At 42.4% G+C, this 72089-nt stretch overlaps 3 protein-coding genes across 5 annotated transcripts; 1 reads left to right on the top strand and 2 right to left on the bottom strand.

Moving 5' to 3' along the window:
* Positions 1-33648: 33648 nt before the first annotated feature.
* On the top strand, positions 33649-33828 carry CTXND1 (cortexin domain containing 1; the record flags this gene model as incomplete). The annotated part of the gene is made up of 1 exon (XM_079541136.1): positions 33649-33828. The coding sequence occupies one exon, from the start codon at positions 33649-33651 to the stop codon at positions 33826-33828; it is 180 nt and encodes a 59-aa protein (XP_079397262.1).
* Positions 33829-40741: 6913 nt separating this feature from the next.
* Positions 40742-52828, bottom strand: FAH (fumarylacetoacetate hydrolase; the record flags this gene model as incomplete). Its single annotated transcript, XM_079541106.1, has 14 exons — positions 40742-40821; positions 42265-42382; positions 43042-43143; positions 44198-44244; positions 44815-44890; positions 45559-45689; positions 46358-46457; positions 47461-47513; positions 47765-47862; positions 48338-48428; positions 49090-49139; positions 49637-49758; positions 50517-50627; positions 52748-52828. 14 exons carry the CDS (start codon positions 52826-52828, stop codon positions 40742-40744), a joined length of 1260 nt encoding a protein of 419 aa, XP_079397232.1.
* A 3884-nt stretch (positions 52829-56712) lies between these two features.
* Positions 56713-67321, bottom strand: ZFAND6 (zinc finger AN1-type containing 6; the record flags this gene model as incomplete). 3 transcript variants are annotated; one of them, XM_079541168.1, is made up of 5 exons in its annotated part: positions 56713-56861; positions 57467-57580; positions 63623-63723; positions 65842-65953; positions 67171-67321. In XM_079541168.1, the coding sequence occupies 5 exons, from the start codon at positions 67319-67321 to the stop codon at positions 56713-56715; spliced, it is 627 nt and encodes a 208-aa protein (XP_079397294.1). The 3 variants fall into 3 exon arrangements, with proteins under 3 accessions (XP_079397294.1, XP_079397296.1, XP_079397295.1); XM_079541170.1 differs by lacking the exon at positions 57467-57580; XM_079541169.1 differs by lacking the exon at positions 63623-63723 and having other exon boundaries at positions 57467-57606.
* Positions 67322-72089: the final 4768 nt, after the last annotated feature.

The raw sequence follows: 72089 nt of genomic DNA, 5'->3' as shown, positions 1-72089 counted from the left end.
AAATTCCTAAAATTTGCATTTTAGCTTCCAGTCATATGCTTTTGTTGAAAATGTAAGCATTCTTCACAGAGATAAGGTTAAATTGTTTTGGAATAATACAGTTATGATTGAGAGTGCACCCTATGCATTTAAACACAGTTTAACAGTGATAACAGTTTCATTAATGCATATGCAAGCAAGTCTAATCTCACACATCAAGCCAAGTAGTAGCTCTTAATATGGGAATACCCAATTTTTATAATCACTGATCAAAATATCAGGCCAATTTTCCACTAACTGCTACCATAAGATGATGTGTAGCAATGAAGTCCTTCTTTGAGTGCTGTTTCCATTGGTCAAAGCAGAAGACTGCAAAACTAGCTGAAATATTACAAAGCAAAACAGGATTTCAAATTGGAAATACATTACTTGAAAAAAGATGATCTTTTGCTCAACTGTTCAGAAGGAGATAGAGATTATCCACATTGCCTGAACTCCTCGAAGGTTCAAAATGACCTGAGCAGACTTTGCTCAGTCTCTTCCTCTCTGTTTTTTCTATTCTCCACCAGAAATGGGAGGGACAGAATGACTTTCCTGCCAACATCAACCTCCAGCTTACAGTTGTGACCATGATCTCTTTGTAGAATACCCACGACAAGTTACCCCAGACTATTGCTGGGGCTATTAATGCATCACAACAAACATGCCCTGAGCTGTTACCCAGCTTTATGAAATTCTTTCATCTTATGGAGTCTGTTCTTGGCAGAACTATTTTGCTACTATATAAATATCAACATATTTATGATATATATATGTATTTATAGAGAGAGAGAAGTTTGTCATAAACAAATTCATACATGAACTAGTTTACTTTTCTCATAGATGGGCATTCTGCACTATCTGACTCTCTTCAATGTTGTATAGCCAGAGTCAATTATAAAGCCTTTATATTTCCCTAGCAGGAAGGTTAAAATTCAATTTTCTTTTATTGCAGTTTGCAAATATGATATACTCTCCATCTGGCTTGGAAAAGCTCTTCAGTTAAATCATTTTGTGCAACACTGCTTTTTAGGTGCTGGTACCTCCCTGTACAACAACCAACTGACAGCTCAGCTCTTTCAGGCTATTTATTGGTCTGTTCCTTAGATATAATAGTTACTTCATAATATGTTTATTTTTCATTGAAATGACCGCACAGACTGTTCTGGTGTTGGGCTTTTCTGTTAGATTATGTTTTTTTAGTTGGTTCATTGCTTTTTTCGTTTTGTTTTCTTTGGTACGGGGTGTGAGGGGTGTTCTGTTTCAATTTTTCCTTTTTTCTTTTACTTTTGACTGTGCTTTTAAATTTAGAATGTCTCCTAAAGACTTCAAGCAAATGTTGTCCTTCGTCCCTCTCCCCAGTAAATCACTTGCTTGGTTCTTTTTGTTTTCAGGGTTTAAAATACTGCTAACTAACAGAAAGCAAAGTGATGTGTTAGCATAGCAGTTTGCTGTGCTATTGAGCTGAGGCAATGAGCCCAGAAAACCACATGAAAATGATCCACTGAAAACTTTCTGTCTTCGCTGTATCTCCAAAGCAGATTTCTGTGCTTGTTAGAAATAACAACTTATCTGCCCATGGCCACTGCTGAGGTCTGCAGGAATATTAAAAAGGGCCACATCGAATTACTGGGCTGGCTCAGTTCTCTTAGTCCAGCTCAAGCTTCAAAGATATTCATTATAACTCATCTCCCAGCCAAGGGGAGCAAATGGACTGGATGGGGCTCTGATTACCAGATCATCTGTGGGTGTCCCTGTTCACTACACGGGAGTTGGACCAGCTGGCTTTTAAGGGTCCCTTTCAACTCACACAATTTAATTACTAGAAGGACTAGATGACTAGACCCCTTCTAGAAGGATCATTATGTTCCAAAAAGATGAGAGAAGAATAAAGTGGCGAACATGAATGCCATTCTATGGGTTTCTATGAAAGTGAGAGTGCTCACCATGAGTTGTTTCTGCTGCCAATGTGGCAGGTCCCAAATGCAGGCAGGTTTTCCTGATCTTTAAGCAATAAGGCTGTCACCTGGCAATCCTGTTTGCAGCATGCTTGAGTCATTTAGTCTCAGTTTTACTGAGTACTCCTTGCAACAGAGACTGTTTCCTCTCTGCATTCTAAGAGTTAAGAACTGCACCTAGTGCATAATCACAATGTACAATAAACTTAAAATTCAAGGCACCTGGGTTGGTTCTGACTTTCCATGACTCAACAAATTTGGTTCTAACCACAGCTGTGAGCTCGAAAGAGAGGAAAATAAAGGTCCATTTTTTTTACTGCAGGAGTGTTTTCTCATTCTGTAGAAAGCAAGTCATGCTGACAGCACTATACCATGTGTAGGCTTCCCCTCTCCAAGATGTTATTTTTGGGAGCGTGCAACCATCACCTTCCCAGCAACATCTGTAGGACAGAAACTGAGTATCTTTGGTAATTTTACAGATGGAAATGTACAGCCCTGCAAACAACACCAACACTGCTAATGACAGTGAGAGATGTCACAGAAAGGTGCACTAATACAGTAATTTCAGGGGGAAAAAAAGCTGAAGTCCAGCTGATAAACACTTCCCAAAGGAAAAAATGCGACTTGCACTTTCAACATACCTGTCCTTCCCTGATCTTTTTCTAGAGACCAATTATTATTCCTACAAAGTTCATTAGGTTCATTTCTATGCCGGATGGGGTTTCCCAGTGCCACTTGAACTGGATAATCAGCCTCTGGGAATTCTCAAGGCCGTCACAAGCAGAGTTGGAGCCTCCTCCCTCCCTGCGGAGCTGCTGCCGTTCTCGTGAAGTTTCACTTCTGGCAGTGGCTCAGAAAATCTGCCCAGGAGTCGTAGAGGGATGATGAACACCTTACACAACATCTCGTTGTAAGAAATGCTAATTAATGATTGCTGTGTTACGTTTGGGGGCAACCAGGTAGAGAAAACTCACCCACACCTCACCTGAGCTGTTGCAGGGACACGAGTACAGTTCCCACGCAGCTTTCCTAATGGCAAATATTTCACTGTGTGATCTCTAATGAGAAATTCTGTACTGCGGCTCTTCTTCTTCCTACCTCTATTATTACTGTTCATTATTTCTATCACATCAGCATGCTGTAGAACAAGCCCTCAGTGACAGACATCCTACAGACAGCTGACAAGGGTGATACGCAGCTCTGGAGTTGTGCTAAGTCCAGCATGTAAATTCATGAAGCTTTGGGGTGCTACTTTTTGGCTGTGCCCCTTCTGGAAGTGAGGCTGGAATGCTCCATTCTCAAGCTGGGAGCCCCCCTCCCCTTCCCTTGTTGTTCTAAAAAAAAAAAAAAAAAAAAAGAAAAGATTAAGTTTGGTTGAAAGAGTTCATTCCTCAGCCTTTAAAAAGAGATTTGTAATATCACCTCAAATCTTTCTGAAACATAAAAACAGCACTGAGCTGCAAATTCAACTGTGAGTTACAGAACACAACAGCAGCAACGTGAAGGAAGGCATCCCCAGCCCCTTCGCCTTTAAAATGCCATGGAAGCAGTGGCTTTCAGCAGAACACCTTATCTGCTCTCGAGAGCTGTGACTCTTCATCCTTTCCTTATGAAGACCCAGGGGATTGCTTACTTAGCATCCACCAGAGGCAATGGATAGGGTGAGCAGCCACTGCAGCCAGAAAAGCCCAGCACAGAGCAAAGGCAATTACCTCTGCACGCAGAGACTTTGGAGCTGAATTGTGCTGAACACAGAGCCCCTCCGGCTGGCAGAGCCATGTGCGGCCAAGAAGAGCAGCCACTTTCACTCCGCTGAAAAGCAATGCAGTAAGTGACTCTGATATTGCAGCAGGCACCGCTTCCTGAGGTTATTAAGAAGCTGAAGCCCTGCAGCTTTTGCTGCCTGAGAGACAACCTCCAGTCCGGGACCGGTGGCAGGAGCTGCAGGAATTTTTATGTTGTTTCTAAATCAAGCGAAGGAATTGAGCCGATAGCAGTGACACTAAGCGAATAATTTTGCATTGTTGTGTGTATTGCAGAGCAGTGCTTGCTGAACGGTCCTGTGCTGAACTAGTGCTGCTAGGTTTGTGCCTTTTCTCTGTACTCATGTCTGTAGCGTTTAAGCAGGGATGTTGCTTAATAACTTAATGTCAGCCTACCTTTGTGTGTTCTTTATTACTATGGAGCATGATTCTATGCTTGGGTGCAAGCTACGGTCTGTATATAGTGCTGGATTTAGAGGGACTGTGGCACCGGGTAATGAAAAGCTGTGGATTGCAACTATGTGAGTGAGTGCATTGATGAAGAATAATCCTTGTATTTTACTTTGTCGGACACAGCCCATTTCTATTTTGAGTGGTCTGATTTCTGGTTCCGGTGCTTTTTTGCAGGTAAATGTTTATAAGCAATACTTTATCATAGCAGAGCTGTGTCTTTCCTAGGATTCGAGTGCTATGTCTCCATTCCTGCAGTAGCAGAGCTTTCTCTTTGCAATGTATAGCAAAGGGAAGGCATGGTTTAAAGTTTGGTTCCTATGGGGTATTTGCATAGTTTGAAAGTGTTTGCAAAATAGGGGCTTGTGAAATAATTGCAGCCTTTGGAAGAAGCTCTGTACAGATTTTAAATCAGATTTGTGCAGCTTTCGATCTGTTAATTTAGGGACAGTTATTAAGCTGCGTTCCTCTGGTTTCTTGATACAGCTTTCTTAGTGACTTGTGATAGTCCAGCTTCAGACTAACTGCTGTTAGGAGAATTACTGCCATTTCTGGCTCCAGGTGTGTTTATCTCCTCAAGGTAACACATACTAATTTTATTTTTGACAGCAGTACGCACAAATCCCAAAAGTTAGGTATTCTTTTCTTACTGCTCTGTCGAACATCATCGTTAAATAGCCATCAGCCTCTTGTAAAAGGTACTAAAGAAAGCAGTCTCTAATTTCACAACTCACTTTTTTCTTTATAAGCAGCCCTTATTTCATCATTGCAAACTACTGGGAAATATATAGGAAGCTTTCACATTCTGAAGAAAAATTTTCCTCACTGGTACATCTGTGTCATTTTAATTTTGTGCAAAACTTGAAACATCACTTGATTAAAAGGGATACTTCTCTCAAATTAGTCAGCTGAAGCTCAGTGCCTGCTGAGACTTTTTGCAGGAATGCTGCTACAGATGTGTAGCATTTAGCCCATGGCACAGCTGAAGGCACTGAGAAATACCCTGCAATTACAGCTCTGCGTTATCACATCTTTCTGCTCATATGCAACAATTACGTCTTAAAGACTTTGCTCCTCGAGAGAAGGAGACAAATGCTGATAATGGTCGTTTTCCCTGACAGTGCCATCAAGATAATTTTCTCCTTCCTACCTAAGAGAACCTTTGTGGTGTAAGGTGCTATCGGGTGAAATCATTAAGGCAACGAACAAACACTCCGCACTTGCTGTACAACTTTGAAGACGGGCAGATCTACAAGGCAGGTGAATCGTGTCCGAATCTGACCTGGTCACCTCTTCCCTTTCTCTCTTATCTCAATTTCTCTGGGTTCCTTTCTGTTCACGAGCACCTGGTGGGTGTGAGAGCTGCTCTCATTCAAGGACCTCAGCCCACAATCTGTGCGCTTTCTCCAGCAGCGGGTTTATGATCAGTGTGTGTGTCATCCATCTCTCTTTTCTTCATCTAGATACCCAGGGAAGCCAATAATGAATTTGGAAGATACGAGGATTTATTATAAGATAATTCTGAACGTGATTTATAAACCTAACATTGATTCTCTATCATGAGGAAATAGCCAAGATTTTACCTGTAAGCAGGATGTATGTGAAACACACAGTTTTGATAACATTATCATCAGACACATTCAGGTAAATTAATCGTGGTAATTGAACATGTCATTGCTTTCACATGATTTTCTTCCAGTAACAAAAGATATAAATTGGGAGCAAAGGAAAGGCAAATAATGTTGGAAAGATGCTAGGTACATAATGAGAATCACAAGAGGAAAAAGAAAGATTATACCTATCCTTCAGCCTTCATGCAATTCTGAATCTCTAATCAAAATGTGTTTCCTGAACTGGAACTTAGAATTATTTCCCAGATATCATTGTTCATGTCAAAATTTAAATGGAAAATATTAAATACAAAAGCTAATTTCTCAACAGTCTAGAGTAAGTATATCAGCAAACAAATGTTTTCACTTCATCCTGCCTTTCAGATTGCTCTGGCAAGGACCTTGCCTCGTAAGTCAAGTTCCCTTTATTGCATTGCAATCTTAGAGAGAAGCACACAAAGGAAAGTTTAGTCATTTTAACTTGTGCTGCCAGTAATCAGTTGCAACCCAATTTAATTAACATTTAGACTACTTTAATTCATATCGCTGTCTTGCTACCACTTATTTCTCTTGTAGAAGCACTGCCAGCTCTTCACAGTGCTAAATCTGACTGCACCATCTTGATGTTTGAGCACCAGACACAAAATTTCCAGTACAGAGCTGCATTAGAGAATCAAAAAACCTTAAAAATTGGAAAAAACTTCTAAGGTCACATAGTCCAACCTCCCACCTCCCACCAATAGCACCCACTAAACATATCTCTGAGAACTACATCTAGCCTTTCCTCAAACAGGAATGGTGACTCTGCCACTTCCCTGGGCAGCCTGTTCCAATGCATCACCACTCTTTCCAAAGGGAAATTCTTCCTAATATCCAAACTAAATCACACACACACACACACACACACACACACACACACACACAGTCATAGGTGGATAAACATGTTCTCTAATTTCAAAGCACAGTGAAAACATGTGTCATAGTTGCAACAGAAACCAATTGCAGACAACGTTAAGTTAAAAAATACAACATTCAGCATGTTCTCAAAGGGATAAGCTTAACTGCATTTGAACAAGAGCAGAGAATTCTTCTACCACGCTTAGTAGAGCTGTCATGTTTATATAGAAGAATAACTTAGGGCTTGTGACATCCAAAATGTGCAGTGCCTTTTTTTCCAGACTATCAAAGGAAGGGCACTCTCTTTCCTTTCTATTGTTCAAGGGTAGACTTTCTGATGGTGTCTAACTACTTAGATATGCTGCATACTAATTATTTTATTCATATGTATGAAAGCAGATGACTTAGAATCTTTGTTAAACTTTTCTGCTGTGAGCATCAAGATTGAATTTAATTGGGATCTTCAGATATATGTTTAGACAATCCATTTTCAACAACAAAAGGGCCGTGCTAAATGTTACTTGCTAACACTTCCTACCAAAGGCAATTGTTTAATACTCTGTCATAGTTTCAATTCAGAATACCTTCTTTGCCAGGCTATCTTCATTTTCCACACCCACACAAGTCCCCAGAAGCTCTGTTCCTAAAGCAGCAGTGCCATAGTGCTCAAGGAGGATTAAAGGACTATGATCGAGTACTTCTTAAATACTGCTGCCTGCTCCTGTTCTAAACAACAGCTCAAAAACAACATCTTGCCGCTTCCAAGGGCTGTTAGTATAGATATGTATAGATATGCACCCAAAATACATCCAGAAGTTGAAAAATCAGGCTCAACATTTTGCAAAGTATTCCCACAGGGCAGTTTGACCTTCGGAAGATGTAGAACTGGCCCACGATTCCTCTTTCTCTGAAGCTTTAGAGAAGAATTCTGACATACGGCTTTTTGGTGGATAATTCAATGCAATGAACTTAAAAAAATACGGCCATGAAAGTACAACTACTAACAACCTCAGTGATCAGTGACAGACTGCAAAACAGACATTTGATTTTCACAGAAATGTCTGGAGGAAGCTCCAAATGCTCTACACTTGGTTCTTTCTCTAGGACTTGGCTCATGGAATTTTTAACGTTCTTTTAATCTCTTTTGAACATAAATAGGAGGGAAAGAGCATGTGAACCTAACGAGTGTTTGCTTCAACAACAGCTTCAGAGACACGTACACTTTCTGAACATAACTTGAGCATCACATTTCAAATCCATTTCACCTAGCCCTGGCAAGGCTAAACCTCTGGGGTCCTATTCACAAATACTCATAGCAGTCAGCGAGGGAAGGATTCCAATACAGGAGGAACATCATATCCCCAGTGTGTCAGTCAGTACCTTGTTCAGTGGGAAAGACGATGAAGCAAGACAGAAGGCTGCTGCAAACACAGATGCTCACATTTCTCCCACTAGCAACAGTGCAAGAATTTATTTTCTTTTATCATAAATCACAGTTTTTCTCTTAATGCTATGCTTCAGACTTTCAATCAGGGTTTATGGCAGTACAGAACCACATGCTCAAGCAAATACAAACTATCTGCTGGAAACAGCTTTCCTTCTTTCTCTTTCTATCCCTGCACCATCTGAGTCATTTGTTGGTTACGGGAGAATTTGCTGCATCACACTTTTAGTTTAAGCTACAAACTGTCCTGAAGTAAGCTGATGTCCCCCATTCGATACTGCTCTCCTGTACTGATTGATATTCAAGCCCCCACTGTCTCTGCCAGCATCACCAACCTTTCCATGACTTCTTACCAAATGACCACAACACACCACATGTTGCAGAATTATTTTGGATTTTCACAAGTTTAGTTTGAAAATCAGTCCTCAGTCTGAGCATGATCCAGCTAAGAGGAGGAACAACTAACAGATACGAGATCATTTTTTCTACCTCCCTTGAAGGCACTAAGTATTTGTCATACAGAGCCTTGCCATATTGATCTGTTTATCTCCTCTATAAAGATGGATCTGCTGTTGTGAACCTTGTGCTTCCTCTTTATGGAGGAAATCAGGGAAAATAATACATCATATCAATGTGGCCTATCAATTACACACAATAGCACAAAGAAGGGCCTATAAAGGAGAGGTTTCATGGAGTTGGAACAAAGGTGAGCTTATGCATATTTTACCATTTACTGTGAGGTTTTCAGAGAGGTTTAGAAAGAGCTGGTACTAGGCTGGGAAGGGAGGTCACTCCAAGCTGGCAACTTGTCAGGAAGGTATCTCCCGTTCCAAGAGGCTCAAATAATGACAAATCATAAGAAATCATTCAAAGTCATGAAACTCAGGAAGGGAACTCCATTCACTTCTCATGGGCTGTGTCTGTTCACCACATGAAAGATGAATAGCATTATATTCTCTCCCAGTTCAGACTCTGTCACAGCATTACAACGCTTGTGCTTCTCATCTCTGTGGGGATTTTTGTGAAGGAAGCAGATTCTCCAGCTCAGAAAACAACTGAAGCCACTTCATATCATTTCTATCATTGAACCATATCTCAGCAATGATCTTTTTAAGAGTTGTCTGAAGAATGGGAGCAGGTTGGTACTCACATTCTAGCAAGTAGGAACAAAAATCTAACCCAAAATTGCTCCTGTAAAGAAATTTTCCCCTAGCATCCTAGTTTGGGTCTTGATCCCAAATCAGCAGACAGCAATGAGGAGACTCCCAGTGACCCTGGATCAGAACACAGCAGACTTCCATTAAGGGCAGATAAGAATGCTGTTAGTAATCAACAACTACTTGCATTTGCAAAACTTATCCTTTTGTGGAGCAAAAGATAAAAAGGAGCACAAACAAACTTGACCTTGCAATCACTCACCTTTGTGAGCAATCCTTTCTTTTGCAAATAGGCAGCCTCTCATCAGTGCCTTTATTTGCTTAAGTCCTTGCAGATACATTAAAGATTTATAATGGAGATGTTACAGGCAATGAAGGAAGTTATGTGTCACCCTTCTGTTTTCTAATAATGGTTTGATTTAAACTATGGCGAACAAAGGAAGTAATATTACAAAAGAGAAATGAAAACATAGTGCAACCACAAAGAAAATCTGGTCATATGTGGAACTTAAGCAGATAAAATGACTTTTCTTCGAAGAGCCACTGTGCCTCAGTAGTATTTTATATTTTGTATCAGTGCTTCCCAGCTTGAGATTTGGTTTAAGCTGCCCTTTAGACACCTTCACATCTCCAAATGTATCTGAAGCAAACCAGAAAATGGCAAAAATAACAAGTATTTCTGAATGAAATGAATACGAACAAAACCAGTTAATCAAGATTTGGAAAGGGAATAAAAGCAGCACAATCTCCACAAAGTTTCTTTAAGCAGCGTTAGTACAAAAGCATTTGTTATCTTTAATCTGTGAGGAAAATAAGCAATGGGTCACCTCAGTGGGTACCCAGATGGATAGCTGTCTCTCTTGATGAAAGCAGATGAACATTTCAACAAGCAGCTCAGGGAGAAGGGTATATTTTTACTTCATTTCGAGCTTATCTGACAAGACTTGTACAGCAAGCAGTCACAGGAATGGCTGACATCAGTATTTCTTTCTAAAACCATCCCCTATGCTATGACTGACTATGAAAGGTCACTACCTAGGTGTTAGGAAACTACAGAAACTGTCACTGACCATAACAACAAAAACTTAAATGTCAGTAACACACAGAAGGAGAATTTTATATGCAGTTGTGTATGTTTTACACACGTGTAAAACTTCAGGTTCATCTCTGGAGTTTCTACTTATTGAAAGAACCACCAAGAACTTGAGAGCCCACAAGCAACACAAAATTTTAATTTTTACAGATTAAATGCAGCAGAGGTTGGACTAAAAGGTGCAATCTAAGTCAATTGATTATCTGTACTTTCTGCTCTAGCTAATGCTAGAGTGTAAATGCAGCAAGCACAGAACACATTGTTCCCCCTCTCCTGCCACATCTAGTTGATGCAGTAGGGCAAATTGCTGCCCTTCCTTAAAGTTCCCCTGGAATTACTTGAACACCACATTTGGTTTAAAAGCTCCCTGACGCGCAGTTGAGGATAAAGACTTCAGACACTGGTTTTCCTGCCAACTCCTGTTCTTTGCACCTGACTGAGAGATCACCAATGCAGATAGCACAGTCCATTTTCCTCAGATCTGCTCTCCCTCATTCTCTGCCCTCTTTGGCAAGGCTCACTTTTTCCTCTCCCTGCTGCTATTTATCTATTGAGTTTCCATTCCTTTAAACACTATGCTCCTCTGTCATTCTCCAGCCTTGAGGGAAAGACCTGTTTTTTCATGGACAGTTTAGTGTTTAAGCAGCAGTCACTTCTACTCCAGTGTCCACCCTACAATGCGTACTTCTCTTTATGTGCATGGAACAGTTAGTTGACCTGGTCAGGGAACAGATCTGGGTTAACAAAGCTGGCAAAATATGGTTCAATTAATTCCATTCTCTGACAGTTTGGTGTGTAGCCTTGAAATGTTTTGGCCACCCCAAGTGAGGGATCAGACCTAGACAGGAATAATAGACCACTGCAGGTGAAGAGACTGGACTTCTGCATAGGGTTAAAGCATCGTATCTCTATTGTTTCCCATAAAATGCCTGGCTTGCTCATTCCTCAGGTGCTCCTCCCCAACATTTGCATGCTGCTTACAATCAGACTAATGAAAAACACAAGTTTTAAAACATCTCTGATATTCTTCTGTGTTTCAAGTATCTGGACTTGCTATATGTGTAATAGCTGATAAGTCTACGTATAGCTTCCAAGTAGGACCAGCCCTGCCATTTATTTACATGCTATCATAGCAATCCTGTCTCATACATTTAAATATGCTCAAGTGATGCTAACGGGCAGCTCAGCATGAGAAAACCTCACTGGATTTTCCTTAGTTAAAATTCACATAAGTTATATTTCAAAACTAATCTTGAAAGACTGTCTATCAAGCAAAACACAGAAAGTAACTTCTACAAATACATGAGCTCCATTTCTGGCTGTCTCAAAAATGTAACCCTACCAAATTATGAGTGTTAGCCTACAAAACATTCCCTACCACACCTGCAGTTGCTGCCATGTTATATGATAGAAATTACTGAAAGATACCAACGTGAATTTTGCTAGAAACAGCTCTAGCACATCTTTGCCACCTTCCTATTCAGGTGAATGAAGAGTTTATCTTTGAAACTTCCAACCTCCAGGAAGCAAAAGTCTTTCTAGTGCACTTCAAAGCCTTGGCCAACTGGAAGCAGGCTGTATAGAAAACTGTTGTAGAATCCATTTGGAAGCTGACTCTAGCACAATTCAAATAAATGAATTTGGCATCTAAAAAGAGGTTTAGTGGAGTCAATACTTTTTAAGCAGTGTACAGAGAGAGATTTGGCAAGGTTTGTGCATATGTTATCAGCGTTTTACAAAGGGGTAACCCCAGATCTAAATCTCTAACACTGCTCAGTTTGCAGGTGGATGGCTGGAACAGTGCTGTCTAGATTGGGCCATAGTCTTTGTGCAGGCAGATGAGTGTTAGAGACCATCAGAATATATATGCAAAAAAACTTATTTTTCTCCAACCTGTGCTTTTCTGCACTCCCTCCAACCCACAAACCGAAGAGAAAGCTTTTATATGAACAATTGTCAGAGAATTAGCATGGGAATGTTGAGAAAAGGAATAATTATGCTTGCTTCAGGTTATTCAAGCTAAAACAGTTTTTTAAAGTAATTTTTGGGAAATTGAAATCAACGGTGGTTGGCATCATGCTCAGAACATTGCCTTGGGACAGTGAAGCACATAAATGCTTTGCTGACATTTTGGATGCAGCACAGGAGAATTTTCCAAGTGATTTTCCATCTCACAGCAAAAAAGATGTTACTTCAATCTTAAACAATTTCTTATTTACTTGTGGACATGTATTTACAGCTTAAGCAAGCATCTGCAAAACATGAATGCCTACAGCACTTTTTAAAATTAATAGCAGAGAAGGAAATAACACTTGCACTCTCAGCAGTATTTTATCTGTTGGATTTGGTAACAATGGGCTACTCTGTATAAAATCAAGTCTTGTTTCGTTATTTGTGTAGGGATCAGAATGGGTGTCTTTTTCTTTTTGCGTGACAATTCATTACTGTAAATGTCCTTATGCACCTACATCAAAACCTAGGGCTCAGCTGAGAGGTCACAATTTAATCAAATCATCAGTACATTTAGCAGAATCCAACATAGCAAGTCAGCCCACAAACTACAAAAAAATAAAATAAAATAACCAACAGCAGCAATCTGTACTAGCTCACCTACTACTTTTCATACCTTAAAAAAAATAATCAAACTCATTTCTTACTATGACTTCTTTCTCTGTCCCCTTGCAAGTTATGTCTGTTTATACTGAATTCCTGATATGCAAAACAGTCAACACAACAACCAGGTTTGATCTGAAGAGATCCTTGGTATTTTACAGTGGTGAGCACATGAGCTGCATGCATAACTGCATGACTGGAGGGTGTTGGGAGTCTAAGCACGTGCTGGTTAGTGAAGTAGCATGGCAGAGATTTGAGATGGGCCAAGTGACCTTGTTTTGGGGTACATAAGATTCCTCAAAGTGGCTCAACATCAACAGAAAACATATTCCTGAATGCAAAGCGTGTGATATCACAAAGCCTCGGGCTCCATCCAACCCGGCTTTGAATGTCTCCAGGGATGAGGCCCCCACAGCTTCTTTGGGCAGCCTGTGCCAGGGCCTCACCACCCTCTGCACAAAATTTTTCCTGCCAGCTTGTAGCCTGAATCTCTTCTTTTTTAGTTTAAGACCATTCCCCCTTATCTTTTCACAACCTGCTGTGCAGATAAATCTTACATTGAGAATTTCCACGCAATCAAAAACTTCTTGTCCCATCAATACGCTGAGTCTCATTTTAGCAGAGCAAAACTCTCACTGCCCATATTCCATGAGGCAGTGTCCCAATCAGTGGGCAGTACCACCTGAATGACCTGTTGTTTTTTTTCCAGAGAGGAGAGGCTGTATTGAAACAAATTCCTCTAAAAATGTCAACTGCAGCTACTCTGTTCCTATTTCTTTGTCATGAGATCCAACATAACATCTCACTCATCAGATGTTTGGAAAATTGACTAAGTTAGAATAGGAAAAGTTTGTCCCACAGCTCTATCAAATTCACTAGGTTTGCTGAGAGAATAGGATTTTCAAACAGCAGCAGACGTTGTAATTGTAAGCAGACCTTAATTTTAATATGCAACTTCCCAACAGCACTTTTCTGAAATATCTGGAAGTTCCACTGCACTGAGAAGATCTGCACTTTTAGAGCAGTTTCAGCCATAAAATAGACTAATAACACCATGGGAAAAATAAGAATACCCATTCCTTCAAAACATTTTGAGTGATTAGACTTATTTTCAATCTTTCCTACACGTGATCTATTATTTGCCTCCCACCTTTCTTGATACTGGCAAGCAACATCTTTGTATTCTAAACTTTTGTTCTCCTCCATTATTGATGCACTTCTCTTGAAAATAATGGATTTTTGCAGAATGTCTCTGTAAGAGAGATCAGAGAACAGGAGCAGTTCCTTCAGACTGTTGTGCCAGTTCTCCTGAGCACAGTGCCGTGTCACTGCTGCTATTAAGCATTTTCCTGCCTTGAAAGCAAAATCAAAGAGAATTTTAAAACAGTGAATAAAATTATGAGACCAGACATGTAGCAGTGAGGAAAACCAGACACTATCTAATAGTCACTAGGATAAGTGAAATAACAATTAGGCTCTCTTAATCACAATGCTAGGATCTGGACAATCTTTCCCATATTTGTCTCATCATGAAATAAAAATCAGTAAAATCTCTAACCAGAAACTTATGTCAGAGGAAAATGAGGATAGTACTTTTCTGGGAGCATTTTTCACATGGCACATTAGATAACTATTGCTTCTTTTTTCCACTTGACCTCTTTGGATTGTCCTCATAAGTTTCCCCACCAATATTTGAAGAACTGAACACAAAAAAAGAACTGTCTTTCTGCATAGAGTTTCTGGTCAAAACTTTCTGATTTCTGTTTGCATAGTTTCTTTGTGGTTGAATTAGTGTTTTCTCTCTTCCATACAACTCTGGCTAACATAAAGGTGCACTTGAATTATGTGTCACTCGGTGAGAACAGAGGTAGTAAATAACCAGTAAAGTTCTTGTTAGAACAAATTTAGCAACTGAGAACGCTAGCCCATGTTTGAATGAACAATCACCACGTCTTCAAAATAACAGACAAGTCTACAAATTCATTTGTGAGGCTTTTTTTTTTTCCTCAGTAACGTTATGAGAGGCCACTATTTAAAAAATGTGAGGCTAGCACGAATGTAGGAAAGAAGATATTATCTAGGGTTCTTTTCTTGCACTTATTCTCAAATATGCTGCGTGTACCTATGCAGAATAACAACTACCGTGACTCTGAGAGGGTGCTGTGAGAATCACCAGTCTGTAAATCCTTGCTGGTTGCTGTTAAAAAAGGCATATGTGAAAGAATAAAAGCACTTTTTCACCAGGTTACTAAAAGGAAGGAAGAAGAAATGGTTTCCAACTGGAAAAAAAAAACAACCAAGTTTTAACCCATGCTTCCATGCTGCCTCATGGGGATGTGAGGCTTTGCCTAGAAGGCCCAAGCAGCCTGTGGCCACCATCAAGCCACCACTGACAGAGTGGGCACCATGGGGAATTTGGGCTCCATCATGTCTCTCCAGGCTCCGGAGCCTGGATGAGAGCCCTTGGCCAGATGGAGGCCATGGTGGCAGGTACCTGTGGGGGACATTCTTAGGGCTGGCCTAGGACCCAAGGTCCCAATGCAACCAACGTGAAACCAGAGTGCCCTTCTCTCTGTCCATGAAAGCTGCCAACTCCCCTTCTCTCTTCTACCCCTGCAACACAGGAAAGTACTTATACATAATCAATTTCTGTTTCCCAAATAGCATTTCCCAACACATTTCCACACAGGCTGCTGTTGTTTTCCCTGCTCGAGTGGCGTAGCAATAACAAATACATCTATTATTCATTAAATGACATCAACGTGCATTAATATGCATCAGCATTTCTGAACAACATTCGCATCACAACGATACAATTCATTTCTCACCCCATTTGCCACATTAACAGCTAAACATTACTGTTGGTGGTTTAAACTTTGGAGTGCTCACTATCTGTTGAGCGTAAGGCAAAAAATTTAAGGCCTTTGCTGAAAATTCCAGCCTGTGGTTTTGCCCACGGAGCTCAAGCACATCAAGGTATCTGTTTGCCAGTTACCTCTTAGTTGGCAACATTTCATAAAATCATTAAGATTGGAAAAGAGCACTGAAATCATCTAGCCCAGCCACCAAATCATCCTCACCATGCCTGCTAACCATGTCCCTGAAGGCAGGATTTGTGCAAAGCAACCACAAATCCTTACAAAATCAGAATACATTTTTGTAGATGCTTCGTACACATTTTCAGACAGAATGGAAAATCAATTCGGTCAGAGCTGAGCCCATGTAGAGAAGCTTTTCTTTTAAAAGGGAAGGGTTTTCGTCCTACAGAGATCAGTTTTCCCATATTTTTACCTAAGATTAATAAAATTTACCAAGCTTGGATGATGAAAAATGTGGAAAAGGATCTGTCTAAAGTTAAGGGTGATACATAGGTAGATGCTCTAGTATGCATTTGCATTGTTTTGTGGGTTTGTCTGTTTTTGTATACACCAAAAAAAAAAAAAAAGAACATAAAAGGAAAGAGTAATCAAGAGAATTTAATCTTGTGGTTTTGTGTGCTTGCTGCCTGGAAGCAAGCTTTAGCAGTGCTGCATTAACTGACACCGTGGTCCCAGCCTACATTTGCAAGACGGAGAGCTCTGCATAGCATTTTCCTGGCTGCCACTATATGTCAAACTACATGGAAGATGATTTATGGACTTTGTTGTTTATGAGAACAGAATTATGCATAGCTCACAGTGTCCCAAATAATTCCTTTAGGTTCCAAAGTTGTGTAATTCTGTGTTACCATAGTTTTATGCTAGCATAAAATCAAAATAATATGAAATGAACTACTGAAGCAGAACGCATAGGGAACCAAAGCATAGTGCAGCGGCAAGTGAAATGAACCACATCAGCCCTGGAAGCCATGCAGAACCATCACGTTTTATTCCCAGTTAATGTTCAGTTCTTCCAGTAAAATACTCCCAGTTTGTTTTCTTGCCACCAAGTGCAGTATTTGGCCAAATATAACTAGAAATTGTCCTGCAAAGTTTAGAGTAAAAGCAAATTTAAATGAAATCCAAATGGTTTCTCTCCTTGAAAGAGGAGTGCTTGAACCATCCAACTCATATTGCATGCTGGTAAATAACAAGAGAAGGATCCACTGATTTAAAAGCAGGATGCATTGCAATAAACAGTAACAGTGGGACACTATATTCTTTAAACACCACGGCAACGATGGGGACCCATTCCTGAAAGCAGTTGAGAGGTAATACAGACATTGCACCATACAGACATGCACAGAGATTGAATCTTGAAGCAATACCTCACAGATATGCAGAATAAGGCTAGTGTGAATGTGCAAACTCACTGTTATTAATTTTATATACTACATATCTCCCAGATACAATTGTGGAACTCCAGGCTTTTAGAGAATTATTCCCAGGGGTCTGCATATGCTGTCTTCCAAATTCTGGCAATGACATATCTGCCATTCATGAATTTCAGCAGATCCCATGAGCTAAGGCTGCTTTTGTCATTTACTATCCCTATAGTTAGACACTTTAAATGGAACATGAATCTATTTCTCGTGACTGGTCAGAGGCTTATTATAAAGAGTTCTCCTTTGATACATAAATCTTGCTTTCATAGACGTGAAATAAGATCAGACACTGAAGAACTGGCTGTGCTTTGGGGCAAATACTAAACGGTTACTTGAGCCTTAGTATCCCACCAAGTATGGGATAGAATTTACTTTCCAGTTACAAAATGGGGAAGTCCAGTGTTCGTAAATTAAATGCTATTTAAAAGAAGAATTAGGAAACATCCTGTATTAAGGAGAAAAGCCTTCGAAATTAGATTTTTATCTACTTGGTCCAAGTCCACAGTTCCTTAATGGTTTCATAAGCAGCAATGTTTTTGTACTGCAAAACAAATTCCCATTGATCTGAGTTTCTAATGAGTGCTATGTCAGGCTTGCCGCATACTTGCTTAATTATTTACTCTGACCTTCCCTCCATGTAACACTCAGAATGACGAACTCCCATTTTACCAGCTGTTTAGGTGCAATTCTAAAGTGCTTATGATGTCAAAGGCTTTGTATTAATTTACTAAGCAAGTTATTTTCAGCCTTTTTTTCCCCAGTTTTGCCTGGTCAGCATAGATCTATGAATTGTGGGGTTTTTTTTGGCTCAATCTGATATCCTTTGTCACATGGATTTAAATTAATATATACACAGTAACTGTGTCTTTCCTGAAGGTCAGTATTTCTTGAGATATGAGGAAATAACTTGCGTTCCAGGGAGAATTTCAGATAAATGCATTAATTTTTATAGTTAGATTTCTTTCTTCTTGTAATTAGCAGTGCTCCAATTCTCTGCCTTTCCATTCAGTAACAGAAGGTGGAGATTAGAAAGTGAATTATTGTGTCCAGCACAAAGACTGCAGTGTACACAGTAGTCTAATTCTCAACTAGCAAGACAAGCAAGTACTTAGAAAATGCATTTAAGTTTGACTGTATTATTTGGTTTTAGGTTAAAAGTCAAAGACAAAGGAACAGATTGGCTCCTAAATCCTGCCTAAGCACCTCTGTTCTCATTAAAGTCAATGAGAAGTTAGGATTTAAGAATCTAAATGCAATTAAGTGTCTTGGCCTTACTGCTTCACTTCTCAGGGCTGCCCTAAGAACATATTAAAGTTAAGTGTGTACTTAAGCCTTTACATAAAAAATTCATTTCAAATAGTTCAGAGCAAACACCTAAAATTAAAATATTAACCTTGACTGTCTTATGGTTGCAAATCAAATTTATTTTGACAACAGGTTAACATAAGACATGGCTCAGACAGAGAGCCTGGAGGTAGATGGGTTGTGTGGTTTAATGTTCTGCCATTGAAAGACAAAACCTTGAGCTGCTGTCTTTAAAATGTATATGTTGCAGTTTTGCCAGAGTACTGTTGTGTGCCTAAGTGCCAGCAAACTGGGGCAGTTGCCACCCTGCTTCATGGAACATCACTTATTGAAGCAACAGTTTATTTAGTCTGCTTAAAGGAGGTGGGATAAAACACCAAGCTGGTATTGCTATGATGATTATGCTATTATTTTTTTTTCTGCTTATTAATATTGAGCAACTGCAGCCAACTTCAAGACATTTCAGAAGTTCTTTCTTCCTCATTCTTTGGCTGGAGAACAAAAGCCTTCATTCTAGACAAGGGTAGGAGAAATAATATTTTCATTCTAGGATGCTACCAAAAACTGCCTTCCCTTGGATTTTCCACGCACACGCAGAGATAATAATCTTGATTTTACTGTCAGATATTCAATTCTTTTTTTGGCCACATCTGACAAATGAAATATAAGCCAACCTTGCATCAGAACAGATGAAGTCCCAAGTCTGAATATCCCACGGAGGAAAAACTCAATTCCAGTCTACATGCTTGTGTAATGCAATGCATTGTCTACCATGATAAAGTTGAATGTGGTCTTCTTCATGTTATTAACTTGGAATAAATGATTTTCCACCTGTCCATCCAAAACTATCCATCCTTCTCCCCACCCATCAGACCCCCAAAATCTGACTTAGAGAAGAGAGCCACAGCTAACTGCAAATCCATCCTGATGCCATGCAGTAACATCGTGCAGCACTAAATCCTGAATAGAAAACAGTCTTTGGAAGCTATTTTAATCAATTAAGAATAGTTAGATCCATTAGCATATGGTTACTGTAGTCTACTTATTATGCATTTAAAACGCAATTACGAACAGGAAAATAATGACCTCTTTATACTCAAGTGAATTAAGTCTATATCTCATCTGCATTCACACTTCCAGCTGCTCACTGACTGAAGCAGATCCTGTAGGCTTTTGCATCCAGCAGCAACGCAGCAGCACTGTATGTAAGCGCAGGGAGGGGGGTGGGAGCTGGGAATGCCTCCTGGGTTATCAGATGGCTCCAAGTGCCAGTGCAGAATCATTCTTGGGATGGTGGTAGGATGATGAGGTAGGAAAGAACCTAGATCCAGTTCCCAAGCTAAGGTCTGCAGGGTTACAAAAGCAATCTTGCTTCCCAAGCTTAAAAAAGCAACATTTAAAATAACGCATAAGGAAAGAGAGCCAGGCTTTAGAGTCACTTACTATAGCAGGGAAAATTTCTGTGACTGTTGGTTATCCAGCAGAGTGGGGGGAGAGTGACAAGGGTGAAGGAGCACACTGGGGGAATTTTTCCAAATGTATAAATAGAAAATCATCATACTTTCATTTGAATAAGCAAATTTGCAGGAGGAGCAAGTTACTGTGCTTTGAGATGCACCTGACCACAGCGACTGAAACATTTTCCCACACACTTTCACCAGCCAACAAAGCAAAACTGAAATTCAGTGCAGCAAATAAACACTGGCTGACACTAGTGAAAGTTGCTTGCTATCATAACTACTTTTGTCAGAAGACCCTAGGCAGAAAAGAGTTAAGAGGAGTCACACAGTTCAGCTGATATCAGTAGCAGAGTGGTGGGCAGTAAGGATGTTCCAGAGTTCTTGCAGGCAGACTTGGACTTGTTCCTAACCACTGCACTTATACTGTCATTTGACAGAGAGATATTCACACATCAGCTACATTTCACCATTAGATTGCTAATAGAATTTCAAGGTTAAGTTTATAAGAAACCTGGCAAACGCTTTAATTGCTATCCACTGCAGTAGGTCACCAAGAAAAAACTACTGTGTAGCACTGAGGATGCTGTTCCTAGGTTTAGAGAGGCATTAAGCTGGGACAAAACAGTCTACAAGGACTTGAAACCACAATGAAGAGCTGTCACTATAACTCATACTTCCAGCAGATGCCAAGAGAATAGTTTGAACACCATTCTTTGTGGTCAAACTTGCTGCCTACCGTAGGATTTCATGCTGCTGGTACAGTCCGTCAACACTTCCCACTAAAAGCTGCATATCAATAGAAATGGCCTTATTGGATCTCAGATAACTACTGGCACTTCTTTTGCAAAGTCAAAGCTCTGCTTGGATTTCCTTCTGAAGGAAAAGGAGTTTTATTAGTTGGAGATGAGGGGAGGTGATACCAAGGGGAATTTGTTTGGGGAATGCAGAGTGCTGTCAGAGCATCCTTTCTGGCAGAACAGCTTTCCTCAAAGACAAAATTCAGCAGTGTTTCCTGAAACTGTTAGCTCTCAGAGCTGCCTTAGGTTTTATGGAGGCTTTGGAAATTGTGCATATCTAACACTGCATAATATGGGGGATGCCAAATGTGGGCTGTCAGTCTTTATGGTCCACTGACTCCAGGTAGACATCTTGGAGACACAAGCTTTGCTCAGCCTGAATCGCTTGGAGCCTCCCTTTCTCCAGACCTCCTCCTGACCATGTGAGCAATACCTGACCACTGTCATACCTGTCAGAAAATAATTACCCTTATTATTCCTGCTAGTGAAGGATAGTTACCAGAAGGATGATATTGGTCAAGCACTGGCAATCAGAAGTCTCTACCTGCCCACAAACCGCCTGAAGCCAATGCAGTTTTTATGAAGCGTTTTATTACCAAGAAATAGATCTAGATATCAACTCAGTCACCATCAGTCCAGTGTTTACAGAACTAATGTAATTCAAGGGTGCTCACCATCAAGTAAATGCAAGAAAAACATTATTCTCTGCTAGAAAAAAATACATTCAAAGAATGCAATGCACAGATCATATTTTAACATGCCCATAAAGTCTTATTTTCTAGCTCAATGCTGTACATCTCTCTGCTTTTGAAAGGTCTGCAGTTAGTGTTCATTCAACCCAGGATAGATGCCCTGGGCAGCTCTAACATAGGAGTCCCATTATTTACTCAGTGTATCAGTGTAGGGCTGCTGACCTCAGTAACACTACATGCATCAGAGTGCTTATGAGCAGGCTCCAACCTCTTTGTCACACTCTGTCTTCTCCAGCAGTAAGCCAAAGCAAGTGTCTCCTACTCAGAGGCCTGGTGTATAGAAAAACTGAATTTTATGGCAGTCTCATTGCTGTCTGCTTCCTACTCTCCAAAAGCTGTGGGTGCATTTTGGGGTAATACAGAGATGATTGACTAAATCTCAGATTGCAAAGAAGGCTTAAATAGAAAACAGTGTTGACTGCGATGCAGTGTTGGAGGTTTCAATGAGTAAAGGAGCTTCCTTGCATCTGGTTTAATGTATTAGCCTGTGGGCTTATTTTGAAAAATAGAAGAGATTATTATTATTGTATATTCAGAAGTGTTAACTCGCACCTGTACATGTGCATGCCAGAAAACACATGTGCTGAAGGTGCACACATTTGGACTGTAGTTGTGAGCATAAACAGATCTTTAAAGCAGTCTTATTACACCCACCCACCCATTACAAGGTAGTCTGAGCTCTGCCTATTCTCTCCTCCTTTCTTATTCATCCTTCGCAGAGGTCTCATTTTTGCGTCAATATGGAACAAAAATACATTTTAAAAAAATCACAGATTTTATTAAATTTAAAATCATTTCTCCCCCGGACAACACAACCTGCTCTCTCTTCACATTAACATGTGGTGACAAGGGAGAAGATAGTTGGCTGCTTTATTTTTGTGAATCAGCTAACACCTGGAACACTGCAAAACTGACGAGCACCAGTTGCCCTTGCATCCTAGAAGCGAGCCAAAGCCCTGCTTTAGGAAAGCTGACACTAGAGTAAGAGTCATTTCTGAACCTGGCACTGATGGAATATCAGCAGGCAGAACTGCAGATCAGCAACTGGAAAGCCAGTGCTGTTTTAGGCTGCATGCACTGTCCTTCCAGATGCTCCCAGACTCAGCTGTGGCATATTGAGCCTGTGGGAGATTTGGAGTTGATCCTATCCATAATGCTCAGTGCTAGGATCATCTAGAAGATCTCAGCACAGAAAACAATTCAAGGAGAAGGGAAGAGCACCTCATCTAAAAGCAAGTTCAGATCTGTAATTTGCACATACATGAAAATTCACCCAAGAAAAAAAAATACTCTTTTTTAAATGAGGAAATAACTGCAGTCCAGTTGGCTCCTAGCCTACCACAGATCTTAATATGGATCCACAACAAACAAGGCAGGAGAACTTAGTTAATCCTCATTGCATCACCATAATTTGTTCCCTGCATCATTTTGAAGATCACTGGCGAGATGGGGTTCAGACAAAGGACGTACTTATTTGTGGAGGCAATATCTATCATCTAGATTCATACTTATTTCTGTCCAAAAGTCTAGGGTTCCACAAAACAACTAGCCTCTACAACCTGCAACCTCCAGAAGAACAGATATAAAAGAAGCCTTTGACAGTAAGCAGACAAATACCAACCATGGTCTGGCAGAGACTCACTGGGACTCATCTCACCTTGTTATTCATAGAACAGAGCTGCGTGATTTAAGTTTCCTTTCATGCATGAAAAGCTTTTGAGGAATCTCATTATTGTGCTGCATACATATATAAAAAGAGACAACCTAAAAGCAAAGACCAGGGCCTTGGGAAAACTATACCTTTTCTTTTTTTAAGCCATTTTCCCACTCACCAGATCTGTGATTCGGTACAGCTCAAACATATTCCTCCTCAGCCACCTTCCCAAACTGAAGAGCCCCATCTTTGGGTTCTTTCAAAGCAGCTGATAGTCTTTTTGCTCACTTTAATCAGTTTAAAGATAATTCCAGGACAAGAAGTAATAGCTTTAAGTAGCAGCAGGAAAGGTTCAGATTAGACATTAGAAAAAGAGTCTTCTCCAAAAGAGCGGTCATGCATTGGCACAGGTTGCACAGGGAGGTGGTGGAGTCACTGCCCCTGGAGGTGTTCAAGGACCGTGGGGATGTGGCACTAAAGGACATGGTTTAGAGTAGTCACGGGCATGGATTAGGTGACCTGAGTGGTTTTTTCCAACCTTAATGATTCTGTAACTCTATTTCTTAGCCCACTGACTTGCTTTTGAATTCTGATGATCTCAATCCATCAGAAACCAAAATAACAAAAGGTGTACAGAAGCAGAAAATCATTATTAGTCATGAGACATTCAAGCATGTTCAGAAGTCAGTGTGATCCCTGCAAAGAGGAAAAGACCTTCAAACTGCTGAGTCAGTTCAGGCAAGCCCTCATCTCTCCCTGTACATTATATTTGCTTGAAAGTGTTCCCTGTGGCTAATGGTGCATTAATAAGCTATTGGATGTGTAGGACTGTTTGATGCCATGCCAGAAAAACAGCCTTTTATAAATTGAACATGTACAAAGGTTCTGGCAGTCTGATTCCCAATGACCCACTGACAAGATTCTGATGTAGCTGGAGATGTGGGGATGGAATGTAACTACACACAATCATTTTAATCAAGGGCTACATTTCCAATAACCTGCTGAAGTGACAAAGAAAACAACATCGGGCTGTAATACATGACAGGAATCAAAGCTCCTTTGGTACAATCTTAATTAAAGAGTGGCTCTGACTACAGGCTTTACAGAATAGTCTATGAGTTACCAGCTGAGGAGAGGCTCTTTCTTGATTTGATTGAATGACTGCATGTGTATTTAGAGAGCACAATCAGGAAAAAAAGCAGAAAAGAAGAAAGAAAAAAAAAGCAAAAACACAGGATAAAATTCAGGGCACAGGCTGTGATTGGTTTGCAGTTTGAGATGATAGGAAAGGAGGGAGTGACATAGCACCAACCATCCCCAGCAACTCCAAGCACGAAGCTATAGACAAAGCCATTACTTCGGGTGCCTGAGGGCTGCAGAGTTGGTGGTGAAGAATGGAGAATGCCCAGAATTAGGGATGAAAAGGAGAGTAATTGTGTGGCTTTCATACCACTTGGGCAGCCTTCAAAGTCCATTTTAGAACAGATGGAACTAGTGGGAATTAGTGGGAACTAAACCAGTATTCTGCCCACCTCCTGACACCAAGGCACATTCAAAAAATAACTAAGTGCTTCACCACTCTCAAAGATCATTTTCGATTTCTCTGTCTTTGATTAATTACAAACTGTATTTTACTCCCATCCATCTGGCACATCTCAAAACGTATCAACTGAAAGATACTAGAAATTCATAAGCTTGCTTTGCTGTTTCTCTGTATAATCACACTAACATCCTTATCAGCCTCAGAGGTCAGCAAGTTTAAAGGTGTTTAGATGGGCTGTCCATTGCCAGCCACCCTTAGTGCCAAAAAATAGTCTTGGGTGCATTTGATTCGAAGGACAACAGAGGCCATACACAGCTGGTACAGGCTGAGGACCCTGGCTGATCCTCACTCTTCTCAGCAATGGGGCCATTCATCCTTTTGCCCAGCCTCGCTTGGTGACATGTAGCATTCGGAAGCTGCTCTATTTGTTACATACCTGCAGAGCTGGAGACCAAAGTTCAATTACCCTTAAATTCTTATCAGGATCTTTCACTCCTGCCAGCGCTGTCATGGAAATGTAATGCATGTCCTGCCTCAAGGTTTTGGTTCATTTATAATAGAAATCATCTGGCCCCTCTGAAGGAAAATGCAATCCATCCCCACTGGGAGACAGCTGAAAACATAATTTATCTGGATGCCAGCTGGATTCTCATCACAAAGCTTTTGTGCAGTATTCATGCATGGATCTGCACAAAAAGGGAGTCTGAAAACAGGAAGGTTTTCTGTAGTGTTGAACTGTTTGCTCACACTGATTCCAGAAGGTACTCCAGGCACTCAGCATCTCTGAAAATGGGCTCATTCTCTCAATTCTAATAGCTGAAACAGGAAAAACCTCTCAAAGGAAAAAACTAGTAACAATATTTCTGCTTCTTCTGTTGGCAAATTATAACCAGAATTGGCCAACATGCTGCAACAAGTCTGACCTTCCTGCTGGAAGGACTGACAGCATTGAGCTTCCCGATGCCTCCCATAGCACAGAGCTCTGTGCATCCCTGACCCTCACTCACTTCAGGTCATCTGGAGATGCCCAAGGCCAGGTAGGATGGGAACTTGGGCAGCCTGGTGCAGTGGGGGCAACCAGTCTAGGGCAGGGGTTGGAACTCAGTGATATTTTAAGGTCTCTACCAACCCAAGCATTCTGTGCTTCTATAACCCTGTGTACTAAGCAGTTCTGAAAAGGAACAAGACCCAGGCAGAGACTTTGGTCACAAACTCTGACACAAAGACAGAACTCCAGACTTTGAGCTCTGTTATTGCTTACGTTTATTTAATCCTTCTCTCCTCAAACTTCTGAAGCACCTGAGAAAACCAATCCATACACTTTTTAATGCAGACATAATTCCTTTGGACTGATGAGCACTGTTATTCACAAGACTTCTCCCCATGTCAAAACACTGATGCTGCCTCAATCCAGTGCAGGCATTTGTAGCTTCTCAAGATGAAAGGTCAAAGGATGCGTCTGAGAAATACGCTGCAAGCTGGAGAATGCTGGACATCACCACTAGGAAACAGTCACGTGAAAAGGAGTTCCTGTTCTACCTTGAAGTGCATCTTTTGCTTTTGTAAAAATATTGTCACACACTTTTCCTTTTTCCTCTTTGTCAGCTTTGCTGCAGTGAAAAATTTCCACAGAGCTTTGCTTATGGTTCTCCTGGGTAGCAGCCAGTTTAATCTATAAAATAACTGACAAGAACAACAGATGTGTTTGTCTCTGTCTGTAGAATTTAAACAGCATGGGGTTTGAACAGTACATAGTACATTAAACTGTGTTCACATAGTATCTACTCAGACCTTACAACCTTGGCTTAAAGGCCAAACCCATTTGTTTCTCCAAGACTCCTTTGTTTGCTGTTTACTGTGATTAGAGGGGATTCACATACCATGCACTGTATCACTGGGTGATGGGAAAAGCAGCTTCAGTCTCCTTATCAAAGCACATATGGGATGAAGGATGGTCTTGGTGCAGATAGACATTGCTTTCCAAGCTCATCTAAACCTTACATATCACATGAATTGTTTTGCATCATCTCTCAAAGGATCAGAGTGGCTCACACACTGCTCAGAGCCTGGCCAGCCGAAGGCAATACCAGTGAGATACAGAAAAACCCTTTAAACTGGGGATCCAGTTCTCCAGCACACAGCAGCTGACAGAAAGACCTCAGCCCTGGCTTATCTGCCTTCTTCCAGCTGGTGTATGTTGCTCACATCCTAGCTCTTCCCACCAGCATGCTCAGCAGTCAACAATTCACCCATTTTACCCTACTCTTATCTCTGAACTACAGTTTCCAGTCTCTCATAAAAAGCTTCCTAGACGTCCTCAGGATCTCACTTCGGCAAAGTTTAATCAAGGATTATCCACACAATTTGAACTTTGGAGGACTGGGGAGGCTTTTGTCTCCAGAGGCCAACTGCCCATCATTCAGCTCAACAGCTCACAAGCACAACCTTTTGTTTTTCTCTTCTTCTCTGACTTGCAAGTAAGACCGTGCGCGCCTCAAGTGAGAAATGATTATTTGATTTAGGGTTATAAGCAGCTCAGTTATTCTGTGTGCATGTTGCATCTTTTTCTCAATGATGATTAATGTTATTCTTACCACAGGGTTATGCCAGAAGGAAACATTTGCACAACAGCAATTTTTAACACTTTCTTCTGATTGATTTATGTGCTTATTTGGCTTTGACTTTTTTGGGCAACCGCAAACGATGCCTTTAGTTTTCAGAGGGCGTACTGACCAAGTAATTTATGACTGGCTGAAAGCAAGTTTATTGAGGGAAGATTATTTATCACTTGACCGTAACTGAGTGGGATAGATTGAATGAAGAAGTTTGCAAAAACTAAGTGTAAAGTCAGCATTTAAAGTATGCAAAAGAACAAATCATGCACACGCAAAACCAAATTAACTTAAAATAAATGTTAAAAACCCAACAAGTGGATTAAATAAAATAGATTAATCCTGTCTGTGTGCTACAGGTAGACAGGAGAAATCATGCTTGTAGGAAGACAGAGTTACTGAAATAAAGTATTGATTTTCTGCTGAGGGAACTGTAAGTATAAAAGGACAATTAATTTTTAAATGAAGGTAGTGGTTATCTTATTGCTCTCTGGATATAGAAAGAACCTCATCTGTCCATATCAATCTACAACATTTCACTTTGTGCTCCAAGGCAGTGAGTTTTTAATCGAAACTAGATTGTTAAGAACATTAGACTATGATTAAGTGTCCAGACTCCTCTTTTATAGATTTGAACTTCAAACTGAGGGCAAGTTCATCTGACACACACCAAATACATCCCTGAAACAGTGCTTCAGCTTCTGTCGCTTGGGATTTGGGGTCAGCATTGGCTCATTCTTCTCTCCTGGCTTCACATTCTAACTCTTAAAGCTTTTCCATAGGAGCAAATCAGAGTTGCCACCTCCATAGGCATCCTGAAAGCAATCAGGCAAGCTCCCTATTTTAATGCCTCACCATTTTAATTGCCACAACATCCTGTCTTCCAGCTTGGATAAATATCTTTCTCCAAAAAAGATGAGACATCAGCTCCTGCTTCTTCCTTTAAATCTCTCCCTTTCTCACCAGACATGCACAACTCTGTTCTTTCAGGGACCACAACGGCCTCTCACCAGCTCTTCTTACCTTCTTCTCCATTTAAGCTGATCTTCACACCCCTCTGGTCACTTGATGAGCACCACCCAACTCCTACCACATGTCCCCTCACAAACAGGCAAGGAGTTTTGCAGTGACTACAGAATCATTAAGGTTGGAAAAGACCACTGAGATCATTTAGTCCAGCTGTTAACTCCTTACCACCATGCCCACTGCACCACATCTGCTAACTGACCTCACTATGCTGGTGCTCACAGCGCTGGGTGGCTGAGTTCCAGCTGTTACCTTCCCAAGCTACCTACTGCCTTCACATCTCAACTCTGAGCTCCCTGAAGCAGCTGCTGCCATTTGGGCCCGTGCTGACAGACACCTTAGTGTGACACATGTGGTCCATGGCGAAGTCCCACTGCCTCTACAGCAACAAACAGAAGCAAGGCTTTCAGCAACCAGCAAGATGGTGCTGCTGAGCAGATCAGGGCTATCAATTCCAGTTACTGCTGTGACAAATAGTTGAGAGCAGGTCCAGACCCTCATTCTCTGGTCTAATAAGGACTGTCAGCATCAGAGCACCAAGCTCCCCAAGAGAAGAATCAAGTTTCTTGACCCTTTGGTTGGTTCCAGTGGGGGGGGGAAAGTGTTTCAGAATCCCAATGTTGACCTCTTTGTCCCACAATCCAGGCAATAAGAAACGTCTAAGTTAACAAAAGTGAGCAGTGAGATGGGTTTCTCATCCAACAACTGTCGAAATTATTGCATGTAAAAAAGAATAGCACCCCAGATTAGACTGAAAAATCAGAAGTAGTAGCCTTCAAAGTGTTGCTACATCAGGTTGGATCAGCCACGTTATTTTTAAGCTGCTGAAATGTTTCCCTTCACTTTTTGTCCTTTTAAAAAGAAAAAGAAAAATTCTAAAAAACTAGAGACAGGCACCACTGGTTCGTCTGTTACTGATAAAAAGCGTGTGTTTTGCTCAAAGAAACAGCCTAACTCCAGGCTCAAACACTGCTGTCGTTTTGGATCAGGTGTTCTTCTCAGGAGTTTCTGACAGAGATCCATCTCACATCTGACTGTACCCAATTGCTTCAGGCTGTCAGAGAAGTGCATCCCTACTGCTTAACGACTGTAACGCCCACATCCTGCCTGATGAGCAATTGCCAGTTATTAATTTTCTTTTTTCCCTCCAGAGCACAGCAGTGATAAGAACTGCTTCCAGGTCTGGGTGGACACGAACCTGAGCAGAGCCTGAAGGCGTTAAAGCCAAGCTGACCAACAAAACTCTTAAAATATGACTACAGTGAGGATCTTAGCTCCACGATGCTGCCATGCCAGGATGTGACAGGCTTCCTACCCAGGTCTGGAAGGTAGGAATCTGCTTGCATGTATGAAATAGCGTTGTTTCCCTTCCCTTTGCACATACGTTACTTTGGAAAAGGAGCAGAGGATTTTTTTGTGTTTTGAAATGCGTTCTATGGGTTGAGATGAGTGGAAACAGAATTAACCAGCATAGGAACTGGTTTAGACAAGCTCCCTGCAATCCATGTGCATTATGACTTTGTCTTTAAAGTGACAGCGCCAACATTTGCAGCTCTGGGGGAAAGGAAACATCTTTCACAGCACTGTGCCTAGATAAGAATGAAGGTGAAATTCAGCCACCCTGCTCAGCAAAAGCGTTGCAGAGCACTCATAACAGAGGATGCCAACCCATCTCCATCTGCTGGTATATACAAAGTCATAGAAAAATGAATATGTGTGGCAGTCCAGGAAAAGAGCACTGGGAAACAAAAGAGCTGAGAACAAAGGCTGAGGGTGAATTCTCCTTGAGGGACATGAGTTCTCCATCCCTGCCACACTGCCCACAGACCACACAGGAATGATTTCTGATGGCAAGAACAGTCAGACAAGAAGCAGACAATTCCATGGCCACCGCCAAGAGTTTACCTGGGATGTTATTAAACACCTGGGATTAAGGCTGCTAAGCTGCCTAATAAATTGGAACCAGGAAATGCTCTCATTCATCTGATGGCTTAAAAAAAAACCTAAAAACTGAATGGTTTTCAACAAATCCAAAGAAATTTAAAAGGTACTATTCTACAGCTGAGTGCTCACAGCCCACAAAAAGTCGTTTCCTAAAGTTCAGCTATTCAGAGAAAACCTGATCAGTCAAGCATGAACGTTTATAATCATTTCTGCTCAACTTTTTGTTTTCTCCCCACATATACACCATCAGAATCATCAAGGAAATGAAAACTGAGGCAGGGGGCTGGGAAATAAGCAGAATAAGTTTTCTATATATTAGAGGGATGGAAGAGCGCAGGAGTACCAGCAGACAGGCCCAGCCCCAAGAAATATGTTTTCCATTACTTAGTGCAGAATAACTGTCACATGGCAGGAACCTTATGTTTATGGGGAGAACAGAAGGAAGGAAGACACGTGATTGGTCTAACCTCAAGAACACAGTAATCTGGAAAAAAAAGATCCTTCTGTCCCATGGAAAATACTGACTTCTTTGCAAAACATATCAATTTAAATCTGAAAAAAATACATTAGATTCAAGCTGTCACCATAATACGCTGTGAACTGTATATGTGAACTGTAGCTCGAATGCCATATGCTTTCACTCTGATCTCTAGGTGAATCTTACTGCCCAGAGTATCCTTTTCACAAAGTCACAGAATGACCTGGGTTGGAAGGGACCTCAAAGATCACCCAGTTCCAACCCCCTCCATGGGCTGGAAGTTCCCATCAGCTCAAGCTGCCCAGCGCCCATCCAACCTGGCCTTGAGCACCTCCAGGGATGGCGCATCCATAAATTGCTCTTTCCTTTTTGGTAGGTGTAAGACACTGCTCCAGTGTTTCACAGGAAACATCACCCAGCTTCAGTTCCATAGGTAATGAGATTCTGTGATGGAATTTGAAAAGAGATACTCAAGAGGTTTGATTTTCCGATGGCATCTCAGAACACTTACTGAGTAAATTATTAACATTTTAAGAGGCAGCATACTTAATTGGAAATACAGATTTTTCAAAGGTCAATCCTGATGGAAACTTCCTGGTAGTTCTGATATTCGCAGGGGTTAATTTAGTGTGAAATAATAGCACAGCCAGGAAGTCAGGAGGGAAAAATCAAATCCATCCCTACCTTGATAGGAGTACTGATAAGGACGAGGCTACATCAGTAGTTTTGACAACAGCTTTTTTGTTCCACTCCACAAAAGCACCCACACTTAGTACTCAGCCTTGCTGACAAAGTCTTGACTCCTGCTCAACAAATTAAGTTATAAGGTAAGATCTCTTGGCTAGCAAAATAGGTATACAAGCTTCTACAAAACTGTTATTTCAGCATTAAATCCACAGTACTATTTTCTCAGCACGAGGGACTCTGCAGGGAACTATGAAGCCTCCTAACCAGACAGTGATCAAAATCCCCCCCATACTCCCAAATTAAAAGCTGCCAAAATTTCATTCCAAACTGAATTCACCCTTCCTCATAGCCCCACATCACACTGTGGGATAACAGGTAATGTCCATAGGTGCTCAATTCTGCCATAGACCTCAGCTCAAGCCAAATAGGGTGGCAAGGACTTCTGGAGCAGCAGCACAATCTTCTCCAGGGTAGCACAAGTAATTAGCACAAGTAATGGTGTATTCTGAGGACTAAAAACTTCTGGCCAGGTCAGATGAGCACCACAAACCTACCCCACTCCTCAGTGATCATCTCGCTGGCCCGTATTTGCTCTTCTCTCCTAAGGATGGTAAACACATACAGTGGCTGCCTGGTTTCATTCAGTTCGTCTTCTCTTCCAACTCCCTGCTGCAGGAATGGCTGTTGCAGTATTTTCTAAGCTTTCTGAAAATAAAAACCAGCCATTCTTGTGCTTAAAATAGACTAGAGAGCCCAGCTGATTTATCCTTGTCCTGTAGGATCTAGGAGGTGGTAAGATTGGAAAACTTGAAAGGGAATAAATTATGAAAGTAGGTGCAGTGATTAGTTTTAAATAAGGGTCCTCAGTTCACCCTGGGAAGAATTCTCGGGGCAGATGGGCTCAGTGCTGGGGTACTCACAAGGTGCTGCAAGGACACAATGCTCCAGCCAGATGTGAACTGCTGCTGAAAGAGCCCAGCCAGCAGCAGCAGCTCCCTGCACATGGAACTGGGCAAAGCTGGCTGGGATCTCCTTACTGCATTGATGCAGTTATAGAGAGCAGCTGCACCATTTGATACCCAAATTTCACTGTTGTTTAACATCTTCTCTTTGTCTTCTCTACTCCCAATGAAACATGGCTGGTTATTGTCTTTCGTGTGAAAGACATTTGCTTGTTTTAAGGAGGCATTCAACATTATTACTCTTTCATAGAAGAAACCCTCAATTCTTACATCTCCCACTTTGACCATGTCAAGAAACTTCCCTCACTCACTCTGTCAGCCAGGTCAGCTCCTCTCCTTAAGCACTGCCATACCAAAGCCATCGGGGGCAGCAGCCAATGAAGGATCCAGCAGCATACCTGTGTAAGGAGTCAATCTCTGCTGAAGTAATTTTGCTTAAGGATTCAGATAAGGTCAGAAGAGACCTTCAGCAGTGCAGACATCTGCATTAAGTAAAATAATTCATGTAGGAATCACGTAATCACCCATACCTTTCTGGGTGATAAAACACCTACTTAAAGAACATTGCTCCTGAAAATCATCTCTTGCCTACAGAACCTATGAGTAGTAGAGATTAAATGTTATGGAAAATGAGTGTGCATAATTTTCACTTTGCTTTGTGCCAGTAAGAGACAGGAAATGTTTGGACAGAGAAGAAAATTGGGATAGAAACAGTCTGCTCTGCCATTTGTCTGGTCTTTCACACTAACAGAGGAGTGGAAATATATTTATGATTAGGGAATGCTGATACAAGAACAGCGTCTGGATTTCTTCAAAGATGATATTCCAAATAGAGGAGTGCACAAGCACCATCCTTCTCTTTTGTTAACGTTTGTTTCCATTGTCTAACATTTTAGCAAGAAACACAGATGAATGAAAAAAGAATGTCAAGGTTCTCCAGCTCATAGCCCCCTGTTACTCAAGCTATGAGATTTCTAGCAGGTTGATTTCCCTCTGAGAACACATCATATATTTTCTGTTCCCACTTGCACTGAGTTTCCCCATTGTCTGACATTGTTTGTTTTGCAGGTGCTCAATGATGTTAGCAGCAAACATAAACCCCGATGAGGAGCAGCATGAGCCATGGAGGGACCCACCCCAGAGCCCGCATATGTTGATGTGGACAAGGGACTGACACTAGCATGTTTTGTCTTCCTCTGCCTTTTCTTGATTGTGATGATAATTCGCTGTGCAAAAGTCATCATGGACCCTTACAGTGCTATCCCCACATCCACATGGGAGGAGCAGCACCTGGATGACTGAAGGGGCTTGGCTACACAGAGCCATAAGATGCTGCAATCTAGGAGGACTCTTCCTATCAGGAAAGCAAGCAGGAACAGCCATTTTCAGATACGCAGGATGATGGCAATATATTTAAGAGCCAATAGCTCATATGATTATTGCTCAATACACCAGGACATCAGCAAGCCATTCTGGAAGCACAATAATACTATGCAGCAACCCTCATCTTAATGAAGATGGTCATCACATAACTCAGTAGCATAACATCCTCCAGACTTTTCCTACAGCTATAGCACAGTTTGCCCTCTCAACGTCTCCCACAAATTCAGGGCTTTAGTCAGAAATTGCAATTTGATAAAGCAATAAGAATGTCTTCCCTGAACACAAGATTGCTTCAAATACCTTCCTGAGTCATTATATTTGTGCTCGGGAGAAAGGCAAAGTTTTGCAGTTGTGTCTTCCCAGGTAATGTTAGGTAGAATCATAAAATCATCAGGGCAGGAAAGACCAACAAGTCCAGTCGTCAGCCCAGGAGAAAGAACACTAAAGCACCATGGCTATCAGCAAATTTATTCTCAATGAATTAAGTAGTGTCCATATGCTTCCCCACCACAGTGCTGTCATATTTTTTGTGATCAATATACAGAAGCACTCAAACTGCAGTTTCCAAGGGGGCTGTGGGCTACTGTTGACTCTGCAGCACAACCTTTCTCTATCCTACTCATGGATAACTAGATATATTGACATCTGCCATAGGTCCATCAATCAGCCAGATCTCTTGCAATGAGCTTGGTAGCCACAGTTCACAGATCAGAGCTTGGACACCACTGGCTTCAACTACAAAGAACTTGCAACATTTATCAAAGGCTGACTCCACACAAAACTTCATTAATCTCTTCTTTCAGAGACAGTTCAGAGGGATCGCACATAGATGTTAAAGACAATTAGCAAAGACACTCCTAGCTTTGTCAGTCGAATTTGTTAGCCCAAATTACAGTAGCAAGAACATGCATTCTACCTCGAGCAAAGTACCTTTTAAAAAAAAACTTTTCCTCCATGTTTTTGTTGATTATCCATGTATTTCCTTTACTCAATGCATTAAGAATGCCATTACGAAAGAAGCGAAAAAGGGAACTCTGGAATTATATTATTTACATTTTGAAGAGTGGTAATCAAAGGTTTCCCACATCCTCCATTTCTTAAGTTCTAAGGTTTGCCCGCAGCTGCCTTGAGTGACTACACACATGGCTTAAGGGATTGTAAAGAGCTGCTGAAGCAATCAGGAGTAGGTACTGCAACCACTAGTGTCATGAATAGACGAGACCTAAGAGCACAGATCTGCAAAAAGGATACTTCATTTTCTCCTTTTCCTCACCATCTTGTTTTCTACATTCTTGCCATAGGACAACATAGAGTGGATAAAAAAAGGTGGAAAAAGAGGTTGGAGCAAGGAACCAGGGCATAATTGTGTAGGCTAGATATAGACTCTGTAGATTGGTATTCTGGACCCTGACAGATTTGTTTGACTATTGCACTAGTCCCCTCTTTCTGCCGCAGTCTTCAAACATGTAAAATTGGTACAATACAATTAACTTGTCCTGCCCTGTTTCAGCTCTATCATATTGCTATACAAGCTCTTGAAGAGCCTTAGATAAAGACATGGAAGTAAGATACTGATTTACAACTTCTTTACGTAAAGCTAAACAGGAAGGTCTGAATCTCAGTGTGCAGCAAGGGAAAAGGGAAGGGAAAATCTCCACAATAGAGAGCTTGTCCAGAACTCTATGTACTTTTATTGAGATCAGAACATCCTGAATCATTCTGATGGCACCTGATTTTATTGCCCATTCCATGGAGTTCCAAGGAGTACTGACTACAGAAGAGCAGGCTATGAGGTATATGGAAACTTCGCATGCACCTTTTGCCCTAGGCTCAACTGCACAATTGCAGCTAATCTCTGTTGTAGGAGAGCCCATTCAGAAGGGAGATTTGAGGATCAGCTTTAATCCTGCTCTTCTTTACCAAGAGATCTCCACTGCTTCAATTATCCACTGCAGATTGCTCACCAGCCTGCTGTTCAGCTTCAGGTTCTGTTAGCTAATTAACCACTAGTAATGGAAGTTTTATAAGTGTGAATGTTAAAGTCCAACACTCTTTGAGCAAATATGTTGGTCTCATTCATGTGTGTGCCTATCTATACCATAGGAACCAATACCCCAGCTCAAAGAGCATTGCTTCCATTCCACTGACATTTAAAGCCTGGTTTTTTTAGTCATTAAGTTCCATATCCCATTTTGATACCAGTGGGGCTACAGAATATACAAAGCAAGAAGTAGTAAAATAACTATTTCCAGCCTACAGAGACTTCCGTATTTCAGGTTACCTGACTATATTCAGAACTGACACAGCAAGAAAAGTGCTTGTCACTACTCCTGGTGCCAATAGTCCTCTCAAGGAGAATACGTATGCTTTGGCTTTGCTGCACACTACCAGTAGGCCCCTGTTCAGCTAAGGATTTATGCATATTCTGAAGTTTAAGACCTGAACTCCCAGGGAGCAGGGTCAGCCCTGTGCTGTGCCTTTGGCTGGGCATGGACAGCAGCACACAGCCCTCAGGGGGAGGAAGTGCATATGACAGCAAAGGGTTATGAATGCTGGGGAAGCAAATAGGTTCATCTCACAAGAATATTTGTGGTTATCTTCCCCCACTCCCCCCTTTCATCTACAAAACATTTTAAGATTTTATTTTACTTTCTGTTTGCAAAAAGCCTCCCCTACATCAAACCTTTTCCTATGACTACCTAAACACTGGTGGGGTTGTTTTTTGTACTTCTAATGTATATATGTATATTCCAGTTTCTGCCTTCCACCAACGGTTACCAACACAGCCTCACCACTTTAACTAAAAGCAATAGCAAACACCATGCTGAAAGCAGAAGCTTCACCTTGCTTGCATTCTGGGTTGACCTGGCCACCCAGCCCATGTTTGTTACTCCATCTCCTGGGAGTCTGGTTGGCAGAGCCACGTTCCTGGGCAGTGGAAGGTTGGTAGGGGCTGCATCGCTCAGCACTAATTGCAGCTGCATGTAACAAGTGCCTCTGCCAGTTCTGTTGTTTTTAATCATTATGCCATACTACCGGCACTTGCACTCAGAGGAAATAATGCAAACTTACTGCAGATGTATTTACTTAATGCAATAAACAGCTTCAACATGGAAAGAAATTGTGTGTGTTGCAGTTCACTACTCATCAGGATCCAATGCAGGCACAGATTGCAACAAGCCACTCCCTACACCAGAAGCAGCAGCTGGAGTTACCATGCTGCTCTCGGAGCAGCTCCTGAATGGATAAAAGCTCCATGCACAGGCATAAATCCAAGCCCTGGCCACCCTTTCCTCCTGACCCCACTGGCCCAGCTATGCCGGCCATTACATCAATCTCTATGGCTGCCTTCTGGTTCTGCACAGCCCAGATGAACTGATCTAAATAGAGGATACCCAATCCCCAATTTTAACCATACCTTAGCATGGACATGGGAATACCTTATTGCAGTCTGTATTATTTTGCATGTTCACTTTTCCTTTTTAAACTCCTTTCATTAAAAGCAGTCGATACCCTCTGGCCACTGCTCCTTTTTGTAACCCAGGAGGAAAACACTGATCACAGATGTGTTTTTAAGGCCACGCACAGTTTAAGACTTCTAGTTGCATTTACTCTCAGGGTTCATCTCAGTGCACAACAGCATTATGAAGCGTTGAGTGATGTGCTTAATTACAAAGCTCCCTGTTTTGTACTGCAACTTGTCCAGGGAGAAATCAAAAATCAAACAAAAAGTATTAAAATTGCATTAAGTGTGCTGAATCCGTAAAGAAAAGGAAGGGTGTTAACACAAGTTTAAAACCCAAACGAGCTGTTCAAGCAGCAGCCATCTGCAGACCAATCCCAGCACAGGGCTGTACCTTCAGCATGTCCCTCACGTACAGCCAAACACATCCAGAGCTTTCAATCAACTTTAGAGCCCAGAAATTATCTCTCTTTCTCACACAGCAGTGACAGTGTGGGCACCTTGAGCAGAGGTGGCAGTCCTGAGCCTGAGAAATGGCCTCTTAGAAAGAAAGTGGATGCAAATATCACCTACTAACAGCATCCCTTCTAACAAAGTCACTGCCTTAACCCCGAACAGCTTCTGAAAGAGCATTTCCCCCACCCAGGGAAGGAGCCTATCCCACACCGCATGGCCCCAAACCCCTCTGGGGTGGGTTTACCTTTCCTCTAGGCCTCTGAAGATCCACAGGGGAATTTTTTCTTCTCCACTGGAGTGACAATCTCAGCGCTGTGACAAAGTAGAGGAGCTCTGGTTTTAAAGTTTTACTTCATTCATTGTTGTTGGAAACTGCTATACAATAAACCTAACAAAAGCAGACTTGAATTAAAAGCAATAAAATCCAGAAGCAAAGAGCTCCACCTTCAAATCCAATTGCAATAAAAGCTTCCATACTTGGAGAGGAAGCTTTTTGTAGGGAGGGTCAAACCACTTTAAATGGCCCTTTAGAAACAAACTCCTCCCAGCACCAGGTGCAAGTATTGATCCAAGATGTAAGCATTGTAAGCACAGAACCAAGGGCCCCAGGTTGAAGATCCCTCCTGCTCCACCCACCTGTTTCCCCCTTGTGGGTGCCCTCCCTCAAAGAGGAGATGCCTCCAACACCATGAGCCCACATCTTTATCCTGCAGGTAAAAAAAAATTCACCTTGGCCATAAAAACCATTCCTTTCCTTTTTTAGCATCTGCTGGACTTTTGGCCTCTGGCCATGCAGCAGGCGGTCCATGTGTCTGAGCTCCGTCCTGAGCAAAGCTTTGGACTTCCTCCAGCCCACATCCAAAATCTGCTCAGAGAGCTGTGTGAGTTCTGGGAAGGAAAACATCAATTTCTGGAAGCCTGGGATTTCTCAGATTTAATCAAGTTAGGAAGCACCTGGGGGCTATGGGAACACCCTGTCACCTCCTGCCTGTCCCCACCATTCCACAGAGGCTTTTGACCAGGAACTGGGATTTGTATCCCTGGGATGGAAGATGTAGCTGCACTGGCTTTGCACAATGGTTTTAATGGTTTCCAACAAATATTAATGGTTTCCAACAAATATTCTTGTACCCAAAAAGCACTGATGCTGCAGTCCTTCCTGGCTGCAAAATGACTTGCATCAAGGTCAAAACCCACGAATAGCAATGTACTGCCCTGACACCTCCATCAGCTCTTGTCAACAGAGATTGTTCCTGGGTTTTTCAGAAAAACAGCCTTCCTTCCAGCATACAAAACCCATCCGTGCTTCCATGGGATGGTGGCATCATGGCAAGATGAAATATGGGGCTGCCACAGCTTTAGCATCAAGGATCACACGAGTTATTTCCAAATCCAAGAGGGAATATGGCAGCTTGTGGTTGTCCTTCAAGGTTATTTGCCATCTAAGTCAGAGTGCATTAAAATAAGTATCTGTCTATTAGCTCAATTCGGAGTACCTAACAGACCCTGAAGAAAAAATTCCTTTTTTTTTTTTCAATATAAACAAGGAGCTGTTTTTCTGCCCAGGTCATCCCTTCTGCCAACAGTGGAATGTCTTAAGCTAAAAATTTAAATTGATTTGAGGATGATCCTCCCAGCATCATTCTTGAAAGGGACTGTTATTGTTGCACGCTGAGGCTGCCCGGGAGACATCCCATTTCAGCAAGCATGCCCTGTTAGCAATGATTTATGCACTGTCACATTTGTTCATTAATCTTCATTCCAAATTCACTCTTCCTTCCTGCCTGGCCAAGGGGTCACACAGCACACTCCCCCAAGGGTGATATTAAATATCAGCATGCCCTGACACCCATGTTTGGAGGTGGTGCACCCAGACCCTCTCCTACAGGCAGCTCCACAAGTCAGGATCGTAGCCTGCCCTCCTGCTGCCCCCAGCCCCAGCATGAGGAGCTCCTGGCTCTGGGAACGCGTCTGCAGCCCTGGGACTGCTATCCTTGCACAAAATCCACAGCTCCATCAGCCCCTTCACTTGGAGGACCGAGCAGATATTTGGCAAGATTCCCTTGCACCATACCAGAGTTCATTAGCTGCTCTCCTGAGCTCCTTCAGCCAGTGATGTCCTCTAATTGATGTGATTTGGCACTGGACCATGGCGTTAAATTGATTTGTAGGCCATGGGACAGAGGCAGATGCCCTTTGCACAGGAGAAAAGTGCCATGTGCTTTGTTCACTGCCCGCTGCAAGGAGCTGCCAGCACCCGGACCCGTGTTGTTCCCTGACAGGGGACAAAGTGCAAATCATCATGCTGGGGCTGCCACCCTCCCTTTGGTACAGTGTAATTTCTGTTTTCACCCTTTTGAAAAGGCTGCTCCTTTAGCACCCTGTTGTTTTGCTGTCAGTTGCATTGACCATCACGTTCAATTTTGTGTTTTTGTGTGTTGGTTTTGGGGGTGCTCCTGGAGCAATCTTCCTCCAAATGGTTCCTGGGTTTTAGCATCCACTTTTGGGGTTTTACCCCCAGAAGATGAACACTGCGAAAAAAAGAAGCCAGGATTTAAGCTCTGCTGTATCACCAACCTAGTGAATATTTCAGTTTACTTGAAGACCTTTTTATAGCTGTGATAAAAATATTAATGTAGAAGAGATAAAAATCTTGCTTTCTATTTAAATCACCCTATTCTCACATCACAAGAACTTTAAAGCTAGGGTAGAAAAACTTTTCTTATCACACCAGAGAGCCACATTCATCTTGCAGATATTTATTGATTATTAAAAATAGTAAGTTTCCAATCAGTCATATAAAAATAATAAATCTGAGTTCAGTAGCACAGCTGGGGAAATGTCCTCCTTCTCCTTTCCCTTATATTCCACCTTCTTTTACTCCTCCTCCTGGATGTTCCCTTCCCACAAACATCACAGACCTGACACAGCTGGGAGGATTTTTCCTGAGCAATGACCAAATCCCACGCGGAAGCCACTGCCTTGGCAGTAACCTGGGGGCAGAAAACAGGAGACAGGTTGTGCTGTGAGGACAGTGGGGTTCTGCCATGAATGAATAGAATTATCCTCGTGGATATTTGGGTTGCATGTGCCCAGGCCTGTGCATGTTGAGATGTCGTGATGAGGCTATCCTATGGTAAGGATATTTCCATTACTTTTTAGATGCACAAACACAAGAACGTTTTTAAAGTTGGAGCCCAACCCACGAGCACGGTGAGGCTTTGTGGTTTGGTCCTTCTTGTCAGACATCAGGAAAAGTCATAGAATCACAAAGGCTGGAGAAGACAGCTGAGATTATCTGACCATCAACCCACCCCCACCATGCCCACAGACCACATCCCTCAGTGCCACATCCCCATGGCTCTTGAACACCTACAGGGACAGTGATCCCACCATCTTCCTGGGCAGCTGTGCCAATATCTCACCACTATTTCAGGAAATAAATGTTTCCTAATACCCAACCTGAACCTCCCTTGATGCAGCTTGAGGCCATTCCCTCTCATCTTAATGCTGTTCCGTGGGAGCAGAAGCTCCCCCCTTCCTCAGTACAAGGAGAACCTGGGTCTGATCTTCCTTCAGGATCTTCCTTCAGCACTGTCCCTTCTCATCATGGAGCTGTGATCTGTGACAGCTGCTGATTCAGGTGCTGCTACATTTAAGACTGTGTGTAAAGGGGGTTAAGAGCACAGTAGTCTTGAAATCTGACTGATAAATAAAAACTTTAAGAACTGCAATGGAGGAAAAAAGAAGTTCAAATAGGCCAGGACTATTGGTGAAACACAGCAATATGCAAGTTCAGTGAATGTGATCACAGAACAAACAAGATGTGCAATATTCCTGCAGTCAGACCCAACCTGCAGCACTACCAATCAATTATGCTGGATTTTGTCAGCTCATCCATTTTAGCACCGCCAGAAACACTGCTCTAGTAAGCATAGTGCCTACCTTCAGCCTCACATTTTACTTAGATGTCCTAGTGCTCCACTGTGTTGGGTTTTCTCCAATTAAACATTTCTGTGGTAGAGATGCAGCTCGGTAACAGATCTTCAGCTTTAAATGCATTAACTAGAGCAGGCAATTGTAGCCTGCCAGCACATGCCACAGTCCTGTTGTTGCTTTTGCCCATTGAACATTCCTGCAAGGTTTAGGGTTGGTAGCTGGATCATTGCTAGAGGCCAGGAAAAGTGTAACTGAAGACAGTCAGGGGTGGGAAGGAAATGTTTTGCAGTGCAGAAGGAAAACAAAGTGGCCCATGCTCTTGCAAACACCAGCACTAGGGGAGAATGCATGAAAGAGCTCTCAAGCACAGCTCTTTCAGAGGAATGGAAAGAGCTGGGGTTGCATGCGTGCACACGGAGCACAGCCATGTCCTCAGCTGTTACCAACACCTGGAAACGCCTCCTAGGTACAGCATACGAGCATTTCTCAGCCATTACCTGTTATAATGATTTCATCTCCATCCTGCAGAAATTTACGAGACTGTCCGTGGCCAAGAGGAATTTCTTTTGTCCCATTCCAAGAAAGCTCCAGCATGGAGCCGAAGCTCTCAGGCTCCTGCAGCAAAAGTTATCAACAGGTGAATGTCTCTTTAGTAACAGTCCTACTGCTAAGCTACTTATTGCTGGAAGTAGATTCACAAATAGATTAACACACAGAATGGAGTTTTGCTGTTGATTTACTTTGTTGGTAATACACTGGTTTATTGCTTTGCCTTTGCGTTACAATTCCTTGCTTGCTGTAAGCAGTCATGGCTTCATCTGGTACGTTTAAAGCAGTCCTAAATCCTTTACAAGCCACTTGAGGCAGCTACAGAGAGCATGGAAACAAATCTAGGGCACTCCTGAAAACCCATGCTTTCATGTAACCACATTGCAGTTTTATTTATGTTTTGTTCTTCAGAAGCAAAGCTGGCAAAGGTTTATAAATCATCAATGTCAATCTGCAGCACAATGGGTTAGGGGAAGCAAAAAGCACTGCAGAGGTGCTCAGAATGGAAGGATAGGTATCCATGTTTGGAAACCACTTACCCTGAAGCTGTCTGAAAGACAGCATGAAGAGTGATTATATTTGATGTTTCAGCAAGTGCCAGTACCTTACTCAGACATTGCAACCACTCCCCGTACAAGAGTGATAGCTTGCAAAGTTAGGCCTGTGGATGTAGTATTTTAAATCTGCTGAGCTGTTACTGGTGCTATCAGCACTTGAACACTCACAGGCCCACTGATGGTTCCTGATGCCAGGAGGTCTCCAGGTCGAAGGTTGCATCCATTGATGGAGTGATGTGCCAGCTGCTGCTTCATGGTCCAGTACATGTGCTGCAGGAAGGAGGAAGAGGCTAAAGCAATGAAGGACAAACCTTTGTCACTTGCCTGTGCAGAAGGAATCGCATTCTCTGGATGATGCTGGTCAGGAGATCCCTAAAGATGTTTCCTTATTTAATCAGGAACCTTCAGCAGCCTAAAAGTGACACACCCAGCTGCATTTCTAATAGTAACTGTGACATGGCTGATAGCTTTCTATATGATCACAGAATAGTAGAATGAATTATAGAATGGATTGTGTTGGAAGGGACCCCAAGGATCATCAAGTTCCAACCACCCTGCTACAGGCAGGGCCACCAACCTCCATACCTGGTACTAGACCAGGATGCCCATGATGACCAAGGGGCTGTTGCATGCATATAAACTCAGACATATAACATGTAACTTTGCCCCTTAAAATTCCTCCTCTTTCAGTCAGATGCCATTTATCCTCTTCTTCCTCTTCAAGGCCAGCACTACTAGCCCAGGATCCATGATCACATTTAGTATTCTAACAGGCTTATAGAAAAATCTCCTCATTACTGCTGTGCTGACTGCTGATTTACTGATTAGGGTAATTACTACAGATGAACAGAGCCAAACGTGAACTTAAAATGGTTCACCAGCCCACATACTGTACCAGGGCAGACCTGGGCTCACGGCTGTGTCCCCATGGGAGGTACAAGTTGTGACTGCAAGGCTGTCTTCCACTGTGGCACAGCAAGAGCCCTTTTGCATGAATTCAAAGCTGAGCAGGAGGAAGAGCTGCTCTCTTGTTCAGTGCTTGGGAGTTCTCATCCCAATGGAGGGAAAAGCTGCCACTACCATCCTCTCCTCTCCCTCTGTTTGCATATGGACTGATTTTTGGATGGTCCTGTGAGGTGCCAGGAGCTGGATTAAACAATCCTTAAGGGTTCTTTCCAACTCATGTTATTCTGTGATTCTATGAACCTTACCCAAACCTAACCTGATCTTTGACTAATGCAAAAATCAGTATTTGAAGCTGCCTAAGAGCTGAGCTGATAGCATCAGCAAGATTTCAAGCAAGTGAAAGAGGCCAAAGTCCTACCTTGAAATTGGACCTGCATATAGTGGTTGGCATGCTCATTCCTTCTCCTGCAGAAAATAAAATGCAAGAAACAGGGAAACAACTCATTTGCTTTGGATGAATGATGGAGTCTTTTCATTTATAGATGGATGACTCCTTTTATCATTACAATCCCTAGCAGCAGAGCAGCAAATAACATTTTCCATTCCCTTAAGAAGGCCAGAAAACAAGAGGTGCATGGATGGCACCAATGTAACATCAAGCTACCCAATTCTGATCATTTCCTTTACTGTATGAGCAACAATACGGACAACAACTGGACCTTTTGCTCAGTGAGGCCATTAACTGGGCTTTGTGCTGGCCTAACATCATGGATTTCTGCTCTCTCCTTGCCCAACTTTTGCCCACCCATTCAGACAGCCCCCATAGGGGCTCCTCATCAAAGGTTGATTATCTGCAATCCTCAGGTGGGCTTCATTCCCTCCTATGTGCATCACTGGATGGCCAAGAGGGAATGTGAAGAGCTTTGCAAGAAAAGAGGAATGCAGAGCCAAGAGCAAATTGCCTTATGTACGTGGGGGGTTCTGCAGTCCTTAATTGGTGATTTCAGCTTTACAACTGGCTCCACATTGCCGTACCTTTTATTGCAACAAAGAGATTGATGTCAAAAGTGTAGGGTTCTTCATCCCGAAGGTAGGGCAGTGGTTTGGGATCCTAAAGTCATATAAAAGATGTGACAGTTTACACAAGCAAAAAGGAAAAATTCCATGTGGCATCTCAGCGAGTTCTTGTTAATGCAGGCTGTGCTACAATCCATTTACTTTACCATTATTACTGTTCAGATTATTGCTTTTCTTGCTCTCACACACATGCTTTTAAGGATCTTTCTGAGCAGATGTGATATCCCGCAGATTCAGATTCCCTCTTTTGCGCTTGGGCTCCAAAAGCCCTCTCCATCTTTTTGGCATGGATGTTAATCCAAAACTAATACAGAGCTAGCACATCTCTGTTCTGTGCCTGCTCAGAGAGGGTGGTAAATTCTCTGTAAGAACTTCATTATCTTTTCCCATTTTAACTACAGTTCCACATAACACAGATGTTTGAACAAAGTGCTCTGGCACGAACCCTTTCTCTCCCTCCTGCTTTCTGGATGCTAAGCAGTACCAAACATGACCTAGCAGCTCAGTGATCAGTTCATTTTCAAGACATTTTAGAGGAGATGATATTTCTGCTCTGCTCGAGTGGGCAGGATGGCAGGTACCACGTGTTTGTGCCGCATCAGTCAGCATTTGGATTCAAAGGGCTCAAGCTTTCTTTGTGTCTTTGAAGCAGGATCACACTTACAAACTGTTCAAAGTTTCAAGCCTTTTTCTCTTGCTGACCTGGATGGGGTTTGGCAGCAGGAATGGCCGCAGAGCTTCCATGGTGACAACCCAAGGGGAGATGGTTGTGCCAAAGCTCTTGCTCAGGAATGGGCCTAGAGGAACATACTCCCATTTCTGGATGTCACGGGCTAGGAAGGGAAAATTGAAAGTAATGCCATTAAACATACTTGGAGTTGTACAGCCTCTACACTGGTGAAAGACCTCTGCACAGCTACAGAACAAGTTGTGTGGACTTGGAAACATTCTCACTACCAATTTACAGCCATTGTGCCCAAATTCTGGGTTAATTCCATTCCCTTTCTCAAACCAAAGTTCTCAGACCAGCTACATTAAGTAGTCAGGGATAATTATAGCAAGCTAGGTCATCCATAACCATATTTTCCTCCTCAGTTCAGTTAAACTGACACCCAGCCAGAGGGGCTCATTTCACCTCTATAACAATGCTTTTGTCTGCTTAAACCTCTGCATAGGCAGAGGGATTTGTGATTGCCAAATTATTTCCTAATCCTGACATTGAAATCAATCCTCTGTTTAGATCACCATCCTTAGCGCTGCTCGATCCCTGCTAGATGGATATTAGCTCTTTCATAAGTAGATCAATCTTCATTAGGCAGCAGACACTGGTTCTACTGATTGATCAAAGATGGGTTTAGAAAGAGCTTAAGAAATGCAGGTAGTATTTCATTTTGAAACACACCCAGTGGTTTCAGTGCCCATGAATGTGTTTTTAAAAACATTATTCATCCATCTCTAGGGCACCCCATAATGCTCTGACCCCACCCATGGTGCTGGTTACCACTCCAGTCGTTCATAAGGACCATTCCAAAGATGTGCTCATGGGCTCTGCTGACTGGGATCGGCTCCCCGTGCTTGTTGCCAGGTCCTACAAAGAATGCCTGAAAATCAAAATGTTGGTTTAGTTTCTGAATGTAGAAAACTTCACCCCTTCACAGAGGGTTACATGTCAGAGCAACTGAGGTTGGCCAAGACATGTTTTTTTGCATCCTTTCCTGTACTAATTAGACAAGGAACAACCTACTCCCTCTTTCCTCCCTTCCTTAAGACTTTGAAACTCTTAGGAGACTTGCATTTCCAAGAGGCAGGAATTAGCAGGACTGTATCAAAACAAAGGAGAAAAATTAGTCCCTCCATTTGCAAAATAAGACAGTCCATTGGCCACTCATATTTTCTGTGGGCTGTGAAGATGAAAGAGAATTAAAGTCATTGCATTGCTCAGTGGGAGACTACAGTGACAGGAGGTAGTGGGGAAATGTCCCTGCTGGGTGTTTACCATGACCTAGCATCTCTCTTGCCCTCATATGAAACAACATAGGCCACATAAATCACAACAGGGAACCCTAGAAAGCTCTCTCCTTTGGAACCACGCTAAGCCACAAGAAGATGCACTGTCCAAGGATATTTAATTACAAAACCCACAGCATGGGTTTTCTCTTTCTAGCCAGGATGAGGTGCTTGGGTTGCACTTGCAGCAATTTCTGCTCCCCCTGCTCCTGCACAGCCTTTCTGGGCTTCCAAAACCCCCACATCCAGCAAAGGATCCTGGCTGCAGCTCCATGAGAACTGCTGACCAGGGAACAGGCTGTGGTGCCTGATAGGAGAACCTGCCATCTGCTTACTTCCAGGTTGCTCACGTCTGACCAGACAAGTTGTTTCCAGTCCCAAAGCTGTATTAACAAAACAGAGGATGATCTAAAACACCCTGCTGTCCTCAGAAGGGAAGATTTCCTCCACAGAAATGTTCATTGCCTGCTATATGGAGTTATCAGAGGAAATGGATAAGTGGATTGTGTAATATTCATTTTAGAAGCTGATCCTACCTTTTCCCCCCTCTTTTTAATGTTTATCTATTAAAATGGCAGGGGAAAAAACCCATCTTACCATTTCTAACTCGATATCCAAACGCTTGCAAGCACCAAACACTGGAGGTTTATCTGTGGGCATAAAAAAGAGTATTTTATAGGCAAGAAGCAAACAGAGAAATGAAAATGAAAACTGTACAGAAGAAACAAAGCATCCAATGCTGCCTGGCATGCAAAGACAGGGCAGTTTTAGCTCTTGGCTTCCCCTTGCTTTCTGCCTTGACCCCAGCTGGAACATCACAGACCCTACACTGCAATATGCAGGGAAAACAATAGTTAAAAAAAGAGTAAGGGACCATGTTTAAAGCCTGTTATGGACTCACCATTGTCAGGTTTCATTTGCCCCACAGGTCTCCGGATGGGTGTCCCGGACACCACAACGGAAGATGCCCGGCCGTGATACCCAACAGGCAGGTGCAGCCTCGGGAAAGAGCATCACAGAGTATAGGTTAGATCTGAGAGCACAGCACCCAGAGCAGCTTCATGGGCTGCACAGAGTGCAAGGTTTGGGGAGCAGGCTCTGCACAGACCGGCAAAAACTGTTGCACCATCCTTGCTCTGTGATACAGACACATACAAAATCCCGCAACCATGTAGCTGTGCTAATGCACTCCCGTGCCAATGCTCTGCTTAATTCCTTGGAGCTTAAATCCAGAATGCAATTGGCAGAACACAGTTTCTTTTAGGTAAATCTGCCCTTGAACCAGAGGTTCATTGTGGTTGGTGCAGATGCACCAGCACAGGTTGGGGAAGTGGGATTTGGGGCTCTTTTCTCAAGCTCTTGACAGCAGTGTGAGCTGAAATCAATGTTTTGCTGAAGGGTTACCCCGACCTTTAAAAATGCATATATATATACCTACGGGTGAGCACACAACACAGCCACCCTCATAACCCACCAGTTGGGCATCAGAGCGTTCTCCTTCCCCCGGAACATGATTCCAACGTTGGTGGCGTGTTGTCGCGACGAGTAGAAGTCGGTGTAATCTCCTGCATGGATAGAAACCCAGAGGATGTGGAGCAAAGGATGTGGAAAAGCCCCTCGTGTGCTGGGACTAAAGCTGATGAAAAGAGTGGGGAGGGGTGCAGGGAAGGATGCAGGGAAGGGTGCAGAGGCGCTCAGCCGCATTTGGAATTGAATACAAGGCTGCACGAGAGGAGCTCCTGCCGAAGCAGGCGGGCAGCTGCTGCCCTCTGCTGGGGGTTGTTGTGCTGGAAGCCGAGCTGCAGCCAGCTGAGCGTTTAATGCTGTGCATAGCTTCGGGTGCCGTAACTTAAGAAGGACGTAAAACCATCAGAACCTCCACAGGAGGACAGCGAAGATGGTGAAGAGTCTAGAGAGCAAGGTGTGTGAGGATCACAGCCACAAAGACCCTTGGCGTTGCAAATCTGATGACAAGGATCTCATGGCAAAGGACAACCCTTAACCCACATCCAGGAATTTTCAGGCTGATTTTGAGTGTCCCTGGACTTTTATTCTTGCACTGCAGACAGCACCTACCATTCGCTGCATACAACGAGCTACTTCTGGCTCCTACAAAGCCCACTCCCCATCACAGCTACGCTAAGTCTGAGCAACCTGGAAATAAAGCAGGTCCTTTAGGCAGGAGCAAAGGGCAGAGCTGAGCAGCTGGCAACCCACAAGGCTTACCAATGTGTGCCGGCAGGTGCATGGTAGCAGAAGCCTGAGGTACAAATGCCCTGAAACAAAAGACAAAGACTTCAGCTCTCAGAACAGTTTGTGGCTTTCACCCTGAAGTGGTTTACAAGCACATAAAGGGCTGAGAATCTCTCGAAGCTGCTCCATCCTTACTTTACTTTGCAAAGCCTTGCAGCCATTCCTTTCTGTTGAAATAAAAACAAGGGCACTGCTGGGATAGGGGGAGGCACGGGCTGGAAGTCCCATAGCCACCTCCCTCGTGGAGCCATGGTTGGTATGCATGGAGCTCCATGTATCTCCTGGACACCTGGGAACTCTGATCAGCTGTAGGTGCCCTTGTTCAGTGCAGGGGAGTTGGACCAGTTGGCCTTTAAGGGTCCCTTCCAATCAAATGGTTCTACGATCGCATTTGCAGGCAGTGATTAACCAGAGACACAGCAAGGGGTGGGAAGCTGTCCCTGAAGCTGTCATTAGGCACTAATAGCAGTGGGATCCCATTCAGATGGAGGGCAGCTGCCTCAGGCCCAGGCTGGCTCACCGTTTCCGCAGGCCTGCGTTGTCCCGCAGCGTCGGCTCGGCGGCTGACAGCAGTGACTGCAGCAGGGCACGGGCTTCCCTCCAGGCTGTGGGACCCAGCCCCATGAAGGCGTTGAGGGTGGGCTGATGGGCAATAGATAAGAGACTGAGCTTTGCTTCACAAAAACATCCAGGGTCCCAGATGCTCCCGCTGCATCCTCACAGCCACAGGCTCTGCCTCTAAGTGTAGCACAGCCAATGGTGCTGGCCGTGTTCCCCATGAGATGCCCCAAATTTGTGCCTTGTCACAGAGATCAGTTGGATATTAGGAAAAATCTCTTCTCAGAAAGAGCGATGATGCAGTGGCACAAGCTGCCCAGGAAGGTGGTGGAGTCACCATCCCTGAAAGTGTTCAAGAACCGTGGGGATGTGGCACTGAGGGACGTGGTTTAGAATGGTCACAGGCATGGGCTGATATCTAGACTAGGTGATCTTGGTAGTCTTCCCAAGACCACTCCATATGGCCCCCAGAATGGGACTTTGGGAAACTTGCGTTTCTGTTCCTGCCTTAGATCCAAATCCAAAGTTTCATGAGGAAAGCTGCTAGCACTGCTCTGTGCTGCACTAACAATTCAATGGAAAAGGCCTCAAGGTGACTGGAAATATTTTGCTCATTCTGGTGTTTCTTTCACTTCTCCTTACCACTCAAAACATGGGTGGCATTGCTTCATTGTATTTCCACTTTGCAACTACACCAGGCTAAAAACGGACCAAGAGCTTCAGTGCTGAATGAAAATCAGCATTCCCAGTTTGCTGTCTACGTCTCATCGCTCATTGCTAACAACTCTCACGCACATATTTAAAAGCATGCAGAAATTCAAACTATAGACTGAGATAAATACCTGGTCAAAGACATGCTGGTGTTTGGCAAGAGCCGGTCCATTAAACAGATGCTTGATAACACTGAGATCCAAAATTTGGTCTCCAATTGCTACTCCAATCCTGTGCCGAGGCTGCAAAGCGGTGAGAGTGGGAGAGAGTTTACATTTGTAGCCAAAAATTCTCCAAAGAACACAGGGAGGAAGGCAGCAGTTGCAGGGAGCCGAATCCATGAGGACAGGATCTAATGTTTAATGTCACAGCAATTTGTGAACACTGGTGCAGATCCTGACTGCAGGGAAAGCATCCTGCCTGTGTAGGAGAGTGCCACGGTCGTGTTGCCTGACAGATGACAAACAAAGCCCCCATTCATTTGCTGCAGTCCTGAAGGGCTCACCATGCTGGTGCTCAGAGCAGCACAGACCATCACAGCCCATCACACTGCAGCTCCACCACTGAGGAATGGGCATTTCAGAAACGCTGCCACGTTCAAAGGCAAATTTCAATAACCCACGCCTTTAAGTAAATAGAGACAGTCTGGTTACACTCATTAGGAAAACTAACTTAACAAAATGGAAAAAAAATCACTGATGAAAATCCATGCTATTAAACCTATTTTTTAACCTTGAATTTCCAAACGAGATGTTTCTTAATCTTTAATTTCTAAGCATGATTTCCAATGCGATAAGGATTTATTCAGCAAACATTCCTGCAGAGCACTCTAAAGGTCACATCAGGTTAATTTGTAACTGGGGTGCACGACATCAACCACCATAGCTCAAAATCAGGGCGACACGGTGCCATTTTAAAAACATTTTTCCCCCAGATAATTTCCATAAACCCTTGCCTGCCTTCTAATAAGATCTTAGCAAATATGTTTTCTTCGATGAACAGTCTGAAGGTGGAAAAATAATCCAGACTGGTTAGATAACAACGCATGCACCTAGGAAAAGATTAAACAAACCATCTCGTTTTGATCCGTGGAAAATAAGAGATCAGAAAACACAATCTTTGGGCTTAAATTCTTTTTTAAACCAGTATTGATAAGCAGAGACAGCAGCAACCAGGAGATAGCGATGAAGTTTCAGTGCGCAGTCCTCCAGTCCCTCCTTCCCAGGTACTTCTCTTTTTTTCCAGGGCCTGTTACAGCTGCTCTGAGGCATTGGGTGGCTGCAGGTTTCAGGTCAGCAGCTGCCTAATGGGGCTCAGCACCCAGGAACTGGGAGCTCTCTTCTTCGGAAAAGGTCGAGCCACATTTCCTGGAGCCCCCAGTACAAGAAAGAAGCAGAGGAGGGCCACTAAGATGATCAAAAGGCTGGAGCATCTCTCCTGCGAGGAAAGGTTGAGGGAACTGGGCTTGTTCAGCTTAAAGAGAAGGCTCTGGGGAGACCTCATTGTGGCCTTCCAGTACTTAAAGGGAGCATATAAACAGGAGGGGGAATGGCTGTTTATGAGGATGCGTAGTGATAGGACAAGGGGGAATGGTTTTACACTGAGATGGGGAGGTTTAGGTTAGATGTTAGGAGGAAGTTTTTCACACAGAGGGTGGTGATGCACTGGAACAGGTTGCTCAAGGAGGTTGCAGATGCCCCATCCCTGGAGGCATTCAAGGCCAGGCTGGATGTGGCTCTGCGCAGCCTGGTCTGGTGTTGGCGACCCTGCACATAGCAGGGGGTTGAAAGTAGATGATCATTGTGGTCCCTTTCAACCCAGGCCATTCTAAGATTCTATGACAAAACAGAGCTGGCTCAAGCCTTAGGGCACAGCTTTGCTTTGGCACATTTAACCCTTTGCTGCAGTGCTGTGCCCAACAAACCATAATGGGGCTGCAGCAGAGACAGAAGTAACACGTGTATGCTGTGCTCTGCTTTACTACTCTTGCAACCACTCCACCCAGCTGGTGAAAGCAGGCTGCTAAGGGCCAGAACACGGCACGTACAAATACAGCTATTGCAGGAGACAATTCATTTAACAATAAAAGTAATCAAAACTACACAAGAACTATAGGACGCAGCAGCCAAAGTGCTCCTCAGAAGTATTAACACTTTCCATTCTTTAGTACGGTTTTGAGGAGGCTGTCACCAGAAACCCTACATGAAGCAAAAAGACAATGCAGTAGCTGCTGCTCTGCTGTCAGATCAGCAACCTGCACCACCTGGAAGATTTTTCCTTATCCCACATCGCTGGGAGTTTCTCCTATTCACAGGATCCACACAATTACAACAGCCCAAGGACAACATGTGCTGTCACTCACCTCCTCCCTGGTGGAAAAAACCCCATAGGGCAGATTCTGAAGAGGGAAATCTGAGTCCTTGTCCACGTGGATGAAAGACATGCTGAATGCTCACAGAGATGGCTCCGACCTGCTGGGCCACTGCTTTCCCACCTCAAAGGAAGAGCCCCTTCAGATGTCGTAAGGGGGAGCACAGCAGCACCAAATCCCACCCTCCATCCGCAGCCCCAAACCAATCACAGCCCTGTCCGCATCCCACCCCTCATCCTGCTGGCAGCAGCCGCGGTTAATTAGTGCCAGAGGTTTGCATGAGTCAGCAGCTGCTAACTGTTCCTGTCGAGGTACGGGGCCAGCATGCAGACAGGCTTTTCCTGCTCGATAAACCCTTATGTGAAACCAAGGCCATCTTTCAGCAGCTCCATCCTTGCAGGTGGGGAAATCCATGCAGAGAGCTCCAGATGGGGCACTGAGACCAGAGATGCCATCCATTTACCTTCCATGGGGTGATTCACTCGACAGCAAGGGAGGAGAACGATGTCCCCACCTAACCTCAATGGAGCAGTTCTTCTGCCAGCAGCTCAGCAACACTGAGAAAGTGCTCAACTGTCACCTCCAGCTGCACTTCACCTTCTTTTTAGCTTCATAATGCTGTATCCAAGTTACATTTTCGCCAGACGGTTCCAATAGCTTAAAAACGGGTTTGTGCAAACAGGACAAGGGCAGGGAAACCTGTGGCATCTTCTGATCACCAGCCCAGCTTTTACCCAAAGCACGGGACACCACATTTGGGAAAAACAGAAACCAATGAAACTGTGAAACTGAAACCAAATAGAAGAGGTCACACCTTTTCAATAAGTGTGGTTAGACAGCTTGTGACTGCCAAGGCAAAGAACTTAAAAGAACTTATTTCCTGCTCAACTCTTTTTTTTTTTTTTTTTGGCAGAGAAGACTCATTAGAAGAAACAGAACAAGCTGGAGAGGCAGAGATTCAGCACAAGATGACACAACACCAGTGACAAGAGCCCATCTGTGACAGCTCCTCACTAGTAGCAAAGACAGCTCACGTGGTGCCATCTGGAATGGGTTCTTATTTCAAACAATACGATGCCTCGCACCAACTCCTGCAGAATTCCCCGTAAGCAAATTCGGTGCATCTCAGATACAACTGTTCCAGTGACCACTGCGAATGTTTAACACTGCAAAGTGGTTTCATGCCAGGTTACAGGAATTGTGTGCGCATACTCCAAGAAGAAAACATCTTGAAAGCGTGCATCAAATACGCAGCACACGTCTGGAAAAACAAGATTTATGCAAGGGTGCTGTAGTGTTGTGAATGCGCTGGTATTAATTAAAATGTTCATCTGCTAACCTAATGCTGATGACAGAATATGAAAAGCATCGCTGGTTATCCAGGCTGAGAAGCAGATCAACCACCATGATAACATGAAGCCAAGGCCAAAGCAAACACCAACTTACTATCAGGGAAAGGTTGATTTCCAGTCCAAGTTTCAATATTACATCTTTCAATATTCTTTACTCGGAGCAATCTGCACAAGCCAGGCCACAAACAGATTTATTAGGTTATTTTGAGAATGTTACGTGTAGAAACAGAATTACCCAAGACTGACCCTGCCAGTCAGCACTGCCATCACACTGCAAGTCCAGTTTCCTCTTGGCACAGTTGCATTTCCTACCTTATAATCAAGGGCCAGCAGAATTATTGCTTCATAACAGGCAGCAGTAAGGACTACATGAATTCCAAAGGCAGCTGCTTCTCTGCCCTTTCTTCTTCCAGTCTCTCAGATACCAGAACTTACAAAACAATTGTTTTTCCCCCATTGCAAAATCGATGGCATCTCCTCTCTGCTTAGCCCAGAAACATCACTGCCAGAGGAAACAGAAAAGGATACTTCTAGATAAAGGAGGAGAGACCAAAAATAGTAAAGAGGAGGTTGTTAAACTCAGAAGGGAAGATTTAGAGAAGAGTAAAGCAGTGGCTAAGTGAAAAGCAAACAGCCATGAAAAAAGAAGCTGCTGCTCTTTCGCTCTCTATGCTGCATAAGAGGAAGTTCAGCAAGTGCTCTGAGGAAATGTAAGATCTTTGACCCATAGGTGTAGACTGCTACTGGAACTTGGAGTTACTTCTCCCCTCCTTTACTACAACAACACTTTGCTTCATCAATTGTGAGTAAGCCACTTCAGCAAGAACGAGATACTTCATTTATGACTGGTCTTGCAAATTACTCTCCATAGCAATCTGATAGAGAAAGCTCCTTCTGCTGTGTAGTGTTTGTGCTAAATGCTTCATCTACTAATTGCCAACCATAGCTTTTAAAGAGCATTCAGAATTTTAAAGGATGCAGCCAGCTTTGATTAAAAATTTAACATCTTAAATAAAGCCACGCAGTTCCATTTATTTCACAAATGCTCAAAGGCAGCCGCAAGCCACCACATGAGATTTCAGCCAGGGATCAGAACCACCTGGAGAGGAATTAGTCCCACCTCAGCATTCTGCTAAGGCCTGTGATAAGCAGCACTGCCTGAATTTACCATACTACACAAACTACTCAAACTTTATGTGGATGACCTGGGTGGTAGAATGGTGAAACACTCTGGGTCTGATCAAACATACTGTCTTAAAGACAATTACTGAACAGTTACAAAACGGTAAGAAGGGTTCTCCCTACCCCCCACAAGAGGATTACTTACAAACCTGCAGATCTGCTGATGCATATGGAGGGTGGCTGTGGCAGCCTTCCATGTTGGAGCCTGTGGATTTCAAACCTGAGAACACAATGCCACTGGAGGAGCTGTCTCAGGACGCATTCTAACTTCAAGGAGGTTTGTGCAGTGCTCTGTCACAGTGAATCACAAACCCCAGAGCAGTATTTTCTAGGACCAGAGTCACACGTGCTTGGCTCCAGGGCCTAATTGCCAATAAAGCTGGAGACACTGCTTTCACCTATCTGTAGGCACGTTCCCAACTTAAGCATATCATCACAGACAACCCCACTCCTGCACATGTCAGGGATGCTGCACAAAACAAAATCAGACTATAGCTGGCACTGGGATACGTACAGCCTGTGGACAAATGCACTGTAAGTAAAGGAACCATCAATGGAAGGATCCGTGAAAACAAAGCAGGAGAGATCCAGGTTATTGATGCCAGTGACAGCCACAGGGGCTCCAATTTTTTTTTTTTTTTTTTTAAATTTTATTTAATCAAAGTTAAGACATGAATAAACATAAATACAGCACAGGTACTTCAGATCATTCTTCATATTGTGTACAGACAGACTGATGGATGTAATACCAATGGAACCTGCAGTCAGTGAAGTGCATACAGCCTTCCCCCATACACACAAACCAATTTAAAAAAAAAAAAAACAAAACAAACCACACAGACAATCTCAGCACACACTCTCATTACAAATGATTCATACATAAATAGGTAGAGGGTGCAAACAAGCTAATATGCGAACATGTATAACCTCTCGTTAATGGGAAAAAAACAGAAGCAGCCATAATGATTAAAATACATTCAGTTACTGATAACTAGTTGTGCCATACAAGGCATTATCAAAAAAAGGAAATTGTGCTGCAGAGAAATGCTATATACAACAAGAAAATAAACTGCAAAGTTAACGCATGCATGTTTTATCCTGGAAAAGCACAGCCCTCCAATATTTTCTCCACGTTTGTTATAAAAGCCCTCTGCACTCAACTAAAATTAAAATGATCTTAAAGGATAATACTTGTAAAGTTTTACTTAAGTCTTCAGCCACAGAAAACTGCAATGAAAATAAATGTTCGGTCATTTTCAAAACAAAAACAAAGAACAAAATCTATTCATCTGATGACATGCATGATTAAAAGGTCTAGGCAAGGTACACTGCTCTACATTCCTGATGACTAAGGAAAAAAAGCTCAAGTCAATTTAATTTGCAGATGGTCAAAGGATTTTGTATTCCAGCAGGAGCAGCAGTTCAGATCTTCTGGATTTTTTCCCCCACAACTACAGGATTCTCTTTTCTGATTTTCTCAGCAGCATCAGCTTTGTAATTGTAAGAGCAACTGTGTACATCTGAGTAGCGGTGCATTCCGCAGTAAACGTTCCCACACCGACACTCAAACCCTGCGGACAGAAACATCAGTTTAGGCACTTCAGTGTTCTGAGCACACCCACCTGTTCTAAATCCTGAATGTGTTCACTCACTATCAATAAATCTGTCACCAGTGTCAATCAGCCAAAGAGAAGCTCTGCTGCAGAAAGCACAAGAATCACAAATAATACATTTAAGTATTTAAATCAAGACTTGACCAATCCTTCCTATTGCATTATGTATCAGTGCAAAACGCATTCCTGAAGACTTCTGGATCACTTTCTTTGTTTCTGAACCATTATCCCACACAACCCAAGCTTCTCTGGCCCTTCCACTGACCCAATGCAATGATGGTTAGCAGATGGCAGCCAGCTATCAGCCAACCCCCAGCTAAGCAGACTTCAAAAGAGCACTACTTGGAGTTATAAATTTCACTTCAAGAAAAGAAGCTGAAAAACAAAACAAACGCATGGAAGACTAGATCTAGTACAAGCTAGCTAGAAACAAAACTTGGGCAAAGGCTCTTTCAATCAACAGCATGAAGAAGTGACCGTACCCCATTTATGCCATAAGATGCTTTCAAAGCTCCAAAGCCTAAGTTTCTTTTTAAAGAAGAAGCAAAATGAGAATTTCTTACCAGTAAGTCCAACCTTCTTCCTGCACATGAAACAGCGATTCTTTTTCTGTTTTGGTTTGTCAAGTGACTTGTCTTGCTCTTCAGGTGTAGGCTCTGCATTCTCTGACACGGAAGCTAATATTAAAAAGTTGATGAGAACACTGGATAAACGTTTCTCTCTTCTTCCTCTAAATGATACGATAAGCTAAAGCCCATCTTGTCAACTCAGGCTGTGGGGTTAGCAATTTTGCCGCACCTTCGGTATGTGAAGAGTCATGTACTCAAAGCACTCCCTCCCTTTAAACCTTCACTCCAACTCAAGGAGAGAACTCACTGAATGCCCTTATAGAATTGACAGTATTAAGTTACCACACATTAAAAGGTTTGCTATCCGTCCCTTTATACATCAAAGTAAGTAAAAATAGGTTTAAAAATTAAGAGTCAGAGCTGCCAGATTTGAGGAGAGAATGAACATCCAGCACCAAGTGTTTCCCATCAGTGTTACTGGTCTGTTTCCTAACACAGGAAATACAGAAAGAAGCTTTTAAGCAGCATTAGCAGCACTGTATATTATGAGTACGTGCTATGAAAAATCCTCCTTTCCAAAATGTTGGAACACTTATTTTCACTGAAGGCTGCAATACTGAGGCCATACAAAGTGCAGTGTTTCAGAACAATCTCTTCTACTGTGATGCTGCTGCTCACCTACATCTACAGCAAGGAAGTCACTCCTTTGCCCATGAATCTCAGAACTACAGGACGTCCACTGCTCTGAAACCCATGAGGGAGGGAAATACCTCTCTCAGTTTTAAGAGATTCGTTAAGACTACTATCTGTTCAGACTAGTTCAGTGTTCTCTCACATACAGAAGACAGCTTACAGATTGTGTGGAAGAACAAAAAGTACTGGCAATATTTGCCTTACTCAGGTCAAAACAGAAACTGGTTCATTTTCCTCAATATTTGCACATTCCTCACTTTTCAAAACAAAAATAGATACCAGAGCAAACTTGATTTCAAGAAGGACTCAAGAGGTTTGCAACGTAAGTATGAAAGCAGTAAGGACTGAAAGACGCACAAGAAGTATCAGAAGTGGGAAGAGTTACCAAAGTGAATTCTAGCAGTGTTACACAGAGCAGACCTTCCTGCATTTATTAATTCATTAGGAAGCCTTTATGCCATAAATTGGCATTTCGGAGCTAACAACTCAGGCTTGCATTTCCTCTTGCAGCAAAATCCAGTTACTTCAATATAAGTTTTTACAGAAAGCCTCTGTAACTGTAAGGCAAATTTAAGGAAAGCTGGCACAGTTCCCTGCACAGCAAGGCTCTCTAATCTACACATGCACTTATTTACTTTCTACATAAGACTCTCACACAAGAAAAAAAGGTTTAATAATATTTAAGGGATGCTGCTTACTGCTGAACTGAGTGGGAAGATTCTACTGCTGCCACAAGTCATTTTCTATCTACAGTAATAACCATATATTCTGCCTCTCAGTTTGCTTTTGCACAGAAGACAGATTTGACTGCAGATCCTCTCTGATAATCATGAATGCCCCAACTACTAAGTCACCTTTAGATAACAGGGTGTCCGTGCTCTGTCTGTAAACTAGGCATGACACACAATAGAAAAAAGCCAGGTAAAATGCAATGCCACCCAGCTTGGAGCTCACAGGAAATATGCTGCAACCACTCCCAGCTGCTGTATTTTGTCTGGATTCCAGGATGCTGCTGCCTGTGCTGCTGGAACTGGTTCCCTCCCTTCCTCCAGCCCCAGCCCTGCCTTTTGCTGGGGAACAGAAGCACCAGCAGTACCAGGACAAGCTGCCAACTAACCAACAAGGAACAGAGCAAGAAGAAACATTCACCTCTCGGGAGGCGACAAGCTGTCCTGCCCACTAGAAATCCCTTGCTTTACAGAGCGTGCTCCTAGCTGATCAAAACAACCAGAGCCTGGATTTCCTTCTAGAGGCAGCAGCTTTTGCTAGTGCTTTGCTCGTGCCAAGTCTGCTTGAACTTCAGCATACTCTGACCATGAAAACAACACCTTGGAGATAAAGCACACTTAGTTCTTGTATCCCTGCAGGCTCAACACAGAACTGCGTACATTTGTTGCAAAGCTACTGACACCTCATCTGTTCTCTCCTCTCCGCCTGCTCTGGATGTTTTGTTTGTCACCTCTACTACCAGGCAGAGCTTCTGAAAGAAAAAGGTCATTCCCATGAGAAGACTAACAGCTACATTTACCTTTTAAGCACATCTGACCAAACCTAGGAAGAACAATACTCACTCCCCAAAAGAAATGAAATATAAGGTTAAACTAGAAGATCACTACTAATTTTCAACAACATGCCAAAGTGATCAGCCTAACACACACTGCACCTACAGAAAGACAACAGCAGGATACTGCTGCGTTCCAGTCCTGTTTGCATTTTTTCCTCAAATGAGAGGGATTTTTTCAGCCTCAAATTAAAGATGCAACAAAAACAAAAAGCAACCTTATCATTTGCACTCCGTGCTAGGTTCCCATACAATTTAACAAGGGTTCTCTTCTCACTTGGGTCAGGCTAGCCTTCCCCCACCACAGGCAGAAGGAGTCTTAGATGTTGGCTGATGACAAACATAAGCTAATCCTTATGGATATGAACTAGAAAGTAAAGATCATAATAAAACATAATCACTGTGCTGCTTGAACAACCTTAGGAGTAAAGCAGAAGTTCTACAAAAACTAATCCAGTATACTACTGAGAGACCTTGTACACAGTGTTATAATATGGAGGCACTACGTTTATTTTAATGCTATCTTATGTAAAAGCACACTTACCTACAGAATTGAAGTTTAAATCTTTATCATCCTTCCCTCTCTGCCTGGAGAACTCCTCTAGTAAATCAAAATATCCTACGTTATTTCTGCACTCCTATCATAAGCATTCTCCACACCCAAGTCCCTGGTACCACCACAAAAACATGAAGTAGCCATCAGTGCCACTCCAGTACTGCTTACTGAGACAGCCCTGATAAGGCCCACTGAAGCTGATGAACTTTTGGCTCAACAGCATTCCCATTAGGTCCAGGTTACCTCCCTGTAAAATTCCACAGCAACTACTCTTAAGAAAGCTTTTTATTCAGTCAGTGATACCTCACAATGGAAACAACAGCTCCACAACCAAAGCCAAGCAAGTGCAAAACCAGCTGGCTTAACTGAGAACAAACATGCCTGCACTTTTCAGCTGGTTACTCAAGTTGGTTAAGTCTGATTTCCTTTTAAAAAGTCTTTCTGAAATATGTGAATCCTAACCTGACTGATTTTAAACTCATTAAACCTAGAGCAGTGGAACACCTTTTTCACTTGCTTGCAGTCTTGCCAAGAGGCAGCCCAATTAACCCAGTGCCCAACAAACAAGGAATCCTGACTGGCTAATTGTAACACGGCTGTAACATTGAGTGAAAGGTACAGCAGTCCACAAGGTAACCTAAAACGAGTTGCAGAGATGCTCAAAATAGAAGAAAGCTGCTAGAAGAGCTGGATTGTACCTACTTAGTGCATTTCATTTTAGGTCACCTTCAATGATACGTTCATAAGAACAGTAAATTAAAGATATGTACCTATTAGCCACTATCTAGTGTCTGGGCTTTTTGCTCTACTCAGTACCTAAAAGCAGGCTTTTTTCCAGCTAATAAATGCTGAGCAAGTGATCAAACAGAAGAATTCCCCCCCACACCCCATGCACAGACAGCACAAGAATTATAAGCTCTTAGTTTGGGACTCCTACCATACTGAGACTTTTTAATGCTACACAGCTAGTCAGTGCTAACTGCCTCACACAGCCCTATTACATTCTTGTCAGAAGCCTAAAATTCAAATTCTGAATCATGTGAAAAAACAAACTTTAGGATGCAAAACCTTAACAAGGCAATAAAGCCCACTTAGCACTTAATGTAAGTTGCTTTCTTTTCAAACTTGCACTTTTCAAAGCAGAAGGCTAAAACTGGAAAGGCTACATTTCATACAGTTTTCAGTTAAGGGATAGCACAGAAGTAATCTTCAGAAAAATGGGGCTGACCCTGCCACAGCCAGTTATAAATAGGGACTGTAATTTAGAACTGCAATTACGTGCTGATGTTCTTAGTTTAGAAACTAATAAGGTACAAAGAAAAGGACACAGCTGAAACACTCTAAACACCTGACGTAGGTTGACCCTTGAAATGCATTCTGCAGAATGGGAATACAGGAACATACCCTTGAAATCAAAGTTTCTAGTTCCTATCTTCTCATAGGGAGAATTAGTTTCAGAGACGGATACATATATGTTCCCTCTAATTCTCTGAATGTGATATGAGACATTCTGAAAGCTTGCTGGGTAAAGTCTTTCCAGAGGCCCAATCACAGAAAAAGCAAAGATGATTTTAAGTTACAATACTATTACCCTACCTCCAAGTGAAAAAGCAGTATATGCTGTAAGCCCAAAGTTTCAACTTGCAGTTAAGCCAAGCAAGCAAGATGTATATGTAGACAGAGACACTAACCCAGGCTCTGGGTGGAAGAAGAAGAATCATGAGACTAGCAGGTTCTGGAAGCTTTTGGGAGTGATGAGCCTAAAGAACTGACATCATATTGCCTGATATAGGCTTATTCTGATAGAGATGTGACATGCAGTACAAAGATTTCTGTGGCTGACTGATCTAACCATGAGGTCCCCTGCAAGGCACATACCTGTACAGGAGCTGGGTTACAGCAATGCTTCCCAGTTTCTCCATACTGTAGAACTGAGATGAAAGTAAAGCCATGTGTGTATTTTTACTAAGAGGTACAACAGCTCCAGATATGCCTTGAAAAGCCACTTCCACTGTGCAAGTACCCACAACTTGAGACCTATAAGCTCTTGCAGCCCCTGCTTTCTCTCAGACTAGGTAAGGTCAGATGTCACTGATCTGTATATTAAGAGCATGCCTTGTGCACACTGTCAAAGTTGAGGTATTCTGTTCCAGAAAATGAAGTAATGGATACTAGTACATACTCTTAAAGATGCATTCTGGATGTAAATATGTTTCCAGTAATTAACTTTGCAAATAGCAGTACAAAACAGCCTAAGCATTAAAGTCTTTCCACCTCCTTGGTCACACAAACTGCAGTTATGAAACTCAGAAGACTTTGCTGAGCGCAGGTAACAGTCACAGAGGGTGACTCTTTTATTCTACCCTACAAAAAGGGACAACTCTGATTTGGTAAAATACCTGAAACACTGAACTTCAGTAACAGAAGTTCCAAAAGAACCTGTATTTAGCAACTGAGTGAAATGGCACATTGTATCTGTGGGAAAACCTGAACTGCTATTTTAAGCCTGCAGAAGCAGAGCTCTGTACACTGAAGCCTTAGCTGTGTCAGCAAGAGAAAACACAGAATACTTACTGACTTACCTTTAAGTACCTTCTATAAAGTCTGTGGATTGCAGGCCTGAACAAATTTGGTATACTATCTGATTTTTGCACTTTCCTAAGAAAACTAAAGCGTTTAATGGCATTTAAGTTCTGCAAGCCTCTACACAAGCAGAAGAATCAACAAAGAAAAAAAAACCAAGATAACAACAAAATCTCTTTACTTTGTAATAACAATAAGAATTATAGGCCAGACTTGAAATGATCCTTTCAGGTGTTGTTTTTTTTTTTTTTTCCAAGCAACTGGAGTGCATAACCCAATAATAATTTTATCTTTGATCAAGTAATACACTAAAAATCAATCAAGTCCCTAGGCAAAAGGCTCTTCAGTAGATGTTTCGTGCTTACACTGACAGTTTTCAGCTATGTCATAACACCCTCTGTAACAAATACACTCAAACTTCCGTGGTGCTTGCCTAACCAGCAAGTTACCAACCTGAGAAATAATGAATTCTCCCAAGTCTATCCTCATGTAGTAGCTGTGGCATAGAGACTTCACAATACATTCATTTATGACACGTATTTCCAATCTCAATTAACACACTTGTTACTGAAACTTGCAATTAAAGTCAAATCTACAGTTCAAGACTCTTACATTAAGTTTATCATTATTTTTTCACATCTGATTTCACAGAACATTTAGTTCTGAGAATGGGCCATCTCTTGAACAGGAGTGTATAATGAACAGTCAAGGTTTTAAAGATATTTACAAGATCCATCTCCAAAAGCCAGGTACCAACCTTGCAACTCTTCTGTCTCAGGTACTGTTTTGTCCACAGCTGTACTATCGGGTTGGGATGATGCTACAGATTCTGTTAAAAGTGACTGACTTGATACCGGGCTGAAAGGCAAAGAAAAAAAGTTATGCTTTGTTTTTTAACATGAAGCTTGTCTATGTCCTACAGAGCATTCCTGAAAGAAATACATTAGAGTAAGTCTTGACAAGCATGCCAGTACTTTTCACTTCAGTGTTGTTTCTGTAACCAAAGTTCAATTAAGATTAGTAGGCAATCTGAACTGATGAAAAATTAAACGTCTTTGCATTCATACCGAATGCAATAAACCAGTTCAACTAACAAAAAATGTGTTATCTCAAGCCCCCCAACCATTTACTGTAGTTCAGTATGTTATTCCTCCATACAGAAGAAGCAACAATGCAACATTCAACACAAGAATTTCTGAAACCTTAGCCAGCAAGATAATTGTAGGGGAGCTACCTCTGGTGTTCCAGTGATACGAACAAGAAAATTGCAGCATGTCAATGTTTCCAGCAGTAAAGCATCCTCAGTTCTACACAGAACTTATATCCGTGCAGTATAAAACACCAATGGCCAACTGTGTCCACTCTGTCAGCCATACTGCTAAAACTAGAGGGCAGCTGAAGAGCCACAGTGAAAGACCCAGGATAGTTATGGGAGAGACAGTGGCAGCTCTTCTGTGCCACAAGGCTCAGGTGAGGGGTAACACCACCCACTTCCCCAACTTCTTTCTCCCTCTGTTCTCAGGGATTTGCTCTGAATAAGAGAAATTGGGTTACCCAGCAGCCCACACTTTAACAAAGCCCTCCCCAAAGGCCATGACACAACCAGGACATTTGGGTGGTCACTTTAATTGCCAAGAGTTGCACGCAGCTCTTGACCTGAAGGTCTGAACACCTACAGAAAGGCATGTTTTGTTCTGCAGCTGTTTCCTCAGAGCATGGAAAGGCTCAGTGAGGTACTGCCAAAGACTGAAGTTGAGCCCCCACTTTTATTCTGGAAAAAAGAAAAAGATGTTGATTTTCTGACATGCGAGGCTCAAGGCAAACAGCCATTCCTTTCTCCTGTAACCAACAAGCAAGCTAGTGATCAAATACAGTTCTTTTAAATACAGGTTGGGTGGGAAAACAAACCCAAGGCGCTTCAGCTGGTTCACCTCTGCGCACCGACCTGGATGATTCTTCTTTCATTAATTTATTTTAAGAATACCTAGTGTAACTGTTGTATGAGGGCAAGATATTTACATTCTACCTCAGTTAGAAATCCCAGAATAGAAAAATCAAATACGACATCGAGCACAGCACCCAGAACTCAGTTCAGAGCAGGATGCAAGCAAGAGATAAAACCTCCTATAAAAAGCTATAGGGCAGAAAGCAGCCTGAGCAGAATCAGTCAGCGATAACTAATGAAACCAAATCCTGCTTACCCTTGGTCTGCACTTTACTACATTTCATTTTTTAACCAGCAGTATTTACTCAGATTTTCATTTCTCTTCCACCATGCAGCTAACATTCCTCACTCCAAAAAAATTCCAAAGCACTTCTAAAGTTGCTGTTGGTTATACCAATCCATAACTGAAATACAGCCAAGCAAATAAATATTTAGCTTTCACAAATGGAGAGCACTTAGTAAGTCTGAGTGATTTACAAGAGGACATTACGTCTCTCTGAATAATCCAGTTGGAAATGACTTGTTTAATAAGACATCAATTCAGCAGTACAACTTGTACTAGGATTTAGACATCCTTCCCCTGCATGCTCCACATTTTGCAAAGCAACCAGTTTGTTAACACATGATCATACACTTATGAGAGTACCCATCAACAGCTTTCTGCCATTTTTACAAAATTCTCAAGTGTATGGAATGGAAAAAACACTGCCTTGGTAAGTATACAACTAACTGCAAATTGCGGAGCTGGAAGACTAGCCAGATAAATCTCTATGGAACAGCATGAAGCTGGCAACGCTCCTATTTGAGGCTAAATTCTGAAGAGAAATTTGCATTTGAATGCAAGATGTAGCTAACAGATCCTCTACTATTTATTGTGAGATCCCATGCTTTAAATGTTTCAGATAAATTTTAGATGCTTTCCTAAGCTAGATCCCTGCACTTAATTACGGAGCATCAAAGCACACTTAATTTCATCACGCAGACTGAAACACTTCCATGCAAAAAAAGACAGAATGACAGGACCAGCTTACCTTGGCTGCATAGATTGAGTCGATGAAGAATCTAAAGTTGACTGAGTTTCCTGGGCACTGCCTTCTGTGCACTGAACCGGTAAGGACTCGGTTATACTACTGACAGAAGTTGCTGGAAGGAAGACACTAATGTAAAATGTGTTACACTACTTCCGAGGGTTACATAAACTGCACAACTATTCTTTGACCCCCATGACACCAGCCGGGAAAGTAATTGAATCTCAGTCTACATCATAATGAAAAATAGTTTTACAAAAAAGTAATTATGTCTGGTCATATTTCAAACGTGTTTCAGCCCCAGGCCACCACAAGCTTCACAGCACAAAACTGCAAAACTAGAGCTTTAAAATACTTACTATTTTCTGTTACTTAGAGTGTCTACAACAAACAGCCTTCTCAGTATAATCTGCAAGTTCTCTAACATGATAGGTTTTATTTTCTTAAACGAACCAGAGTGGATCTATGAGATACAGCACTGCAGCATCTCAACATCTCCTTAGGATACACTAGGAAGTTGTAGAACCTAGATCTCTAGGTTTCCAGCGATGAAAGCTGAAGCTTCCAAGTAAAAATTACATTTATAATAATAAAAAAAAAAGTTCACAAAGGAGCCCAACGTGAGAAGCTTGGTGTTGATATCCAGCCAAGCCAGAATAGGCATTTCAGATTCTAGAGGAATGCACTTCTCACACTCCTTCCCACAGCAGGACATGCTGAAGTCTGAAAGAGTGAAATAGAACAGAGAAAGGGTTTCTTCTCCCGAGGGAATCACCATTAACTTTGAGGGTGAAGAGCCCTCCCAGCTTTCTCCTAGAGAGGGAATTTCTACTGCACTTATTGCAGTGGGTTGGGGAAAATCAGTTATGTAGAACAGAACAAATACTTTGGGCACTGGACCAAAAAAAAAAAAATTAAAAAGGAGGAGAAGCCTTTCTTAAAATAGAAAAAAGCGTCTGGGAGTTAATCCTTCAGCATCAGGCTGCAAACCTACACTTTAAACGCTTTTCACAAACATTCCCTAGGACAGATGTTTCCTCCACTATCAGTAGTTTTGGGAAAAATGTGTTAACATATCTCTGCACTTTCATCTTGGAATTGTAAACCACCATATGAATATAATATATACTAGCAACTTTAAAGAAATTAATTACAGCACAACAACACTGTGAGCATTTCATCCAAGTTCAATCCATCAGTTAAAACACGTCGATGAATACAATCTGTTGGTTTGCACTAATGCTCCTGCGTGTTTAGCACTGTGCCATGGTCAAGGTGCAGTCTAGCTTATCATTTCAAGTTTCCAAACAGCAGCACAACAGCATAACTTACCAGGAGGGCTAATTCTACCATTACTGTTCTGCCTTTGAAGATGTTCTTTGTAGCATACTGAACACATGCCATTTGTCCGAGGGTTCCCATAAAATCCGCAACCAGTGGAACAAAGCATAGGCACTTGGCTACGGTTGGTTTCTTGAGCCATTTTCTCTTCTTCTACACACCTGAAATTGATATATTTCCCGTTATTCAGACGCCTCAGAAAAACTCTTTTACACTTAATATTTGGAAACCTACATTTCTCTACGCTCCATCAAGGTGCTTAAGGATAACCTTAAACCTTACCAGCAGAACTACCACAAGTGACCCTCCTTAATGGTATTCTTAACTTCGTGACTATTCTCAAAAGGCCTAACTTGTAGATGAGTTTCTGACATCTGTTACTTACTGAGGCAAAAATCAATTTTCATTTTTTTTCCTCCTCATATACACAGACATATCTGCCCAATTTTGTACCAGTTGCGAAATAAATGTTTCTTGTTAACAAACTAAGTATCTCAAGGTATCAGCTATTTTATTCAAGATCAGCTCAGGTCTACCATTTTATATTTCCTCACCAGAAATTAGGATGAAGCACAGACAATTCTTCTAAGACAAAATGAAGACAGAATAGCAGCATCACTGAAAATCAATGCTACAAGTAATGTCAGCATACATATCAAAAGCATAGAAAAAGAAAACTCAGAAGGGAAGAGGATCTAAGATACTTGATTATTTCACCAATTGTCTAGCTATAAAACTAGATGAACCTATGGTCAGAAATACGCCTGGGTAAAAAGGCTTCCTTTTACACAAGATGTATTTGAAGTCACAACAATTGCATTTTGTGTTCATTTTCCAAAAGCACATGGAACTGATACTCAAAAGCAAATCTCTGGGTTGCAAGGCTTGGAGCAACACCAACACCAGCCAAGTCCCCTGTTCACAGCAGCAAAGTGCTCTACTTTGAAGACAAAAAAGTACTCAAAATGTAAGACATGGAAGACAAAAAAACCCACAAAACTTCAGTATCTTATTAAGCTTCAACCTGCAATTAAGCTTCTTTCAGCTGTCTGACCCACCACTATACAGAAGTGTTTTGCTTTTAACACACAAAGCCCCCACTGACCTCAAATGGCAGCTAAATTTGATTTTGCTGAAGTACTGTACTTGTAAGTGGAGAAGCACCTTCCTGCCTGCCTTTCCTCCAGATAACCCCACTGAAGGAGCTGCAAGTAACCTATGCAGGAATTCAGTTCTTATGCTGGGCCCACTCACACAGTGCAGCTGAAGACTGAAGTGTAAATTAACACGAGTTGCCTGTGCTGTGGTAACTCAAACCACTTTAAAGATGAAACCTTATACAAGTCACTGCTGGCATACAGTATTTAAGATTGAAAATCTAATTAAGAGCCACTTTGGACAGAGTATTTCAACAGCTAATGAAGACTCAGTCACTGGGCAAAAACAAAGCTTTTAATTTTAGATTTAAAATCCCTACCAGACTAAACTTCAAGTTTTACTATGATTGTCTTTCCATTCACCAGCCAGCTTCAAGCAGTGCATAGGAACTCAATAACAGCACATTACTGGGTTTTTTCTTCCTGCCCAAACAACAGCTGCTGAACAGAGCAGGTGCTAAAGCAGTCACACAGTAACAATCTCTGGATAATGGACTTCAAGTCTGCTCCATTTCAATAAGCAAATTGTGAAAGGTGCACAAGGATGACCAGAAGAAAAACTAGAAAAGCCAGCTCCTGAGTTCCTTAACCAGCGGATCCAGCCACCAAGTGCACACGAGCCAATGGCATGAGGCTCCAGAATGTGCTGATCAACAAGGGAAGTGCCACAGATGCCTCCGGAGTTTCAATAAAAGCCACAGGAAGTGGAAGTTCCTATATTGGTTGCTAATATTTTGGGAATAAAATGAAGAAGAGATAGTATTGAACTGATGCAACAGTACAAAACTCAGTGAGAAAGGAGCTGAAACAGGACAACAGCTTGTTGCATTCCAAAGGGGCAATGCATCCACCGCCTCACTTCATTAGCAGCCTGCAAGCTCCAGGATGAGATGGCTGACCTGAACCATCTGAACCCTAAAGCCACACAATGCCAAATCAGCATAATGAGCTTTTGCTGCCAAGCTTCTCACTCCCTCTCCCATGCTGTTCCCACCCTTGCAGCGCTCATAGGCACTAAGGGGGATCAAAGAAGTGATCAGCTCTAGAAATCCAACTGCATCAGCCAAGCTGTTTGTCACATGTTTGTCACGTCCCCTGGAAGTGCTCAAGGCCAGATTGGATGGGGCCCTGGGCAGCCTGGTCTAGTATTAAAAGTGGAGGTTGGTGGTCCTGCATGTGGCAGGGGGGTTGGAGATGCATGATCCTTGAGGTCCCTTCAAACACTGGCCGTTCTGTAATTCTGTGATGTGTTCTTGGGCAAGAGAGAGGGATGAGAGTGGGAGACGCAGGAGCTGAAGATTCATGGAACAACTCATTTCAGCAGAGGAGCTGGCTTCAAGCATTAGGAGAACCACTGACCAAAAAGCAGACACTGAGAACACAAGGGACCAGAGGCCCAGCATATGCTTCATTGGCACTTCTCCCTCACCTCTCTCACACCACTGGAGCCAAACAGCAGCAAGCACAGCAATCAGGGCTGCTCCCATCTTAGCAGGCACTAATAGCAAGAGGTGGTGGAACAGCTGTTCTGGTTCAGCCTCAGAAGATCTTTTCAGAACCGTCCATAATTCCTCAAACAGGAAGATTCACAGAATCACCGAGTCCAACCATCACACATAACGGTGGGCTGTCATGGAAACTGCACCCTGAGAAGTGCTGCAGGAGGAGTACGCCTGCTCCCACCCCTTCCTTTGTTGGCAAACCCATGGTGAGTCAGAGCAGCTTGCTTGTGTGATGGAAAACCAGCAAGATTTGTGCAGGTGAACTGGGAAGCTCACTGGTCTGACAGACAGCTGAGATCCGGCATATGGTGCAAGAAAAAAAGACTACAAATGGGACTGGCCATTTGTAGTGGAAGCTAGCTGTTAGCAGGAAGTAAGCCTACTGAACGATAAATCCTATCAGCAGCTTCACAACTGTCTACAAGCTTGGCTTGGACACAAAACCTGAATAAACTTCACAGTTGGAATGACAGCAAGGTCTTGGGAGCAGTGTGGATATATGCATGTCCCAGTGAGGTGCCACAGAGCAAGTACAGAGCCTGGAACACTGCTGGAAATGTTTCTAGGCTCTGCCTGTTCCCCCCTAAGCTGTGCTACCACAATGCTCATAGGGTCACCCTGTTACTTTGAACAGGAATTGATCCATCTTTGGAAGAAAAAAAAAAACAAACAAAAAACAACCAACAAAACATCCAAACTCTTCACAATATTTCAGGGACATTCCCTGCAGTGCTCGGTAGCATAGCTGCACAGCCAGCTGCATGAGCACCAACATGAGGGAAGAGCACTGTAGGAAGGGCAAGAGCCTTAAACCAGCACAGCCCCAACACACCCTTTGATGAAGATTACAGAAGAAATGGCCTCTTTTTGTATTGGCTAAACATCGCTGAAATTAAGACTGACTTCATATTACTGCTCAATTCAGAAATGCTTCTTGTCATAAGAAGCCTGCAGTGTGTCACCATGCTAAGTCCTCTCCTTCCTACCCTTTCAGACCATCTCAACCACTAGCACAGGTCCAACTGCTCCCCTCTCACTACTGCACATCCTCAGAGGGGAAATTATTTTCCACAACAAGCAACACAGAACCACATAAACAGCACCAGTGATCATAACACATTCAGAACTGAACTGCAAAAGCTGACGCTCCCCAGGACATTGGGTTCTCTGGGAGAAGAGAGAGCTGTCCCAGTAATTCAAAGAAAATAACAAAATATTTATGAACCTCCTTTCCCCCCCAGACTATGCACCACAATACTGTGCTGTTGGGTTTGTTGTGGTTTTTTTTTTTTTTTTTTTTTTTTTTTTTTTTTTTAAATTAAAATGTTTCTGTGTCACTCATTTCAAAGAGCTGATACTCTAGCTTTATAGGCTTGAAATGTTAAACAGTAAGATCAGAGAGCAGCATTTAGTAGGATTAAACACACAAGGTTTAGGAACCCCAAAATGCCAGCCTGTAGTCAGCCTTCCTTTCATCCATTCCCCTTCAGGAAAAGATCTCCTGAATTCAAGTTGTCCTCACACCTCCTTCCCATCCTGACACGTCCATTTCAACAGCATTTACTCACACCTCATCCTAAAGTTTCTCCTACTGCAGTTTACATCACCTTACTCAAAGCTGTCAGTACTGAGACATCTTTTAGCAGGTGCATAGCCAACCAAAATGCAGTTGGGACCACACTGATGCCAACTTTGGAAATGCTTCTCCAAGAGAAAGCAGAGAGCTGAGTTTAAGGTGCTCTTCACTGTCAAGGAAGCTTAAGCAATGCACTGACAGGTATCAACATACTCTCATCTCAGATCTGATTCCAATTTTTAAACAAGTGTTTAAAGACATTCCCTCCTCTATCACAATCACATTTATAATGGAACAGTTCATTTAAACCAGTGCTAATGGTCATCTCCCCTCGTCCTAAAGAAGCAGGGAAGAAACTACAAAAAAAAAAACAAAAAACAAATGGGCATTGGTGCTGCTTAAGCATGTAAAGCTTCATCCCAGGTCCAAACACAAGCAAGACACAAAGCTGTGCAGATTAAAAACACATTTCACTTTATAGAACATACAGGTATGGATGTCTGATACCACTTGTATCACCGTGTGAAAAGGCACGTTGGTACAAAAAGCAGTAAGCAGCAAAATGCATTCCTCCCCAGATTTATCCAAACGAATAGCAAATAAAGGCCTAAGAAAAGAGCTCTGCTGAGTCTTGCTGCAGAAGCCTCCCAAGCACTGACTGTTACAGGACACCAC

The sequence above is a fragment of the Tetrao urogallus genome (genome assembly GCF_951394365.1).
Source record: "Tetrao urogallus genome assembly, chromosome: 11".
In the NCBI taxonomy this organism is placed as follows: Eukaryota; Metazoa; Chordata; class Aves; order Galliformes; family Phasianidae; genus Tetrao; species Tetrao urogallus.
Note: the sequence above shows the minus strand (reverse complement) of the source record. Positions and strands in the feature narration are given on the sequence as shown.